Source organism: Pseudoliparis swirei, chromosome 4 (assembly GCF_029220125.1).
Source record: "Pseudoliparis swirei isolate HS2019 ecotype Mariana Trench chromosome 4, NWPU_hadal_v1, whole genome shotgun sequence".
Lineage (NCBI taxonomy): Eukaryota > Metazoa > Chordata > Actinopteri > Perciformes > Liparidae > Pseudoliparis > Pseudoliparis swirei.
The window spans coordinates 467,708-539,019 of NC_079391.1; the positions used below are offsets into that span (position 1 = coordinate 467,708).

Sequence of the window (71,312 nt, forward strand, 5' to 3'; positions counted from 1 at the left end):
GTGCAGTGGCCTTCAGAACGTGTCCTGTAGACACAGCCATGTGAGACTCATCAGCCACGCAGCACCAACATGTCTCTGTGGTGCAGTGGCCTTCAGAACGTGTCCTGTAGACACAGCCATGTGAGACTCATCAGCCACGCAGCACCAACATGTCTCTGTGGTGCTGAGGCCTTCAGAACGTGTCCTGTAGACACAGCCATGGAGACTCATCAGCCACGCAGCACCAACATGTCTCTGTGGTGCAGTGGCCTTCAGAACGTGTCCTGTAGACACAGCCATGGAGACTCATCAGCCACGCAGCACCAACATGTCTCTGTGGTGCAGTGGCCTTCAGAACGTGTCCTGTAGACACAGCCATGTGAGACTCATCAGCCACGCAGCACCAACATGTCTCTGTGGTGCAGTGGCCTTCAGAACGTGTCCTGTAGACACAGCCATGGAGACTCATCAGCCACGCAGCACCAAGATGTCTCTGTGGTGCAGTGGCCTTCAGAACGTGTCCTGTAGACACAGCCATGGAGACTCATCAGCCACGCAGCACCAACATGTCTCTGTGGTGCTGAGGCCTTCAGAACGTGTCCTGTAGACACAGCCATGTGAGACTCATCAGCCACGCAGCACCAACATGTCTCTGTGGTGCTGAGGCCTTCAGAACGTGTCCTGTAGACACAGCCATGGAGACTCATCAGCCACGCAGCACCAACATGTCTCTGTGGTGCAGTGGCCTTCAGAACGTGTCCTGTAGACACAGCCATGTGAGACTCATCAGCCACGCAGCACCAACATGTCTCTGTGGTGCAGTGGCCTTCAGAACGTGTCCTGTAGACACAGCCATGGAGACTCATCAGCCACGCAGCACCAACATGTCTCTGTGGTGCTGAGGCCTTCAGAACGTGTCCTGTAGACACAGCCATGTGAGACTCATCAGCCACGCAGCACCAACATGTCTCTGGTGCAGTGGCCTTCAGAACGTGTCCTGTAGACACAGCCATGGAGACTCATCAGCCACGCAGCACCAACATGTCTCTCTGGTGCAGTGGCCTTCAGAACGTGTCCTGTAGACACAGCCATGGAGACTCATCAGCCACGCAGCACCAACATGTCTCTGGTGCAGTGGCCTTCAGAACGTGTCCTGTAGACACAGCCATGTGAGACTCATCAGCCACGCAGCACCAACATGTCTCTGTGGTGCAGTGGCCTTCAGAACGTGTCCTGTAGACACAGCCATGGAGACTCATCAGCCACGCAGCACCAACATGTCTCTGTGGTGCTGAGGCCTTCAGAACGTGTCCTGTAGACACAGCCATGGAGACTCATCAGCCACGCAGCACCAACATGTCTCTGTGGTGCAGTGGCCTTCAGAACGTGTCCTGTAGACACAGCCATGGAGACTCATCAGCCACGCAGCACCAAGATGTCTCTGTGGTGCAGTGGCCTTCAGAACGTGTCCTGTAGACACAGCCATGGAGACTCATCAGCCACGCAGCACCAACATGTCTCTGTGGTGCAGTGGCCTTCAGAACGTGTCCGGTCGTAGTCTCCCGGCCTGCATGTGGGTGGAGCTCCTCTACATGCAGGTGACGCACTTCCGGTGAGCGCCAGCTCCACACACCTGTCACCCAGAGCGGCCAATTAATGTTATTAAACAGTTTCATTAAAATATAACAATATAACATCCTGCTGTAAACATGTTTATGTTTATGTTTACAGCTAAAATAAACATGTTTTTAGCTGTAAACATGTTTACACATAAACATAAACATGTTTAGAGCAGGAGCTCCATCTGCTGAAAGCAAATACAGATGTTGCCAAACATCCCTCATGTTTGGAGTCCTTGGTGCTTTGGGGGAACCCACGGGCGACGCCCTTTATACCCAACAGACCGTATAGACTGTGTACCCTACAGACCCTATACCCAACAGACCGTATACCCAACAGACCGTATACCCTACAGACCCTATACCCAACAGACCGTATACCCTACAGACCTTATACCCAACAGACCTTATACCCAACAGACCGTATACCCTACAGACCCTATACCCTACAGACCCTATACCCTACAGACCTTATACCCTACAGACCCTATACCCTACAGACTCTAAACCCTACAGACTCTATACCCTACAGACTCTATACCCTACAGACTCTAAACCCTACAGACCCTATACCCTACAGACTCTATACCCTACAGACTCTAAACCCTACAGACCGTATACCCTACAGACCGTATACCCTACAGACCGTATAACCTACAGACCCTATACCCTACAGACTCTATACCCTACAGACCCTATACCCTACAGACTGTATCCCCTACAGACCCTATATCCTACAGACCGTATACCCTACAGACCGTATAACCTACAGACCCTATACCCTACAGACCGTATAACCTACAGACCGTATAACCTACAGACCCTATACCCTACAGACCCTATACCCTACAGACTGTATCCCCTACAGACCCTATACCCTACAGACCGTATACCCTACAGACTCTATATCCTACAGACCGTATACCCTACAGACCCTATACCCTACATACCCTATACCCTACAGACTGTATACCCTACAGACCCTATACCCTACAGACACTATACCCTACAGACTCTATATCCTACAGACCGTATACCCTACAGACCGTATACCCTACAGACTCTATATCCTACAGACCGTATACCCTACAGACCCTATACCCTACATACCCTATACCCTACAGACTGTATACCCTACAGACCCTATACCCTACAGACTGTATACCCTACAGACCGTATACCCTACATACCGTGTACCCTACAGACCCTATACCCTACAGACTGTATACCCTACAGACCCTATACCCTACAGACACTATACCCTACAGACTGTGTACCCTACAGACCCTATACCCTACAGCCTGTATACCCTACAGACCCTATACCCTACAGACTCTAAACCCTACAGACTCTATACCCTACAGACTCTATACCCTACAGACTCTAAACCCTACAGACCCTATACCCTACAGACTCTATACCCTACAGACTCTAAACCCTACAGACCATATACCCTACAGACTCTATACCCTACAGACTCTAAACCCTACAGACCCTATACCCTACAGACTGTATACCCTACAGACCGTGTACCCTACAGACCCTATACCCTACAGACCCTATACCCTACAGACCGTATACCCTACAGACCGTATACCCTACAGACCGTATACCCTACAGACCCTATACCCTACAGACTGTATACCCTACACCCTACAGACCGTATACCCTACAGACCCTATACCCTACAGACCGTATACCCTACAGACTGTATACCCTACAGACCCTATACCCTACAGACTGTATACCCTACAGACTCTATACCCTACAGACCCTATACCCTACAGACCCTATACCCTACAGACTCTATACCCTACAGACCCTATACCCTACAGACTCTATACCCTACAGACCGTATACCCTACAGACCCTATACCCTACAGACCGTATACCCTACAGACTGTATACCCTACAGACCCTATACCCTACAGACTGTATACCCTACAGACTCTATACCCTACAGACCCTATACCCTACAGACTCTATACCCTACAGACCCTATACCCTACAGACTCTATACCCTACAGACCCTATACCCTACAGACCGTTTTGGGGGCGGCTGTAGCTCAGTGGGGTAAGAGGGTCGTCCTGCAACCGCAAGGTTGTGGGTTCGATCCCCGCTCTCCCCATTAGTTGCAAGTCGAAGTGTCCTTGAGCAAGGCACTGAACCCCCAGTTGCTTCCCGGGCGCATCACTGCAGCCCACTGCTCCTTGATAACTAAGGATGGGTTCAATGCAGAGAACTAATTTCCCCTTGGGGATTAATAAAAGTGTATATTATTATTATTATTATTATATTATTATACCCTACAGACCATATACCCTACAGACACTATACCCTACAGACTGTACCCTACAGACCCTATACCCTACAGACTGTATACCCTACAGACCCTATACCCTACAGACTCTATACCCTACACTCTATAACCTACAGACCCTATACCCTACAGACCCTATACGCTACAGACCATATACCCTACAGACCGTGTACCCTACAGACCCTATACCCTACAGACTGTATACCCTACAGACCCTATACCCTACAGACTGTATACCCTACAGACTGTATACCCTACAGACCCTATACCCTACAGACTGTATACCCTACAGACTCTATACCCTACATACCCTATAACCTACAGACCGTATACCCTACAGACCCTATCCCTACAGACCCTATACACTACAGACTGTGTAACCTACAGACTCTATACCCTACAGACCCTACAGACTGTGTAACCTACAGACCCTATACCCTACAGACCGTATACCTTACAGACCCTATACCCTACAGACCGTATAACATACAGACCCTATACCCTACAGACCCTATACCCTACAGACCGTATAACCTACAGACCCTATACCCTACAGACCCTATACCCTACAGACCCTATACCCTGACTGAACTGTAAATACATTTCTGTTCATCATGACCGCCCCCTGATGGGCCTTAGGCTGCAGCCTGTTCGACTGGAATGAATCGCAACTCGTGACCCCCCCCCCCCCCCCGCCCCGCCCCATGTGGACCTTAAAGGACGCGTCCCGGCCTCTAATCCCTCTGCAGCTCGTAGTCTTAGTGTTAGTTAGATGCTCACAAGCAGCTTCAGCTCAGCTTTCATCTGCTTGGAATACCAACGTCACCGCCTTGACTCCAACGACCAGGAAGACCAGGAGGACCAGGAGGACCATGAAGACCGCCGCTCTGCACAAGAAGAGGAGAGATTTCATCTCTTACTTCTTAGGATTTGTAATATTTTTATACTGCACGGTGCATCTGGTTTCATTCACAGCAAACAGAGCCCAGGAAACCCAGAACACCAGGGAGCGCCGTGCGCTGGGTGAGCTGCTCTTCTCCTCCTCTCCTCTCTTCTCCTCCTCTCTCCTCTCCTCCTCCTCCATTCTGTCCTTCACTGTGGCATCCTGATGTCACACATGGTTTCTCTTGTGGTTTTAACTCTGAGACGTTTGACTCGCGTCTCATTGCCGTGAAACTCATTTAAGAATCAGAGGTTTATTCTGTTAGTGACGAGTGTGTGTGTGTATCTGTATGTATCTGTCTGTGTGTGTGTCTGTATCTGTATGTGTGTGTCTGTGTGTGTATCTGTGTGTGTGTGTCTGTATGTGTGTGTCTGTTTCTCTGTATGTGTGTGTATCTGTATGTGTCTGTGTGTATCTGTCTGTGTGTATCTGTGTGTGTGTGTCTGTATGTGTGTCTGTGTGTGTTACTCTGTGTGTGTGTGTATCTGTATGTGTGTGTATCTGTGTGTGTCTGTATCTGTATGTGTGTGTGTCTGTGTGTGTGTCTGTCTGTGTGTATCTGTGTGTGTGTATCTGTGTGTGTCTGTATCTGTATGTGTGTGTCTGTGTGTGTCTGTCTGTGTGTGTATCTGTGTGTGTGTGTATCTGTGTGTGTGTGTATCTGTGTGTGTCTGTATCTGTATGTGTGTGTGTCTGTGTCTGTGTGTCTGTCTGTGTGTGTATCTGTGTGTGTGTGTATCTGTGTGTGTGTGTCTGTATCTGTATGTGTGTGTGTCTGTGTGTGTCTGTGTGTGTATCTGTGTGTGTGTGTATCTGTGTGTGTGTGTCTGTGTGTCTGTGTGTGTATCTGTGTGTGTGTGTGTGTGTATCTGTGTGTGTGTGTGTGTGTGTGTAGAGAACCAGTCAGCGTGCGTCTCCTCCTCCTCCTCTGAGTTTCCTGAGGGCTTCTTCTCGCTGCAGCAGAGGAAGGACGGCGGCCTCGTCATCTACTTCCTGCTCATCTTCTACCTGCTGCTGGCCGTCGCCGTCGTGTGTGACGACTACTTCCTGCCGTCGCTGGAGGTCATCAGTGAGCGTGAGTCTATATCATATATATGATATATATATATATATATATATATACACTACCATTCAAAAGTTTGGGATCACCCAGACAATTTCGTGTTTTCCATGAAAACTCACACTTTTATGTATAGAAAATATAGTCAAGACATTGACAAGGTTAGAAATAATGATTTGTATTTGAAGTATTAATTTTGTTCTTCAAACTTTGCTTTCGTCAAAGAATGCTCCTTTTGCAGCAATGACAGCATTGCAGACCTTTGGCATTCTAGCTGTTAATGTGTTGAGGTAATCTGTTGAAATGTCACCCCACGCTTCCTGAAGCACCTCCACCAGTTGGATTGGCTTGATGGGCACTTCTTGAGGACCATACGGTCAAGCTGCTCCCACAACAGCTCAATGGTTGAGATCTGGTGACTGGCCACTCCATTACAGACAGCAAGCTGCCTGCTTCTTCCCTCAAGAGTTCTTCACAATGTGGAGGTGTGCTTTGGGTCATTGTCCTGTTGGAGGAGGACATTGGCTCCAATCAAGCGCTGCCCACAGGGTATGGCATGGCGTTGCCAAATGGAGTGATAGCCTTCCTTATTTAAAATCCCTTTGACCTGGTACCTCCCACTTTCCCAGCACCAAAGCAGCCCCAGACCATCACATGACCTCCACCATGCTTGACAGATGGTGTCAGGCACTCTTCCAGCATCTTTTCACCTGTTCTGCGTCTCACAAATGTTCTTCTGTGTGATCCAAACACCTCAAACTTGGATTCATCTGTCCAGAACACCTTTTCCAATCTTCCTCTGTCCAATGCCTGTGTTCTTTTGCCCATACCAATCTTTTCTTTTGATTGGCCAGTCTCAGATATGGCTTTTTCTTTGCCACTCTGCCTAGAAGGCCAGCATCCCGGAGTCGCCTCTTCACTGTCGACGTTGACACTGGCGTTTAGCGGGTACCATTTAAAGAAGCTGCCAGTTGAGGACCTGTGAGGCGTCTGTTTCTCAAACTAGAGACTCTAATGTACTTGTCTTCTTGCTGAGTTGTGCACCGGGGCCTCCCACTTCTCTTTCTGCTCTGGTTAGAGCCCGTTTGTGCTGTTCTCTGAAGGGAGTAGTACACACCGCTGGAGGACATTTTCAGTTTCTTTGCAATAGCCTTCATTTCTAAGAACAAGAATAGACTGGCGAGTTTCACAGGAAACTTCTTTTTTTCTGGCCATTTTGAGAGTTATCGAACCCACAAATGTGATGCTCCAGATAATCAACTAGCTCAAAGGAAGGCCAGTTTTATAGCTTATATCAGCAGCATAACTGTTTTCAGCTGTGCTAACATAATTGCATAAGGGTTTTCTAATCAGATATTAGTCTTCTAAGGCGATGATCAAACACAATGTACCATTAGAACACTGGAGTGATAGTTGCTGGAAATGGGCCTCTATACACCTCTGGAGATATTTCATTAGAAACCAGACGTTTCACCTAGAATAGTCATTTACCACATTAACAATGTATAGAGTGTATTTCTGATTGATTTAATGTTATCTTCATTGAAAAAAACAATGCTTTTCTTTGAAAAATAAGGACATTTCTAAGTGATCCCAAACTTTTGAACGGTAGTGTATATGATATATATATATATATATCATATCTATATGTATCATATAGATATGATATATATCATATATATAACGGGTGCTTCTACTCTGTCTCTTGTATCTTGTCTCTTAGGCCTCGGTCTGTCTCAGGATGTAGCTGGAGCCACATTCATGGCAGCTGGGAGTTCTGCACCTGAACTGGTCACAGCCTTCCTGGGTAAGATTACTATGGACTCACTATGGACTACGATGAACCTCAGAGTCCCTCAGAGACCTCATGGGCCTCAGAGTCCTCATGGGCCTCAGATGTTTCTTCACCTGCTCCAGGTGTGTTTGTGACCAAAAGCGACATCGGGGTCAGCACCATCGTGGGCTCAGCGGTCTACAACCTGCTGGGGATCTGCGCCGCATGTGGACTGTTGGCCTCTACGGTACGTGCACGCACACGCACACACACACACACACACACACACACACACACACACACACACACACACACACACACACACACACACACACACACACACACACACACACACACACACACACACACACACACACACACACACACACACACACACACACACAAAGAAATGACTCATTGGATGAACTCAATTAAATTGTTGGCAGGTTTTCCATCCAATAATTATATGCCACTCCAACTCAAATTTAGCACATCAGTGCAATACAATGTAATTAAGTTCGTCCAACTCATTTGTATCAAATACATCTCAAATAAAATAACGATATTCATTAAATTAAATTAATTTGTGTTTGTCCAACTCAAGATATAAACTAACTAACGAACAAAATATGCAAACTCCACACAGAAGGATCACCCCGAGTGGGAATTGAACCCACGGCCCTCTGGCTGTGAGGCGACAGTGCTAGCCACTGCACCACCGTATAGCCATGAAAGTGTCTTCACCTCATGTAAACTACTGATTTTCAGCTGGCGCATGCGCAAAGGGTAGTCCTCAATGAAACACATTTATTTTGAGTTGATATGCACACCATCTAACCTAAATAAATATAATAAATGAAAGTATTCATACATTTTGTGTTACACCCATTAAAAATAAATATCTTCGTTTTGTAATTGATTTATTTAAATGTATCAAACTATATTTAAATGTGTCACCTCGAAGAAGGGCTTGAATCGGTTTTTTGAGTGTGTGCCCCTCAGGCCCTCCCCCTCACCTGTTGGCCGATGTTCAGGGACTGCCTGGCGTACGCCGTCAGTCTTTCTGCCATCATCGCCATCATCTCCGACAGCAAGGTGTACTGGTGAGCCTCCCGCTGACCTGGAGTCAGTTCAGACACGCCCTCAGAGTGTGCACGTGAGTGTGCACGTGAGTGTGCACGTGAGTGTGCACGTGAGTGTGCACGTGGCTCTCAGGAGGATGTCTCAGGACATTAAACTGATGAACTCGGATGTTTGGTCGGTGTTGCCGGGCGTCAGACTCGTACCAAACCAAACGGACTCCGACCGCCAACATGTCCCCCGGTCCTCTCGCTGGGGGTCTGGGGTTCTAACCCGGTCCTCTCGCTGGGGGTCTGGGGTTCTAACCCGGTCCTCTCGCTGGGGGTCTGGGGTTCTAACCCGGTCCTCTCGCTGGGGGTCTGGGGTTCTAACCCGGTCCTCTCACTGGGGGTCTGGGGTTCTCTCCCCGGTCCTCTCACTGGGGGTCTGGGGTTCTAACCCGGTCCTCTCACTGGGAGTCTGGGGTTCTAACCCGGTCCTCTCGCTGAGGGTCTGGGGTTCTAACCCGGTCCTCTCACTGGGGGTCTGGGGTTCTAACCCGGTCCTCTCGCTGGGGGTCTGGGGTTCTAACCCCGGTCCTCTCGCTGGGGGTCTGGGGTTCTCTCCCCGGTCCTCTCACTGGGGGTCTGGGGTTCTAACCCCGGTCCTCTCGCTGGGGGTCTGGGGTTCTAACCCGGTCCTCTCGCTGGGGGTCTGGGGTTCTAACCCGGTCCTCTCGCTGGGGGTCTGGGGTTCTAACCCGGTCCTCTCGCTGGGGGTCTGGGGTTCTAACCCGGTCCTCTCGCTGGGGGTCTGGGGTTCTAACCCGGTCCTCTCGCTGGGGGTCTGGGGTTCTCTCCCCGGTCCTCTCGCTGGGGGTCTGGGGTTCTAACCCGGTCCTCTCGCTGGGGGTCTGGGGTTCTAACCCGGTCCTCTCACTGGGGGTCTGGGGTTCTCTCCCCGGTCCTCTCACTGGGGGTCTGGGGTTCTAACCCGGTCCTCTCACTGGGGGTCTGGGGTTCTAACCCGGTCCTCTCGCTGAGGGTCTGGGGTTCTAACCCGGTCCTCTCACTGGGGGTCTGGGGTTCTAACCCGGTCCTCTCGCTGGGGGTCTGGGGTTCTAACCCGGTCCTCTCACTGGGGGTCTGGGGTTCTAACCCGGTCCTCTCGCTGGGGGTCTGGGGTTCTAACCCGGTCCTCTCGCTGGGGGTCTGGGGTTCTAACCCCGTGCTCTCCCTGGGGTCTGGGGTTCTAACCCGGTCCTCTCGCTGGGGGTCTGGGGTTCTCTCCCCGGTCCTCTCACTGGGGGTCTGGGGTTCTAACCCCGGTCCTCTCGCTGAGGGTCTGGGGTTCTAACCCCGGTCCTCTCACTGGGGGTCTGGGGTTCTAACCCCGGTCCTCTCACTGGGGGTCTGGGGTTCTAACCCGGTCCTCTCACTGGGGGTCTGGGGTTCTAACCCGGTCCTCTCACTGGGGGTCTGGGGTTCTAACCCGGTCCTCTCGCTGGGGGTCTGGGGTTCTAACCCGGTCCTCTCGCTGGGGGTCTGGGGTTCTAACCCGGTCCTCTCGCTGGGGGTCTGGGGTTCTAACCCGGTCCTCTCACTGGGAGTCTGGGGTTCTAACCCGGTCCTCTCGCTGAGGGTCTGGGGTTCTAACCCGGTCCTCTCACTGGGGGTCTGGGGTTCTAACCCCGGTCCTCTCACTGGGGGTCTGGGGTTCTAACCCGGTCCTCTCGCTGGGGGTCTGGGGTTCTAACCCGGTCCTCTCACTGGGGGTCTGGGGTTCTAACCCCGGTCCTCTCACTGGGGGTCTGGGGTTCTAACCCGGTCCTCTCGCTGAGGGTCTGGGGTTCTAACCCCGGTCCTCTCACTGAGGGTCTGGGGTTCTAACCCCGGTCCTCTCACTGGGGGTCTGGGGTTCTAACCCGGTCCTCTCACTGGGGGTCTGGGGTTCTAACCCCGGTCCCCCGCTCCGCCCTCAGGTATGACGCGGCGTCCCTGCTGCTGGTCTACGCCGCCTACATCGTGGTGCTGTGCTTCGACCTCCGCATCAGAGAGTTCGTCCTGAGGAGGCTGAGTCCGTGCTGCCGCCGCCTGGCTAAAGGGCCGGGTGAGAAGACCGAGACGCGGCCTCTGATTGGCTGGAGCGACGAGACCAGTCTGCGGGTCCACAGCCGGTCCAGAACCGACAGCGGCATCTTCCAGGACGACTCGGGGTACTCTCACCTGTCCCTCAGCCTGCACGGCCTCAATGAGATCCCCGAAGGTAAGACCTCGGTACTCCAGACAGGTGTCCTTCTTGTGAAGTCCACTTTGACCTTCAAGGCCCCTTAAACACACTGTTTGACCTCCATGGCCCCACCAACACACTGTTTGACCTCCATGACCCCTCCAACACACTGTTTGACCTCCATGACCCCAGCAACACACTGTTTGACCTCCATGACCCCACCAACACACTGTTTGACCTCCATGACCCCTCCAACACACTGTTTGACCTCCATGACCCCACCAACACACTGTTTGACCTCCATGACCCCACCAACACACTGTTTGACCTCCATGACCCCACCAACACACTGTTTGACCTCCATGACCCCACCAACACACTGTTTGACCTCCATGACCCCACCAACACACTGTTTGACCTCCATGACCCCACCAACACAGTTTGACCTTCATGACCCCTCCAACACACTGTTTGACCTTCATGACCCCACCAACACACTGTTTGACCTCCATGACCCCACCAACACACTGTTTGACCTCCATGACCCCACCAACACACTGTTTGACCTCCATGACCCCACCAACACACTGTTTGACCTCCATGACCCCACCAACACACTGTTTGACCTTCATGACCCCTCCAACACACTGTTTGACCTTCATGACCCCACCAACACACTGTTTGACCTCCATGACCCCACCAACACACTGTTTGACCTTCATGACCCCTCCAACACACTGTTTGACCTCCATGACCCCACCAACACACTGTTTGACCTTCATGACCCCACCAACACACTGTTTGACCTTCATGACCCCACCAACAGTTTGACCTTCATGACCCCACCAACACACTGTTTGACCTTGGTGACCCCTTACACCCTCTGTTTGACCTTGGTGACCCCACAGCGGAGCAGAAGAGCGTGTTCTCCGTGCCGGAGGGCGACCTGAGGCGGGTCCTGTGGGTTCTGTCTCTGCCCGTCATCACGCTGCTCTTCCTCACCACCCCCGACTGCAGGAGGCGGTTCTGGAGGCGCTGGTTCATGGTGACCTTCCTCATGGCGGCGGTCTGGATCTCGGGGTTCACCTACCTGATGGTGTGGATGGTCACTGTTGTCGGTGAGACCCTCACAGCATGAGACCCTCTCAGCCTGAGACCCTCAGACCCTTCCAGCCTGAGACCCTCAGACCCTCTCAGCCTGAGACCCTCAGACCCTCTCAGCCTGAGACCCTCAGACCCTCTCAGCCTGAGACCCTCGGACCCTCTCAGCCTGAGACCCTCAGACCCTCTCAGCCTGAGACCCTCAGACCCTCTCAGCCTGAGACCCTCGGACCCTCTCAGCCTGAGACCCTCAGACCCTCTCAGCCTGAGACCCTCCTGCAGCGTGTTGGTCACATGCTGCTCCTCAGAGACTCTGCAGCGCCGCGGGGCCAGGATCAGTCATGTGACCCTGGTGGAGGAACACCAGACTGATCCAGGGTCAGTCATGTGACCCTGGTGGAGGAACACCAGACTGATCCAGGGTCAGACCTCAAGGGGGTCTGATCCAGGATCAGTCATGTGACGACCGCCTGCTGGCTTGTTCTCTTCTCTTGTTCTCTTGTTCTCATGTTCTCTTCTCTTGTTCTCTTGTTCTCATGTTCTCTTCTCTTGTTCTCATGTTCTCTTCTCTTGTTCTCTTCTCTTGTTCTCTTCTCTTGTTCTCATGTTCTCTTCTCATGTTCTCTTCTCATGTTCTCTTGTCTTGTTCTCATGTTCTCTTCTCTTGTTCTCATGTTCTCTTCTCTTGTTCTCTTGTTCTCTTCTCTTGTTCTCATGTTCTCTTCTCATGTTCTCTTCTCATGTTCTCTTGTTCTCTTGTCTTGTTCTCATGTTCTCTTCTCATGTTCTCTTGTTCTCTTCTCTTGTTCTTATGTTCTCATGTTCTCTTCTCTTGTTCTCATGTTCTCTTCTCATGTTCTCATGTTCTCTTCTCTTGTTCTCTTCTCATGTTCTCATCTCTTGTTCTCTTCTCATGTTCTCTTGTTCTCTTCTCATGTTCTCTTCTCTTGTTCTCTTCTCTTGTTCTCATGTTCTCTTCTCATGTTCTCTTCTCTTGTTCTCTTCTCATGTTCTCATGTTCTCATCTCTTGTTCTCTTCTCATGTTCTCATGTTATCTTGTTCTCTTCTCGTGTTCTCATGTTCTCTTCTCATGTTCTACCTGTTTTCTTGTTCTCATGTTCTACCTATTCTCTTGTTCTCATGTTCCTCTTGTTCTACCTGTTCGCATGTTCCTCTTGTTCTCATGTTCTACCTGTTCGCATGTTCTCCCGTTCTCATGTTCCTCTTGTTCTACCTGTTCTCATGTTCTACCTGTTTTCTTGTTACATTACATCACATGTCATTTAGCAGACGCTTTTATCCAAAGCGACTTACAATAAGTGCATTTCAACCTAGAGTACAAACTAAGAACAACAAGAATACAGGAAGTAACATTTCCTCAACATAGTCGAACTACAAAAGTACCATAAGTAAGAGCTATTTAAGTGCCACTGAAGTGCTAATCTGTGTTTTAATCCAGATATAGTTGGAAAAGGTGTGTTTTCAGTCTCCGACGGAAGATGTAGAGACTTTCTGCTGTCCTGATGTCAGTGGGGAGCTCGTTCCACCAATCAGGAGCCAGGACAGCAAACAGTCTGGATTTCGAGTGATTAGCTCGAGGTGCAGGAGTCACAAGTCGGTTGGCTGTTGCCGAGCGGAGCGAACGTGCCGGGGTGTACGGTGTGACCATATCCCGGATGTAGACGGGGCCCGATCCGTCTAGAGCACGGTACGCCAGGACCAGTGTTTTGAAGCGGATGCGGGCAGCCACCGGTAACCAGTGAAGAGATCGAAGGAGCGGAGTGGTGTGGGTGAAGGAGCGGAGGCTGAAGACCAGTCGAGCTGCTGCATTCTGGATGAGCTGCAGAGGTCGGATGGCCTTAGCGGGTAGACCAGCCAGGAGGGAGTTGCAGTAGTCAAGGCGTGAGATGACCAGAGCCTGGATCAGAACCTGCGCCGCCTTCTGAGTAAGAAGAGGACGTATTCTCCTGATGTTGTGCAGCATGGACCTACAGGAACGCGTCGTCGCAGTGATGTTGGCCGTCAGGTTGACTGTCTAGTGTCACCCCGAGGTTCCTGGCAGTCGGGGGCGGGGCCAACACAGAGCTGTTGAAGGTGGTAGTCAGGTCATGGGTGGAGGAGCCTTTCCCTGGAAGGAATAGTAGCTCGGTCTTGTCAGGGTTGATCTTCAGGTGGTGAGCAGACATCCACTGAGAGATGTCAGTCAGACAGGCAGAGATTCGTGCCGCCACCTGTGTTTCGGACGGTGGAAACGAGAAGATCAGTTGGGTGTCGTCAGCATAGCTATGGTAGGAGAAGCCATGCGAACGAATGACAGAGCCGAGAGAATTTGTGTACAGAGAGAAGAGGAGGGGACCCAGGACGGAGCCTTGAGGAACCCCAGTAGTGAGAGGAAGAGGAGGGGACCCAGGACGGAGCCTTGAGGAACCCCAGTAGTGAGAGGACAAGGATCAGACACAGATCCTCTCCAAGTTACCCGGTAGGTGCGGTCTTTAAGGTAGGAAGAGAAAAGAGCGAGTGCAGTGCCTGAGATCCCCAGGTCCTGAAGAGAAGAGATCAGGATCTGGTGGTTCACGGTGTCAAATGCTGCAGAAAGGTCGAGAAGGATAAGGACAGAGGAGAGAGAGGCTGCTCTAGCAGTGTGAAGCTGCTCAGAGACAGCCAAGAGGGCAGTCTCTGTCGAGTGGCCGGCCTTGAATCCAGACTGGTGAGGGTCAAGAAGGTTGTTACTGTGGAGATAGGAGGACACTTGGCTCAAGATAGCTCGCTCCAGAGTTTTGGAGAGAAAAGGAAGAAGAGAGACCGGTCTGTAGTTGCTGACTTCAGACGGGTCGAGCGTGGGTTTCTTCAGGAGAGGGTTGACTCTCGCCTCCTTCAGAGGGAAACAGCCAGTTGAGAGGGAGCTGTTAATAAGATGGGTGAGGAAGGTCAGAAGGTCAGGAGCAATAGCCTGGAGAATGGGAGACGGGACGGGGTCAAGGCGCAGGTGGTCGGTCGGGCGGAGGTCACCAAGCTAAGAACTTGATTGGGAGACAAGGGGTGAAAGAGGATAGACTGGGGGATGAAGAAGTTAGTGTTGGTGAGGTGATAGAAGATGGATTAGTAAAGGAGGAGCGTATGTCGTCTATCTCGTTTGTAAAGTAGTCGACAAAGTCGCTCGGCAAAAGGGTGGAAGGAGGAGGGGGACAGGGGGGATCAAGGAGGTTGGAAAAGATAGAGAAGAGTTTTTTGGGGTTAGAGAAGGAAGACTGAATTTTGGTCAGGTAGAACGAGCTTTTGGCTGCAGAGATAGAGGAAGAGAAGGAGGAGAGGAGAGATTGATAGAAGAGCAAGTCTTCCGCTTGATTCGATTTGCGCCATTTTCTTTCCGTCGCTCGCAGGGTGGCTCAAGAGCACCGAGTCCGACCACCACGGAGAGGAGAAGATTTCCGAACCGGTCGTGTCTTAAAAGGACAAAGAGAATCAAGAGATGAAGACAGGGAAGAGAGGAGAGTGTCTGCGGCAGAGTTAGGCTGCATGAGTGAGAAGGAGCCAGTTGAGGGGAGAGCAGATAGGACAGAGGAGGCCAGAGAGGAGGGACAGAGGAGGCCAGAGAGGAGGACAGAGGAGGCCAGAGAGGAGGGACAGAGGAGGCCAGGGAGGAGGGACAGAGGGTGTGAATGTTGCTCCGTCCAGGTGCAGAGTCTGTAGATATGGGTGGGTTGTCAGTACCAGAGAGCGAGAGAGAGTAAGAGATGAAGAAGTGGTCAGAGACATGGAGAGGAGTCACAGTGAGGTTAGAGGTAGAGCAGTTTCTTGTGAAAATGTAGTCAAGGTGGTTGCCGGCTTTGTGAGTGGGAGGGGAGGGACTGAGTGAGAGGTTAAAGGAAGACAGTAAGAGTAAGAGATCACATGACTTCTCTGTCTGGATGTTAAAGTCACCCAGAAGGATGAGCGGGGGACCGTGTTCCGCGAAGTTCGATAGGAGGACGTCTAGCCCGTCCAAGAAATCTCCCAAAGAACCAGGGGGACGGTAGAGAACAACAATGTGAAGTTGAACCGGATGAGTAACGGTCACCGCATGAAACTCAAAAGTCAGTGGGATAAAGAGTGGAAGCGGGTAGAGAAACACCATGTGGGTGAGAGGAGTAAACCTGGAGCTCCACCCCGACCAGAGGGTCTGGGTGTGTGGTTGAAGGAGAAGGCCGAGGAGAGAGCAGCCGGGGTAGACGTGTTGTCTGCTGTGATCCAGGTCTCAGTGAGAGCCAGGAAGTCAAGCGACTGCTCCATGGCAAAGAGATGAAACCGGCCTTGCGGTTGGCTGACTGACAGTTCCAGAGGCCTCCCGTGACCAGGTGCTGGGTGTGGGTAGAACGGGTAGGAAGGATAACAGAGGAGGGGTTCCGGTACATGAATGAGCGAGTCCTATAGTAACTATGAGTAGAGATACGCACAGGTATGGAAAAGACACACATATTCAAAAAATGGGGAAAATACTCAGCCACCCCCGAAGACTCCAAGGGAAGACTCCTATGTCTTTGTCCTCCGAGTCTTGACTCCAACGGAAGACTCCTATGTCTTTGTCCTCCCTGTCTTGACTCCAGCGGAGGACTCCTATGTCTTTGACCTCCGAGTCTTGACTCCAACGGAAGACTCCTATGTCTTTGTCCTCCGAGTCTTGACTCCAACGGAAGACTCCTATGTCTTTGTCCTCCGAGTCTTGACTCCAACGGAAGACTCCTATGTCTTTGTCCTCCGAGTCTTGACTCCAACGGAAGACTCCTATGTCTTGCCCTCCCTCCGAGTCTTGACTCCAACGGAAGACTCCTATGTCTTTGCCCTCCGAGTCTTGACTCCAACGGAAGACTCCTATGTCTTTGCCCTCCGAGTCTTGACTCCAAGGGAAGACTCCTATGTCTTTGCCCTCCGAGTCTTGACTCCAACGGAAGACTCCTATGTCTTTGTCCTCCGAGTCTTCGTCCGATGAGTCATGAGTCACGCTACAGCTGACGCGAAAAACCCCATCCGGTTATGAGCCCAAGTTGGTGCCAATTACCTCCAGCTGCGTTGACACCGCCCCTTGGCTTTTGGTATTCAAATGACACTCAATAGAAACCAGGTGACGATCGCTCGTCCAATCAGTGAAGATTCAGGTGTCGGAACACAGGACACACCTCTCTACCAAAACAACTCATTAAAACAGGACAGACTAACAATCTAGCAGCTTTAAACAACAAATACAACAGTAACTTTAGCAGATAAAACTAGTTTCAAGAAGATACTTAGCAGGATCCAAGTAGTCAGTAGTCTCGCCTCACAGGTAGAAAATGCATGTTCTACCTGTTCTCTTCTCTTGTTCTCTTCTCATGTTCTCATGTTCTCATATCTTGTTCTCTTCTCATGTTCTCTTGTTCTCTTCTCTTGTTCTCATGTTCTCTTGTTCTCTTCTCATGTTGCCCTTGCACATTCCTGCTGAGCATTGCCACTTTCATTTCACTGCACACCCTGTGTGTGTATGTGACAAATAAAACATCTTGAATGTTCTTATGTTCTCTTCTCGTGTTCTCTTCTGTTCTCTTATCTTGTTCTCTTCTCATGTTCTATTCTCTTGTTTTCATGTTCTCATCTCATGTTCTCTTGTTCTCTTCTCTTGTTCTATTCTCATGTTCTCTTCTCATGTTCTCTTCTCATGTTCTCTTCTCTTGTTCTCTTCTCTTGTTCTCATGTTCTCTTCTCATATTCTACCTATTCTCTTGTTCTCATGTTCTCCCGTTCTCATGTTCCTCTTGTTCTCCATTCTACCTGTTTTCTTGTTCTCTTCTCATGTTCTCTTGTTCTACCTGTTCTCATGTTCTACCTGTTCTCTTGTTCTCCCGTTCCTCTTGTTCTACATGTTCTCAAGCTGCATTGAAACAAATCCTTAAACAAGTCAGAACTAGAGTAGAAAACATCCAGACAGAATGTACTTTAAGGCTCAGCTACATGCTCTGAGGGGGCGTGGCTTCCCCAGTGGAATGTGAGCTCAGTATTTATAAAGTCCTGCTGCTGCAGAGATTATCTATTAACCCTATAATGGAGGTTATGCACCGAGCCCACTGCAGCTTGTTGTTGTTGTTGACGGTTTCATCGTGTTGCAGGTGAGACGCTCGGCATCCCCGACACCGTGATGGGCCTCACGCTCCTCGCCGCTGGGACCAGTATCCCCGACACCGTGGCCAGCGTGATGGTGGCCAGAGAAGGTAAACAGGTGTTTACAGGGAAACACCTGTCCACATGATGTAAACACCTGTATACAGGTGAACACCTGATGTAAACACTTGTCTACATGATATAAACACCTGTCTACAGGTGAACACCTGATGTAAATACCTGTCCACATGATGTAAACACATGTCTACATGTAAACACCTGTCCACATGATGTAAACACCTGTCCACATGATATAAACACCTGTCTACAGGTGAACCCCTGAGGTAAACACCTGTCCTCGCTGCTCTCCAGGCAAGGCCGACATGGCCATGGCGAACATCGTGGGCTCCAACGTGTTCGACCTGCTGTGCCTCGGGCTGCCGTGGTTCCTCCACACGGTGTTCGTGGACCAGGTGAACCCGGTGCAGGTGAGCAGCTCCGGGCTGCTCTACATCTCCTTCACGCTGCTGCTCTCCATCCTCTTCCTCTTCGGGGCTGTGCACCTCAACGGCTGGAAGCTGGACTGGAAGCTGGGGCTCGTCTGTCTCTTCTGCTACGTCGTCTTCGCCACTCTGTCCATCCTCTACGAGCTCGGCATTCTGGGAAATAACCCCATCGCACTGTGCAGGGACTGAGCCCCCCCACCCCGTGAAGAGCCGCAACTCAAAGAGCTGAGCAATAAAAGGTTTCACCAAATGTCTCTGTGCTCCTTTAGAAGTGGGTTACTGAGGAAGAGGAAGAGGGGGAGGAGAAGGAGTAGGAAGAGGAGGAGTAGGAGGAAGAGGAGTAGTAGGAGTAGGAGGATTAGGAAGAGGAAGAGGAGGTCCTGAACTGATGAGCTTTACGAGCTTCACGTCTTAATCTCTTGCAGGAAGACTGCAAATAAAATAAAAAACGTTCTGCTTGTTTTCTACCTAGTCAGAATTAGTAAAACAATGGGGACAACCCCCCCTACACACACAACCCTCCTACACACACAACACCCCTACACACACCACAACCACCAGGTTTAAAAATTAAAAAGTTTATTCGCGCTCGGCGTAACTGAAGAAGTGACTATGAACTACAACATATGAAGAACGTGTTTCTAAAACAAAACCAGGTGTGTGTGCGTCCTACACGTTGCGGTCCAGGCGCACGTCCACCTCGCGCCCGCTGAGCGTCGTCCCGTTCATCGTGCGGCACGCCTTGTCCGCCGCCTCGGGGCCGTCGAAGCGCACCGTGCCGCAGCCCTTCGACTTGCCGTTCTCCATCTTGATCTCTGCGAACATCACCTGGCCTGCAAGAGAGAGCCGTGAGGACCAGGTAGACCTGCTGGGACCACGTAGACCTGCTGGGACCACGTAGACCTGCTGGGACCACGTAGACCTGCTGGAACCACGTAGACCTGCTGGGACCACGTAGACCTGCTGGGACCACGTAGACCTGCTGGGACCACGTAGGACCAGGAACAGAGTGAGACGTACCGCAGTGACTGAACTTCTCCTTCAGCTTCTGCCACGTGAGGTCATAGGACAGCTGCAACAGAGACGTCACCACATGAGCACCAGAGAGAGGGGGAGGTCTGAGGTCTCTAGTCTTCAGTCTCAGGTCTTCAGTCTCTAGTCTCTAGTCTTCAGTCTTCAGTCTCTAGTCTTCAGTCTCTAGTCTTCAGTCTCTAGTCTTCAGTCTCAGGTCTCTAGTCTTCAGTCTCTAGTCTCTAGTCTTCAGTCTCTAGTCTCTAGTCTTCAGTCTCTAGTCTTCGATCTCTAGTCTTCGATCTCTAGTCTTCAGTCTCTAGTCATCAGTCTCTAGTCTTCGATCTCTAGTCTTCAGTCTTCAGTCTTCAGTCTCTAGTCTTCAGTCTTCAGTCTTCAGTCTTCAGTCTTCAGTCTTCAGTCTTCAGTCTCTAGTCTCAGGTCTCAGGTCTAAGGTCTAAGGTCTTCAGTCTCTAGTCTTCAGTCTTCAGTCTCTAGTCTTCAGTCTTCAGTCTTCAGTCTTCAGTCTCTAGTCTTCAGTCTCTAGTCTTCAGTCTCTAGTCTTCAGTCTCTAGTCTTCAGTCTCTAGTCTTCAGTCTCTAGTCTTCAGTCTCTAGTCTTCAGTCTTCAGTCTCTAGTCTTCAGTCTTCAGTCTCTAGTCTTCAGTCTCTAGTCTTCAGTCTCTAGTCTCTAGTCTCCAGTCTCCAGTCTCTAGTCTCTAGTCTCCAGTCTCTAGTCCCCAGTCTTCAACACTCACGTTTCTCACAAAGATCTGGCAGCCGGCCTTGGACCCAGAGCCCCCCATGTGACCCGCCCCCCCGCCTCCGTAGCCCCCAAAGCCGCGACTCAGGTCCATCCCCGACATGAAGCCGGAGCCCATCGACATGTTGCCCATTCCAGAACCTGCAGAGAACACGACGGGACCGTCAGTACTGAAGGTTCTGATGCTCTCGGGTCGTCAGTACTGAAGGTTCTGATGCTATCGGGTCAGAGGAGGCTCAGCAGCAAATGAGACGAATAAAGTGTTTACTGAGTTACACTAAAACTGTTGGAATGCAATCCCTCATCAGAGAGATGACATCACTGCTCTGGAGAGAGATGACATCACTGCTAGGGTTGGGTACCGGAAACCGGTGCCAATATGGTACCGGTTCCAATACAACCGGTATTACCCGGACCGAAACGCAACGCACATTTCGGTGCTTCTTTCCGGTGCCTGAGCCGATTGAAATTGAAAAAAACTATTGTTGTGAACTTCTCTGGTGACTCCGCCCTGTCAGCAGGTCACGAGCCTCTCATATGTAACTCTGAGAGGAGGCGTGGCCGTGTGTGACGGCGTGAGGCCGAGCACACCAGCGCCAGGCTGGACGCTACGGGGAGGCCGTCACCGGTCCCCCTAAACACGGGGAGACCGATGATGACGAGCAGCCTGAACTCAGATTAGTACCGTATCGTTGATTGCAAGTCTTGCATTCATAAAAGTAGCCCAAGAAATAATAAATTAGCCATTATAACCATGTTTAAGCTAGCTCGTAGCTCGTAGCTAGCGCTAGCTACGAGCTACGAGCGTGACAGTCTGCTAGCAGGTGTGTTGGTGTCCAGCGGTCCCGGCTGTTTACCCGGTGTTACCGGGAATATAATGACGGAGGAATAAAGACCGGGGGGCGTCACTTTGTTTCAGTGTAACTGGCTGTCAGAAGCAAAACTTTATGTGTCACGTGTCATCTTCAGTCCCTCTGATTGGTTGTTCTCTTTGCCCATCAACACAGTGACAGGTTAACCCTATAAGGTCTGCACATGACAATACATATCACCTCATATAATGGAGAACATTGTGTCTGTTAACAGTCTGATATCCGTTGTGTGTCAGTGCTCCATGATAACGGCTTCTACAGGGAATCTGGCCAAAGAGGTTTTTAATGTCCTCATTGTGCGTTTAAAAAAAAAAAAATTCGGTTCAGGCACAGTTTAGGCACCGGTATCGTTTAAAAAAGTACCGGTTTAGCACCGGTATCGAAAAAACCCAAACGATGCCCCTAAGCACTGCTCTGGAGAGATGACATCACTGCTCTGGAGAGATGACATCACTGCTCTGGAGAGATGACATCACTGCTCTGGAGAGATGGCATCACTGCTCTGGAGAGATGACATCACTGCTCTGGAGAGATGACATCACTGCTCTGGAGAGATGACATCACTGCTCTGGAGAGATGGCATCACTGCTCTGGAGAGATGACATCACTGCTCTGGAGAGATGACATCACTGCTCTGGAGCGCTGGCATCACTGCTCTGGAGAGATGACATCACTGCTCTGGAGAGATGACATCACTGCTCTGGAGAGAGATGACATCACTGCTCTGGAGAGAGATGACATCACTGCTCTGGAGAGAGATGACATCACTGCTCTGGAGAGAGATGACATCACTGCTCTGGAGAGATGACATCACTGCTCTGGAGAGATGACATCACTGCTCTGGAGAGATGACATCACTGCTCTGGAGAGAGATGACATCACTGCTCTGGAGAGAGATGACATCACTGCTCTGGAGAGATGACATCACTGCTCTGGAGAGATGACATCACTGCTCTGGAGAGATGACATCACTGCTCTGGAGAGATGACATCACTGCTCTGGAGAGATGACATCACTGCTCTGGAGAGATGACATCACTGCTCTGGAGAGATGACATCACTGCTCTGGAGAGAGATGACATCACTGCTCTGGAGAGATGACATCACTGCTCTGGAGAGAGATGACATCACTGCTCTGGAGAGAGATGACATCACTGATCTGGAGAGAGATGACATCACTGATCTGGAGAGAGATGACATCACTGATCTGGAGAGAGATGACATCACTGCTCTCGTCGATGAACATTGTGTTAACGTTTCATGTGTTATCGAAATGACTTTAAACATCTGAAAGTCAGAAAACCCAGCACCATGACTGAAATGTATTGAACATATTTACAAAAGATGCAGATGAAATATGTAAATACCTAGTGCAGTCCCCATGTGGCCCATGCCTCCACCGCTCATGCCTCCAAAACCTCCTGAGGAAGAGAATGAAGACGAGGCTCAGCAACGTGACATCAGCTACAGAGGAAGAGCATCAGCTGTGTGCCGCAGGTCTGAGGACCACTCACCCATTCCTCCGAAGGAGTCGCCAAACCCTCGATTCATCTGCATGTCGCTGTGGCCAAAGTCTCGGTCCATCCCGCCCATTCCTGCCCGGTACATTTCTCACACAGACACAAAGGACCCTTAGTCACGAGTTACAGGAGCACAGGCTGACATGCTGGAGCTCCCACTCACCTCCCATCCTGCCGCCTGCCGCCATGTCTCTGCCTCCAAAGGCTCCGCCCATGTTGCCCATGCTGCCCATGCTGTCCATGCCCCCGAAGCCCCCGCCTCCACTCATTCCTGTCATAAGCAGCACTTGGTTTGAACATTAATCTCCGCTTCCCTCCACAAAGAGAGGCCAGTGGATGCTTCACAGGAACAACCTTACCTCCTGCCAGTCGGTTCATTGCACTGTAGCCTTGAGCGTCCATACCTGTGGCAGGAGAAGAGTCAGTCAGACTCCGGCTTGCATCTGTCAGGGGAAGTAGCCGGTGGGCTTGTTTGTCTACAGTGAGGTAGTCACGTCTACAGTGGTGTAGTCACGTCTATAGTGATGTAATCACGTCTACAGTGGTGTAGTCACGTCTACAGTGGTGTAGTCACGTCTACAGTGGTGTAGTCACGTCTACAGTGGTGTAGTCACGTCTACAGTGGTGTAGTCACGTCTATAGTGAGGTAGTCACGTCTACAGTGGTGTAGTCACGTCTATAGTGATGTAATCACGTCTACAGTGGTGTAGTCACGTCTACAGCGACGCACCGTGTCGTGGAATCATTTCTGCACAGACTGACCTCCTGGCCCCATCGAGCCCATGCCGCCTCCTCCTCCTGCACCTCCTGCTCCTCCAGTCAGACGGTTGGCATTGAATGGCTGTCCTCCTGGTCCCAGTCCCATGCCAATACCACCGAGTCCCCCTACACACACACGATACAAGAGAGAGGTTTGAACTATGGGATACTAGCACAATTAAAAGTGAGTACATAACATGAATGAGTATCTGCACATGTTTTGGGTCTTTGAGGTCACACATCTAATAAACAACCAGCAGGAAGCTGCTAGACCTCAAACTGACAACTACTACCACTTCAAAGAAATTTATGTTTTTCCATATCATAAAAATACAATCTCCATATTTTCAATCTATAAAAGCTACTGTATAAAACTGTCAGTAATAAAAACCACCTGGCCTCTTAAAGACATGCCATGGAATGTGCTTTTTAAATATTTAACTGAACTACTTCTTTCATCTCATCTTCATGTGTGAAGCAGATCACTGAAGTCATTAAAAGGCCGACAGCCATCAGCATGATCTCACTGAACAGAAGTGGGTGGCCTTTAAAACAAGATGTTTCCAGAACATCTTCCACTTTATTCATGAGATCATGACTGCACAGCTGTTTGTATCAAGTTGCCGGAGGACAGCGTGGACTCACGGGGTAACTGAGGAGTCTTTTCCACTTGGCGGAAATCATCAGCAGGAACAGATTTCTCATCCTGTAAAACCACACAACAAATGTTTGAATGTTTAAACATCTTCAGCTCAACTTCCAGAAGAAGTCAAATCTACAAACCATTTTGACGTGCATCTGTCTGTCGAAGAGCATCTGCCCGTTGAACATGGCTGAGCCAGAGTCAAGGAGGCCAAGAGTAAAGCATTACTGTGTGTGTGTCTGTGTGTGTCTCTGTGTGTGCATGTCTGTGTGTGTCTCTGTGTGTGTCTCTGTGTGTGCGTGTCTGTGTGTGTGTCTGTGTGAGTGTCTGTGTATGCATGTCTGTGAGTGTCTCTGTGTGTGTATGTCTGTGTGTGTGTCTGTGAGTGTGTCTGTGTGTGCATGTCTGTGTGTGTGTGCATGTTTGTGTGTGTGTCTGTGTTTCTGTGTGTGTCTCTGTGTGTGTATCTGTGTGTGTGTGTGTATGTTTGTGTGTGTGTCTGTCTCCGTGTGTGTGTGTATGTTTGTGTGTGTGTCTGTCTCTGTGTGTGTCTGTGTGTGTCTGTCTCCGTGTGCATGTGTATGTTTGTGTCTGTCTGTGTGTCTGTCTCCGTGTGTGTGTGTGTGTATGTTTGTGTGTGTGTCTGTCTCTGTGTGTGTGTGTATGTTTGTGTGTGTGTCTGTCTCTGTGTGTCTGTGTGTGTATGTTTGTGTGTCTGTCTCCGTGTGCGTGTGCATGTTTGTGTCTGTCTGTGTGTATGTCTCTGTGTGTGTGTGAGACTCTAAAGGATACATATGGCCTGCACAGCCTCCAGTGATTGCTCAAAGGTGACGGTTCCCATCCCGCGGCTCTTTCCATCTTTATCCTCCTTCACGTCGGCTCTCTTCACCAAACCCGCCATGCCAAACACTTCCTTCAGCTTCTTCCAGCCCACCTTGAAATCCAGCTGGAAAACACCACGGTGATGAGTAATAACAACAACCATCCCCACTGAGATGTGAGCAGAGCCTCCAGCCGTCCTCACATTGGCCACGAACACGGTGGTGCCCAGCCGGCCGGCCTGCAGGGCGTGGATGACGTCCGGCGGGATGTTGGGGTTGTTGGCGATGGAGGGCGGGACGTTCATCCCGGCCGGCCCCATGTCCTGCCCACAGCCGCCCTGCTGACCTCCGCCGATACGCTGCAGCACGCGCCGAGCGTGCTCCCCGTCGGGGTCCTGGGAGACGAGATGATCTCACATCACACGGCAAGCCAAGATAACCACGAAGAACCGTCAGGAAACGGTTTAAACTACTAAAAGACCATTTTACAAAGCGTAGTTGGTGATTGTGTCGTGTGGAGATATTCCAGTGGATCTGATGTGAAGCTTTCAAACCGTGTACGTCACAACCTACAGAGGTAAACCAATGTTGATCAGAACTAAACGCACAAAGATCCGTCTACATGTCACACGTTTGGGTTGGGACCTTTCATAAGACATCAACACTGAAACAACTTTATACACACTAGTCTGACGCAAATTAAATCTAGTATATATATAAAACTAAATAATAATAATACATATAACTAGGGTCATGTGCTTGTGGAACCCCCAGCGTGGTTAAGGCGCGTACCTCCTTGATGTTCAGCGGCCTGCCACTCAAGTCTTGTTTATTCATAGTTTCTATCGCCTTCTTCACAAACTCCTCGTCTCTGAACTCCACCACACTGCAACCAGGAGAACAGAAGATTTGGCTATGCACGTGCATGTAGGTCAGTGTTCATGAAAATAAGGTAGAGTCTTACCCACAACCCTAACCAGGTGCATCATGGGAGTCCAGGTCACACACAGCCAGAGCAGAGGGAGTGAACACAACACAGTTAACAAGAGGCGCGCCGCAGTGGAACACGGGGAGCAACATGCATCTGGATGCTCTACGTCCACGAGCAGCAGCTTTTTGGTTGGGTTTAAATCTACTGCAAATTAGTATACGTTGAAAAGTAATACAACAATGTTTTCCGTTGTTTTGTGAACACATTGCGTTGACAGATAGCTATGCATTGTAGTTAATGTGAGACATTGAAATGTTTTGGACTGGACACGGGTACCATGGGAGCAAATAAAACAGAAAGGCATTAACATGTATTTCGTACATGGTTTAGGATTGACCAGTTTAACCAATAAAGACAAAGCTGCGTCTTTACATCTAAATATGCATTTCAGGATCATTCAAGACTGATGTGTTCTTTGAAGAGAGAGCTGTGCCTTAACAGAATTGTCAAATAGGATTTTGAGACATGAGGGTCAATCAAAAAGACAAATCACACAACCCACATTTCCATTTGGAAAATGGCCAAACAAACAAACTTTTACACCAATTTAAATAACAACAACAAAAGCAAAAGTGCACTATTAGGTGAGTTCATTAAGCTACTGTTCCAAAATAAACAGGACATCTCCCTTTCAAATGAGTATCAATCCTGAGCCAACTATGGGGCTCTAAGCACAACCCTCCAGTTCAGTAACGTGGTGCGACCCAAAGGATCAGAACCGAAAAGAGCACTTATTAACGAGAGCCTGCCGAGGGCCTTTAAAACCTCGTGCAGCAACATGGCCACATCACTTACCCTTGACTTTCCTTCTGCATCCTTAAAGAGCTCCACGTATGTAACCTCACCAACTACATGAGACATACAAAGGAAAAATACCAAAAGAACAAAAGTAATTTGAGTCGCCAAGTGGTCAAGTCGCCGTTGGCCTTGGCAGAGCCGCTAAAGATGGAGATGTCCCATTAATGATCAACAGCCAGCCCAGCCAATCATCCACCAGACAACACCCTCCTGGGCCGTGGCCGAGCCCACAGAAACACAGCTACGTACACCTGGGAAAGACTTCAACAGGATGAGATGTCAACACATTCCATTCATGGCAGTTCTCAAGCGGTCCTTGAGCTCTTAGAAGGCTTCTTGAGACCCGGAGTTCAGATCGTTAAACATTACAATATTGTCATCGATAGTCAAGATTCACCTTGCAACAGATGCAACAAAGTCATTCAACAATCAATTCTACTTCTGGTTTGACGTTACATTTGGAGCTAACAATGCCATAAACAAGTGACAATGTTCCATTTCTCAGACATATCAGCCCAAACTACATTGGTGTCCATCCAAAACATGTATTAAAACTCCAATGAGCTAGAATCACAATATGTTGGTTCCCCAATATGCGCTAGAAGTACATCCAGAGAAAGCTACACACTACTTGACTGCTGCGAGAAGCAGGATGCAACACCTGTAACAAAGGGAAGGTCAAGAGGTCAAGAGCTCCGCACGGGCCCAGAGACACCACCCATTACCTTTCTCACGCATGAGATCTTTAATCGCCTGCCACTTCATGTCATAGGGGATGTTGCTGATGAACACCCGGTTCCTCTGAGCACCCTTCTTTTCTGCACCGTTCTTGTCTTTGTAGGGATGGAAGCGGTTCCCTCTTCTGACCCCAGACTTCTCTTTCGCGTCGGACTTCTCTTCGGGAGGCTGGGCTTCATCAGCATCCCTACAACAAGCATAAAGCTACGAGTCAGACAGCAGCCGATCCAACACATCCGGTCACATAAACATTTAAGACCAAACAATTCCTTTATATTACTGCATTATTAATTATTCATATTATACGTTTGGCATTTTGCCGGTAATGTGTTTTTATGTTCACATATGCATGTCATACAGAACTAGAAAATGCATTTCCTTCTGAAAATGCGTTGGAATGCTAACATTTGAAAGCTTGAAGCTGAAAAATAAAAACAAAATTGCTGAAAAAGGTTTGAAAATAGCTGAACATAGCTGAAATATGAAATGATTAACTGAAAATGTCTGAAAATAGCTGAAATATGAAATGAATAACTGAAAATTTCTGAAAATAGCTGAAATATGAAATGATTAACTGAAAATGTCTGGAAATAGCTGGAAATGTCTGAAATTAGCTGAAATATCTTTTTTTTTAAAGCTGAAAATAGCTGAAAATATCTGAAATATGAAATGAATAACTGAAAATGTCTGGAAATAGCTGAAATATGAAATGAATAAGTGAAAATGTCCGGAAATATCTGAAATATGAAATGAATAACTGAAAGTCTGGAAATAGCTGAAATATGAAATGAATAAGTGGAAATGTCTGGAAATATCTGAAATATGAAATGAATAACTGAAAATGTCTGGAAATAGCTGAAATATGAAATGAATAAGTGAAAATGTCCGGAAATATCTGAAATATGAAATGAATAACTGAAAGTCTGGAAATAGCTGAAATATGAAATGAATAAGTGGAAATGTCTGGAAATATCTGAAATATGAAATGAATAACTGAAAATAGCTGAAATATGAAATGAATAAGTGAAAATGTCCGGAAATATCTGAAATATGAAATGAATAACTGAAAGTCTGGAAATAGCTGAAATATGAAATGAATGAGTGGAAAAGTCTGGAAATAGCTGAAATATGAAATGAATAACTGAAAAAGTCTGGAAATAGCTGAAATATGAAATGAATAACTGAAAATGTCTGAATTTAGCTGAAATAAAAAATGTTTTAAAGCTGAACATAGCTTAAAATCGCTGCCAACAGATAATAGGCTGAACATAGCTTAAACATCTGAACATATCAAAAAGGGAAACTTCCTGCTGAAAATGTTGAAGCACAAACATATTGGGTGGAAATGTATAACTGAAAAAGATAAGCAAAACTTTAACTTCTAAATATTCAAAGATATGAATCACAATCCAAGAAATGAGAGAGAGGGGGGAAAGTCAGACGTGAGATCAAGAGAGAGAAAGAAATTGAGAGTCAGAAGGAGAAAGATAAATAAAGAAAGAGAGGGAGAAACCAGCGTGAAGGATAGACGATCTAAACACCGAGTGGATTTTCTACAAAAGCATTTGTTAAACCCTGTCAAAAAAAACATGATCAAATCACCAAAATAGTAGAATCAGTAGAGAGGAAAGATTGAGCCGAACGCGCCGATATGTTTGTTATGATTGTGGGTTAAATGAGACCTGAGAAACTCAAATGCTGGTTCTCCTCTATCTCTCCATTTAAAGACACACGCGCGCGGCCACACTCACGCACAAACGTTAGTCTGTGTGTGTGCGTGTGTGTGTGTGTGGGGGGGGTTCAAAATGTATGATAAACAAGACTGTGTGTGAGATCCGCCACTGATTAGCCTAACATGAAACACCTGTGTGAGTGAGAGACAGCACAGAATCTGATGAAATCAACCTGTTAAACCCTTCGGATTTGACAGAGAACTATAACTCTGATCCTAAAGACGTCTACATTAGGAGATGCTCAAGGCTTGTGTGAACGTTTACATGTCCTTAAATATTTTTTAGGTTAAGAAATGAGAGTTTAATCGCAGTTCAGAAAATGTTCCTGCTTGCTTCAAAAAAGTTGAAAGGTGCTCAGAATTACAATGGAGATGACTGAGGAGAAAGGTGGACTTCCTCCCTCTTTAAGGCTTCTCTAGAAAAATCGGGGAAACTGTTGGATTCCACAGTCACATGTCTACGACAAGCACACGATTCCCTACTACTTTATCAAAAAATTATGCCTAAAGAGTAAGAATTGTGGCCGTAGTGACGATATACAAATCTTTTTTTCGCAAGATTCTGAAGCAGCACTGCACTCTAGCGACGACGTCACAGCTCTAAGGTCCCACACACACACACACTGTAAAGTCCAGGAGGAGCGGAAAAACACATACAACTAAAATGGTTACAATTAAATAACTATACGAGATATGAAAAGAAGCTGAATTATAAAGTTATAGCTAACACCTTTGTCAACATTTTAAAGGTGGAATTGTGTATTTAGCTGAATGTATGCTGATATTGTAAGCTTTTAAAGTTGAAGCGGATTTGAAGATTTCCCCCATTGGATCCCATTCATTATTTATTCCATTAAAAAATTAATAATTTGAAAGTTTGAAAATATACAGTAATAGCTGAAGGCTATCTGAACATTAAAAAAATTAAATAGCTGAATTTGCTGAAAATATGAAGATACTGTAAGCTTTTTAAAGTTGAATATTTTCTCCATAGGAACTGATGAATTCATAATAACATAAAAGTATTTAAATATATAAAAATTTGAAACATGAAAAGTCATTCCCCTCTATTCCTGAAGAAGCTGAATTTTTTTATATTTGAATTGTTTAAATAGCTGAATATATGAAGGAGAAGAAGAGGTGCAAAAAAGGTACGGAAGAAATAGAATAATAAAAAGTTTAAATAAAGATTACAAGAACAAGAGTTGGACTGCTGAAGCATTCCAACTAATTAAAAAGAGAAGTTTAATAAAGAAGACAAGAACAAGAGTTGGACTGCTGAAGCATTCCAACTAATGAAGGAGCAGCTCTACTGAGGGCAGACAGACCAACAGGAACACGTGACCTCGTGTCAGAGACGCGACGCTTCAGGACGAGTGGATTCGTCGTCTCTGGGAAATCCGCCTGTGTCCTTGTGTCAAGAACAATTCAACAATGCTTATTTAATCTAAATTATTTATAATCAGATACATGACTTATGGCTTAAGACCATCATTAGTTTGCTTGGTATTATTATCATTATAATGTTAAAACACGTTATCGGCAGTAACAAAGCCCCGTGGTGACGTCACGGTGAAGCACCGCGGAGCCGGTAGCGGCTAACGACCCGCAGCTAGCGGGACACCGGAGGAACTCACCGGCACGAGTCAATGGCTCCGGTGGGTCGAAGTGGTTAAGAGGAGATGAGATAAGATGTTTTATGGTGATCTAACCGGCTTAAGTCAGCGCTACATGTCAGGTGTCTGGTCCGCAGCACGAGAGCTCAACTAGCGTTAGCACCCTGATGCCTCGCTGCGGCGGGCCCACCGTGAGGTCGTCATGGCAGCAACGCTCAGGAACCACAGAAGAGACGACACTCAGGACTGTCGGCGTCATGCGAGACCCGAACATAACGTATCATAGTAATATGATAGTCGGCGCTCTGCGGTGACAGACGTGAGAGGCCTCGAGGCTAACAATAGCTCGCTAGCTAGCTAGCATCACACGACTCCATTTTCGCTCACGACTGCGCGCGCGGACAGACCGTCGTTAACTCACGGTTTCACTCCGTTGGGCGTCTCTACGGACGCGCCCTCGGAGTCCGACTTCACGAATTCGGCGGACCCCTCTTGGTTCGGCTCCTCTTCGAAAACGATAACATCTTCCATGTTGAGCTTCTCCCGCAACGAGATGCCCTGAAGTCGATACGCAGTTCAAAATGTGACGCGAGATTTGCGCCTCCAACGCGGGATCTGCGCAGGCAACGCGAGATTTTGAGCTTTGCTGTTGCTAGGCAGCCTGGATGGAAACAATATGACAGTCAGTCCGATTACAGAATAATTGCACAATAGGGAAAATATTGATCATTGATCTGGTTTAGTAGACCGCTGCAGGGTGAGAGAAGGAGGGGAACTGAATAATAAAGACTCCATGTCTGACTGGTACCGAGGACCCAGAACCTGGCGAGGAACCAGGACGACCCAGAATACTCTGTTATGTTAATTAGTTAGCTCTATAGTCCAGGATGAGCCAACTCATAATTCCGGAAACTATATTGATCAAAGCACTTTTACTTTGCAGGGGGAATAATGAACTTGTCTTGATACAATGTGCTTTGACATGTGTAGATACCCACAAGTCTGCAGATTCCCAACAACAAAACCGTTCACAGAGCTGCCAACTTTTCAAAAAACCTTGGAGTGAGATTTTGTCGCGGGTGACCAAAATGTTGCCGTGCACGCAGCCACACACGTTGGTGGCTCAAATATCAGGACATTTGAATTAATGTGGCGTTGTACCCATGTTGTACCCATGTTGTACCCATGTTGTACCCTGCATTCTGGCCTGGCAAAGGTCTTTTACGAGGCATCTTTGCTACCTTAAAGAATTAAAATGTTTTTTAATAACTCTACTCTCATTTACAAAAACATGCCTAATTCTATTGCACAAATGTCCTGTCTTTATGTTAAATTCTTTATAATATATTTTACTTGTTCAAAGTGCTGTTTGGAAAATTGTTGAGAGGGTCCTTTTCCTAGGCCTGCAAATAAAGTGATAAATGCTATGTGGGCAGCCTTAAGAAACAATGCTCTGATGTGTTGAGCATGCAGGATACCAAGAGGTTAACAAGGTGCTCTCCTGCTGCTCCTTATGACAGCTGAGTTTACATCACCACACAAAATCACACGCACAAACACAACGAATTATTTCAAGATTTAAAGTTTAAGAGAGTGAGAACTTAATTGAACCACATGTCATTAACAGGGCTCTTAAGTTTTGAAGACAGGCAAGAGTGACATATCTATCCAGGATGCTTTATTTTCATTGGTTGCTGGATTAAATCTTACCCAGATTCAACAGATACGTTTTTTTCTGATTGGCTATTGTGTCGCCCATTTCTTTTTTTTGATTGGCTGATAAGTGGCTCCTCCAGGGGAGCGCTTGATTCCTCCACGGTGAGGGCAGCCCGGCTCATGTTGGCGCGCTGCGGCACATTAAAACATTAAATAGCCGATAGTTTTTTCAGCGTGAGAAATACGATGTGTGGCGGGAGTGCGTGACGTAAGACCGAAATGCGTGATTGTCCCGCTCAATGCGTGACACTTGAGAGCCCTGCTTTAACACACCGTAGTCTCTGCTCGTTGTGTCTGTTTGAAAATCTTCTTCTGTTGCTAACTCCGGGACTCTTTGGGGGTAAATAGGATGTCTATGCAGCGAATAGGTTTATAGATGCGCTCCTTAGCGCCATCTATCGTCGCGGAGTTTGAAAAGAAACCAACGCGCCTCGGCCCAAAATCAGAATTTCTTTTGCCGTGAGAAATTGGTTGTGTGGCGTGAGAGCGTGAAAACATGCAAAAGCGTGTGTCACACGGCGAAACCGTGAGAGTTGGTAGCTCTGGAATAACCATATACTGCGTACGTATTATTCTGACTTTAACACATTGCGTGTCAGGGTTCAGCATAACTCTGTGTCGGGTTCCAACTTGGATTTAGTTTTTCATTTGAATCTTCACAGCGACGCCATTTTCAGTCCCTGCTGGGCATGGATGGTTCATCCTCCCGTTTACACAGCGTCTGATGTCTGGATGCAGCCCCTTAGTGCTGCGTGGAGCCACGCTCAACAAGTGGTGCAACGTCACTGAAGAGAGATACATGTTTGACTTCAATCAGGAAGATGCCACAGTGGACGCACAACAACATCAGGTGACGCAGCGGGGAGGTTCAACATGCGGCGCAGTGTTGCCCTGTGAATGTAAAACCAGGTCAATACACTGATAACACTTCCTCTTCATATTATAAAACATGTCGTGGTTTCTGTGGAAACACCCACGACTTCATATGTTTCCACTTTAAGAAGCAGGAGGTTCTCTTTAATACAGTCTGTCACATTATGCATTGTTTATTTATTACAAGATTATTCAACCATTTTTGTAAAACAACATCTGTATTTCTCCTGTCTTATCATAATCACCTTGGAAATACGTCTTTGATGACAATATTGCAGATTATTGAATGTATTATCAAATGTAATGACGTTGTGGACCCCAGTCAGACTGAGGAGGCGAATCAAGTATTTAAAGCCCCACTATGTAGTTTTTCCCTTTTAGCGCCCCCTTCAGTTTTTGAGGTATTTAACGTTTACTTCAGTGTCGTAAATACCCAGTTACGATAGACGCAGCCTCACATACACTTGTATTGAGTTGGGATCATGTGTTGTCTTGTATTATAATGATCATTATTATTATTGTTATTATTTGTACGTGTCACGGGTTATAAAAGGTGACGAGAGGGAGGTGACGCGAGGTTTTTTTGTTTGGAGCGCGCTGAGCGGGACGGCAACAACCCGGCGACTGTTTCTATTTTGGATTCATACCAACGGGCGGGATCACTAATAGAAGACTGCGCAGGAACACTGTGAACGGGCCAGCACCTACCGGACTAGGGTGAAGTAGCGCGGGGATTGAACGCGGCGCCTCGCCACCTTTCCGCCTGGTCGGTCAGCTGTTTGCTGGCTTTTGGGGGAGGGGGAGGGGGGGGGGCGCGTGCAGTCATTTACTTTTGTTTTGGGGGACTGCAAAGACTTTGGGACTGTCGGGATCTGTGGATTATACTTCGTTTTGAGTGAGTTTGATTGTTTGGAGTGGATGTGTTCATTTTGGGGGCTTCAGATGCATTGAATTTGATTTAATATAATAACATTTGGGTTTCCGCATATCGACTGTGTGTTTTTCTTTTACGACCATTTGAGCAGAGAGAGTTAACACCAGAATTCGCAGATCCGCCCATTCCCTTTTTTATTTTAGCGTATTGTACTTTTTCCCCTTGATTGAGTTGCTCAGGGCGAATTGTTACAACATAACCAAAAGAATGACAACATTTAGTTTAGATGAAATACCGATCGCGTTTTCATCCTATATACGTTGTTTTCTAAATGTTTGAATGTGGAGTACGTGTGATCGAATACAATATTGTTGACACCAAAAAGCTACATAAAAAAGCTCCCCTTATACTGTAGCTGCGAGCGTGGAGTGGCACTTTATGACATTGCGTCATCACTGCCAGAAAGCAGGTCGAAGTCCATCCGCCGGATATACCGGGCGGCTACAGAATCCTACATAGCGGAGTTATTTCCCCACAGACCCCCGATGGCAATAGCGGAGCCGCAAATCGTCATATTAAAAGTCATTGTAGCGGCACCATTTTTTTCAAGCTGTTATTTTAAGGTACTGTAACGTCTCGGACGTTATGGACTGATGACACGGAGACGGGACAACGTTATTATTCCTTCTTTATTGGGAATCCTCCAACACAGACAGGTGTTCCTCAGCTCAGCAGCTCGAACCTCGACACAACGGTTCCCGTCAACCACACGTAACTCCCCTCCCTCCACAGGTTAACCCCGCCTCCCCTCTACTCCGCCAATCACAGGCACGCCCCCTCGACCAGCACGCACGGTGCCACCTGTGATCGACAGCCACTTCACAGGGTCGCTACAGTACAATTGTGACATAATGTTACTTTAAAGTCTTCCCTGTGTGGCGTTCATGAACATGAAGGGCGGCTGGGAATCGGTAACGCCTCGATATCAGCTCTGCTCTTGTTCTCTGGCTGAGATAAAAGTCTAATAATCGTTATCATGACCAAGGGGTCGTATTGGGAAGAGTCTTTATGCAGCAGGTGTAGATACACGGAGCCAAAAGAGTCCAAAGCACATCAGCTTTACCTCCCAGATCAAACAAAGGACCGCCTTCCCCACCTCCACCTCAGAGCCATGAGACACAGGGTCCACGTGTCCGTCACTCTAGATTACTGAAACTCCTTATGATCAGGCTGCTCTATAAGTCTCTTAGGTCAACTCCTTATTATCAGGCTGCTCTATACGTCTCTTAGGTCAACTCCTTATTATCAGGCTGCTCTAGAAGTCTCTTAAGTCAACTCCTTATTATCAGGCTGCTTTATAAGTCTCTTAGGTCAACTCCTTATTATCAGGCTGCTCTAGAAGTCTCTTAGGTCAACTCCTTATTATCAGGCTGCTCTAGAAGTCTCTTAGGTCAACTCCTTATTATCAGGCTGCTTTATAAGTCTCTTAGGTCAACTCCTTATGATCAGGCTGCTCTAGAAGTCTCTTAAGTCAACTCCTTATTATCAGGCTGCTCTATAAGTCTCTTAGGTCAACTCCTTATTATCAGGCTGATCTATAAGTCTCTTAAGTCAACTCCTTATTATCAGGCTGATCTATAAGTCTCTTAGGTCAACTCCTTATGATCAGGCTGCTCTATAGGTCTCTTAGGTCAACTCCTTGTTATCAGGCTGCTCTATAAGTCTCTTAGGTCAACTCCTTATGATCAGGCTGCTCTATAAGTCTCTTAGGTCAACTCCTTATGATCAGGCTGCTCTATAAGTCTCTTAGGTCAACTCCTTGTTATCAGGCTGCTCTATAAGTCTCTTAGGTCAACTTATTATCAGGCTGCTCTATAAGTCTCTTAGGTCAACTCCTTATGATCAGGCTGCTCTAGAAGTCTCTTAGGTCAACTCCTTATTATCAGGCTGCTCTATAAGTCTCTTAGGTCAACTCCTTATGATCAGGCTGCTCTAGAAGTCTCTTAGGTCAACTCCTTATTATCAGGCTGCTCTATAAGTCTCTTAGGTCAACTCCTTATGATCAGGCTGCTCTAGAAGTCTCTTAGGTCAACTCCTTATTATCAGGCTGCTCTAGAAGTCTCTTAGGTCCCACAAGTTGATCTAGAATGCTGCAGCTTGTGTTCTCACTAAAACTAAGAACAGAGATCACATCACAGACACAGGCAGACACAGTCACCTCATTTAAGAGTAGACTTAACCCTCCTGTTACCTTTAGGGTCAATTTGACCCCATTCAATGTTTAATGTCGGTGTTCTTTCGGGTCAATTTGACCCCAGGCTGTTTTTCACTGTGTCAAACATATAATAAATATCAACTTTTTTATATATTTAAAGGGCTATTTAGGTATCAACAAACAAACATAAAGTACCTCACACTTAAACTTGGGAAACAATATTAATTCTAATAATTTTCTGGAGGTTTTAATTGCTGGGGTCAAATTGACCCCAAGGGTAAAATATGTCAGTAAATATAAAGGTAACAGGAGGGTTAAGACGTTCCTCTTTGACAGAGCTTATAGTTAGGGCTGAACCAGGTTCATGGGTCGTGGAATTCCTGCTACCGACGACGCCACTGCCCTGTTGAGACTCCGCCCACTGTTGAGACTCCGCCCACTCCTCCTCTCTACCTCCATCTGCCTGATGGATCGTGGAGGTCTCCATCGTGGAATATGCCTACTATGAACTATTCATACACTCTGTCATATTCATTGAATGTATTTAAACTCTAAATCTGTCCTTCTGGTCACATTACATCTATTGCATCTGTCCATCCTAGGAGAGGGATCCTCCTCTGTTGCTCTCCTCCAGGTTTCTTCCCTTTTTTCCCCCCTGAAGGGTTATTTGGGAGTTTTTCCTGGTCCGATGTGAGGTTTTGGGGCAGGGATGTCTATGTGTACAGATTGTAAAGCACTCCGAGACAAATTCGTAATTTGTGAAATTGGGCTATACAAATAAACTGAATTGAATTGAATTAATAAAGTTGTTAATATTCGATGAGTCTTAAAGTCTTAAAGGGGACATATTATGAAAATGCCACTTTTGTAGTGCTTCTTTATGTTAATTTGGGTATCTGGCATGTCTCCCAACACAAAAATGCTGGAAAAAACAACTCACGCGGCTTGTTGTGGTTCCTTGATGTCAGAAACGATATGCTTGAGTGCGTCAAATGGGATCACCACCAACGTCTACGTAGATTTTGAAGCACGCCCATGTAGGGAGTCTGGCTACATGGCCTTGGACCGCCCCCCACCACCACTCGACCCACCCAGTTTAAAGACGGTTCGGTGACCTTAGCCAATGTACAAACAAACAAAAATGTAGAAGTGACAAAGTTAACTTACCATTCAGAAACGTCCTGTTGAGCCCTAACTTCTCGAACTTGTTCGGGAGCCTCTTCTTGTTCAGGGTCTGACTCTGGTTCAAAACGATATGGTTGCACGACGCTATCTTCATCTGCAGTAGCCATATTTCTACAAAGGTAATGGCTAGCTGGGCAGGCAGCAGCTAGGCGAGCGCATCTCGTGGAGGAGAGGGGGGGGGGGGGGGGGAGCTGGCTCATTAGTTTAGTTTAGTTTAGTTTAGTTTATTGGACATAAATACAATACATGAAACAAAAGGTCACGCATCATAAAAATATCAAGGATAGCACAAAAAGTCACAGACTTATTTCCGTTGTGGTCCTTGGTCTTGGCACAAAAAATACACACATTCACACATTACCAACCTACATCATAAAAAGCAATACAGTAATACACAAAATACTACATTGACATACAAGTTTAATCATGGACTTTTTCTAGGAGCCATTTCCTAACGTTCCCCTTGAAACTAATTGGGTTCAGGCATTGTTTAATGGCCAAAGGCAATTCATTCCACTCTTGAGCTCCTATGTGAGCAAATGTGCTTTGCCCCATCTTTGATCTACACCTTGGTGGATGCAGGTTGGCTAAGCTAGATCGTGTTCCATAGCTGTGCACTTCCCGAACACTAGGAAAATAGTTATTAAGATATTTGGGGGCCCTATTGTTGACTATTTTGTGCACCATGTTGAGCCTAAGCTGAGCCACTCTGGCCTCAACTGGAAGCCAGTTAAGTTCCTTAAAGTGGCTTCTCCCAACATGATCACAGGGGCCGAGTCCCATCACAACTCTTACCAACTTGTTTTGTGACACCTGCAGTTTTTTTGGATGAAACTGACAGCCCCCCAAACCATGATACACTAGCATAATCAAAATGACACTGCACCAGGCTGTTAGCCAGTAGTTTAAGACTTTCCCTGTCAAGCAGATTGGCCTTTCTAGCCAAAAACCTGGTGCGGGCATTTACTTTCCCCAGCACCTGTATGGCCATTCCCTCCCTCCCAAGACTGTCCTCTAACCAACAGCCTAGGTACTTCACTGTTGTTTTGCTGCTATGACCTCACTGACTAAATCCACCTTGAGTCTCGGAGCCTTACGTAATCTAGGTTTCGATCCGAACAAAATAGACTCAGTTTTCCCTAAGTGAAGTGATAGTCTATTGTCGGACAGCCAGTTACTAATCTTGGAGAGCTCTTCTCCTAACATTCTTTGGAGCGTATTCAACTCTTTATGCGAGATGAGCAAGGTTGCATCATCTGCATATAAAAACAGATTACAGGAACATGCATCACTCATATCATTAATATACAGTAAAAATAATAATGCTCCTAAAACACTTCCTTGCGGCACCCCGCAGTCAATTTGTCTGGCATCCGACATAGAGCCATTGACCTCTACTTTCTGGTCCCTGCCTGTCAGATATGAAGCAATCCACCTGACAGATAAATCGTTCAGACCCAGAGCCTTCATCTTACCAAGTAATAGACCATGGTTTACTGTGTCAAAGGCCTTTTGGAGATCTAATAAGACCATTCCACACAGTTTCCCATCATCCATCTCCTTTCTAATAAAATCAGTTAGATACAGGAGGCATGTGTCTGTAGAATAAGATTTCCTAAACCCTGATTGAAACTTGTATAAAAGGCTTTCTCTACCTACATATTCCGATATCTGCTCGTGCACCACCTTTTCTAAAATCTTGGATAAAACACTCAAAATGGACACAGGCCTATAATTACCTTGCTCGGATCTACTCCTTTTTGTACAAGGGAATAATCTTTGCGTGTTTGGTGCTACTTGGAACAATGCCTTGCTCCAAGGAGAGGTTAATTAAGTGGGAAACACAGGAGCTATTTCCACGCACCATCTCTTAAAAACCGAGCAGGAATGTTGTCTAGGCCCGTGGCTTTAGCTATATTGAGCTCGGCCAACAACACAGCTACCTTCTCAACTGACACCTTGGACATGGCAAATGAACCAGCCAGTACCCCTCGACTAGAATAAAACCTCTGTGTAAACTCCTCTCCATATACACCAGTCTTAGGAGGCAATGCTTCAACAAGTTTATTGGCTACAGAGGTAAAAAAGATGTTAAAATAATTGGCTACCTTTGCTTTGTTAAAATCAATCTTGCCATTGATATCCAAGCCAATATTGGGCTTGCCGCTGTTGGCCTTTCCCCCACATCCCAAGTCTTTCAGAGCTTTCCATAGCTTCTTTGGCTCATTTTTGTTATCCTTTATTAGGTTCATATAGTAGTCCTTTTTTGCTACCTTAATCCTTCTCTGTGCTTCGTTTCTGCATTTTTTATAAGCATCAGCATCTACTTCCTCATGAGATTTCAGAAACCTCCGCAAGGCCTCCTCCCTTTGTTTTATAGCAGTTAAAATATCTGCGTTAAGCCACGGGCTTGATCTCTGCTTTACCCTAACTTGTTTATATGGAGCCAACTTATTCACTATACTAAGGAAAATTTGATTAAACAGATCCCATGCACTATCAACAGAAACATTTTCCAACACTGAAGACCAGTCAATTTTCCTAAGCTGCTCTCTAAATGTGTCAACACAGTAGTTCTTAAGAGATCTGATTTTAATAATTTTATGGCTTGAAAAAGTTTCTCTATGGACCTTCCTGGTACAAAATGTGATGAAATGGTCACTAATCCCATATGCAATCACACCATGATGCGGGATATTATATTTGTCTGACACCATAATAAGATCGATGGTTGTTTTAGTCGTTTGGCTTACACGAGTAGGTTCATTAACCAGCTGCTTTAAATCAAAAAGCTTACTAAATTTAGAAAAAGCACCATATGTAGGACAGCCCTTGTTAGATACATCACTATTGAAATCTCCCATCAGAATACATTCATTTTTTGTTCCATCGCAGCTAGTCAATACATTTTCTAGATTTTCATAAAAAGTACTTTGATCAGGCGGTCTGTAACATACTCCCATTAGCAATGGTTTCGTTTTGGGCAGGTGAATGTCCAACAGAATAACTTCAACCTCATCGCCCAGGTCCTTTTTCACCGTGAAATTAATGTCGTTTCTCACGAAAGCACAGACCCCGCCTACTTTTCGATTGCGATCCTTCCTAACTACAGAGTAATTGGCTATATCAATTTCTGAATCGCTAATACTGGAGTCAAGCCAGGTCTCTGACAAACAAATAATTCCAGCCTTTACGTTGTGGGCCAGCAGACGTATCTGCATTTAAAGCAGGGATGCCAGGGTGAAATTGGACAGGGGGCCAGATTTTTTTCAAGTGAGATCTCAGGGGGCCGGATTACACTTTCGGACTGAAAAGGCCAAACACTGACTCAACACATGGATAGGTAGGCTATTTGAAATGATTCATGAAGGCCTACACATCATTAAGAAATTGCATTGGCACCAAAATTGCCTCACAATGAGGCCTACAATTACATAGCCTAAAGCAGGAGACAGTTACCCTCTAAAAACGTAACATTTTCCTATCCATGCAAGTAGCCAACATATATAAATTAGAAATGCACCAAAAAAGCCACTGTGGCTTTTTTGAAAGAGTGGGGAAGCTTACAGCACCTGGTATTCCCAGACGGTCTCCCATCCAAGTACTGACCAGGCCCGACCCGGCTTAGCTTCCGAGATCAGACGAGATCGGGCGTGATCAGGGTGATATGGCCGTAAGCAAAAATTGAGCCTGCAAATGAGCTTTTTCAAGAATCGGAGACAAAAAATTATAAAAATTAAATAAATAAAAAATTCTCCCCTTATCACCCGCGGGCCGGATGTGACGTACAGTCGGGCCGAGTCCGGCCCTAGGGCCGTAACCCTGGCACCAATGATTTAAAGGAACAGGCACTCAAAACAGGTAAATTTGTGGGGAGGTGTTTTTGACAGGTTAAAAAGGGTGCTGTTTGAAATGATTCTTGTGGTATTTTGACCAAAATATGTTACAAACATTTCATTAAGACCCCAAGGAACCATATCAACTTGTGGAAAAATGGGCATACGATGGGTCCTTTAAAACACAATGACGTTGAGTTTGTTGCTGCTGACCACGAGGACGTGAACATTAGAACATTTAGTCATAATAACACATAATAACTCATCATAACGCATAATAACTCATGATAACTCATAATAACTCATCATTACATGTCATTTAGCAGACGCTTTTATCCAAAGCGACTTACAATAAGTGCATTTCAACCTAGAGTACAAACTAAGAACAACAAGAATACAGGAAGTAACATTTCCTCAACATAGTCGAACTACAAAAGTACCATAAGTAAGTGCTATCTAAGTGCCACTGAAGTGCTAATCTGTGTTTTAATCCAGATATATCATAACTCATAATAACTCATAATAAGCAGCATCGGAGCCGGTGACACTAGCCGTCTCAACAAACTGGTTAGGAAGGCTGGCTCCATCATCGGCTGCCAGCTGGAGCACCTGGAACAGGTGGTGGAGAGGAGGACGTTGAAGAAATTGCTGTCCATATTGGACAACCCGGACCACCCTCTCCACCTCCTACAGGGACAGAGGAGGACTTTCTCCAGACGTCTCCTCACGCTGCCACAAGGACAGATACAGGAGAACCTGCCGACGGCTATGAGGCTCTACAACGGATCACCTCTTGCCAGATCATAGTGCAATAACTACACACATTTCATTTATTTACACTACACACATGAACACACATTTCATTTACACTACACACACTTTGCATTTTGCACACTGTCTATATTTAATATTTTTATATTTAATTTAATTTGTCATTTGTATTGTGTATGCATATATGTTATACATATACATATATATATTATTTTATATTTTACTTTGTATACTCCTATGTCTTTCATCCCTGTTTTTTATATTTTATTTTTTATTCTTGTGTGTTTAGTTTATTGGTGCTGCTACTGTGACGACAAATTTCCCCTTGGGGATTAATAAAGTATATATCTATCTATCTATAACTCATCATAACTCATCATAACTCATAATATCTCATAATAACCCATAATAACTCATCATAACTCATAACTCATCATAACTCATCATAACTCATAACTCATCATAACTCATAATACCTCATCATAACTCATAATAACTCATCATAACTCATCATAACTCATAACTCATCATAACTCATAACTCATCATAACTCGTCATAACTCATCATAACTCATAATAACTCATCATAACTCGTCCCTTCCCGTCCCTTCCTGTCCCTTCCCGTCCCTCGGGTCCCTTCCTGTCCCTTGGGTCTCTTCCCGTCCCTTCCTGTCCCTTCCTGTCTCTTCCCGTCCCTTCCTGTCCCTTCCTGTCCCTTGGGTCCCTTCCTATCTCTTCCCGTCCCTTCCTGTCCCTTCCCGTCCCTTCCTGTCCCTTGGGTCCCTTCCTGTCTCTTCCCGTCCCTTCCCCTCCCTTCCCATCCCTTCCTGTCCCTTCCCGTCCCTCGGGTCCCTTCCTGTCCCTTCCTGTCCTTGGGTCTCCTTCCGTCCTTCCTGTCCCTGGGTCCCTTCCGTCCCTTCCCCGTCCCTTCCCTTCCTTCCCGTCCCTCTGGTCCCTTCCTGTCCTTTCCGTCCCTTTCCCTTCCCTTCCTTTGGGTCCTTCCTGTCCTTCCCCTTCTCTTCCTTCCTTCCCTTCTCTTTCGTCCTTCCTGTCCGTCTCTTCCGTCCTCCTTCCGTCCCTTCTCCCCTTCCTTTCCATCCCTTCCTGTCCTTCCTTCCCTTCCTGTCCTTCTTCCCCTTCCCTTCCTGTCCCTTCGTCCCTTCTGTCCCTTTCCGTCCCTTCCGTCCTTCCTGTCCCTTCCGTCCTTCCGTCCCTCGTCCTTCCCTTCCATCCTTCTTCCCTTCCCTTCTTGTCCCTTCCTGTCCTTCCGTCCTTCTTCCCATCCTTCCCATCCTTCCCGTCCCTTCCCGTCCCTTCCCGTCTCTTCCCGTCCCTTCCCATCAATTCCCGTCCCTTCCCGTCCCTTCCTGTCCCTTCCCATCCCTTCTCTCCTTGTCCTTCCCATCAATTCCGTCCCTTCCGTTCCCTTCCTAGTCCTTCCTGTCCTTCCGTCCCTTCCTTCCCTTCCCATCCCTCTGTCCCTCCTTCGTCCCTTCCCGTCCTTCCTGTCCCTTCCGTCCCTTCCTGTCTCTTCCGTCCTTCCTGTCCTTGGGTCTCTTCCGTCCTCCTGTCCTTCCTCCGTCCCTTCCTGTCCCTTAGGTCCTCTTCCTCCTTCCTGTCCCTTCCCTTCCCTTCCTGTCCCTTCTTTCCTTCCTGTCCCTTCCTTCCCTTCGTCCTTCCTGTCCCTTCCCGTCCTTCCGTCCTTCCGTCCTTCCTCTTCCCTTCCCTCATCCTTCTGTCCCTTCCTGTCCTTCTTGTCCTTCCCGCCTTCCGTCCCTTCCTGTCACTTCCCATCCCTTCCTTCTCTTCCTGTCCTTCATCCCTTCCCGTCCCTTCCCATCAATTCCCGTCCCTTCCTGTCCCTTCCCGTCCTGTCCCTTCCCGTCCTTCTGTGTCCCTTCCCTTCCTTCCTTCGTCCCTTCTGTCCCTTCCCGTCCCTCGGGTCCCTTCCTGTCCCTTGGGTCTCTTCCCGTCCCTTCCTGTCCCTTCCTGTCCCTTGGGTCCCTTCCTGTCCCTTCCCGTCCCTCGGGTCCCTTCCTGTCCCTTTCCGTCCCTTCCCGTCCCTTCTTGTCCCTTCCCGTCCCGTCCCTTCCCGTCCCTTCCTGTCCCTTCCCGTCCCTTCCGTGCCTCGGGTTCCCTGTCCTTCTTCCCCTTGGTCCCTTCCTGTCTTCCCGTCCTTCCCCTGTCCCTTCCCGTCCCTTCCTGTCTCTTCCCGTCCCTTCCTGTCCCTTGGGTCTCTTCCCGTCCCTTCCTGTCCCTTCCCGCCCCTTCCTGTCCCTTCCCGTCCCTTCCTGTCCTTCCTGTCCTTGTCCCTTCGTCCGTCCTTCCTTCCCGTCCCTTCCTGTCTCTTCCCGTCCCTTCCCGTCTCTTCCCGTCCCTTCCCATCCCTTCCCGTCCCTTCCTGTCCCTTCCCGTCCCTTCCCGTCCCTTCTCGTCCCTTCCTGTCCCTTCCCTTCCATCCCTTCCGTCTCTCCCGTCCTTCCATCAATTCCGTCCCTTCCGTCCCTTCTGTCCTTCCGTCCCTTCCCATCCTTCTGTCCCTTCCTGTCCCTTCCGTCCTGTCCTTCCTGTCTCTTCCGTCCTTCTGTCTGTCCTTCCGTCCTCGGGTCCTTCCTGTCCTTCCTGTCCTTCTTCCGTCCTTCCTGTCTTCCCTTCCTGTCTCTTCTGTCCTTCCTGTCCCTTCCTGTCTCTTCCGTCCTTCCTGTCACTTCTCCTTCCTGTCCTGTCTTCTCTTCCCGTCCCTTCCTGTCCCTTCCCGTCCCTTCCTGTCCCTTCCCGTCCCTTCCCGTCCCTTCCCATCCCTTCTCGTCCCTTCCTGTCCCTTCCCGTCCCTTCCCGTCCCTTCCTGCTTCCTCCCTTGGGTCCCTTCCTGTCCCTTCCTCCTGTCCTTCCTTCCCCTCCCGTCCCTTGGGTCCCGTCCCTTCCCTTCCCATCCCTTCTTGTCCCTTCCTGTCCCTTCCCATCCCTTCCTGTCTCTTCCCGTCTCTTCCCGTCCCTTCCCATCAATTCCCGTCCCTTCCCGTCCTGTCCTTCCGTCTTCCTTCGTCCTTCCTGTCCTTTCGTCCGTCCCTCCCTTCCTGTCCCTTGGGTCTCTTCCTGTCCCTTCCCATCCCTTCCTGTCCCTTGGGTCCCTTCCTGTCCCTTCCCGTCCCTCGGGTCCCTTCCCGTCCCTTCCTGTCCATTGGGTCTCTTCCCGTCCCTTCCTGTCCCTTTCCGTCCCTTCCCGCCCCTTCCCGTCCCTCGGGTCCCTTCCTGTCCCTTTCCGTCCCTTCCCGTCCCTTGGGTCCCTTCCTGTCCCTTCCCGTCCCTTCTTGTCCCTTCCCGTCCCTTCCTGTCCCTTCCCGTCCCTTCCTGTCTCTTCCCGTCCCTTCCCCCTCTCTTCCGTCCTTCGTCCTTCCGTCCCTTCCCATCCCTTCCTGTCCCTTCCCGTCCCTTCCTCCCCTTCCGTCCTTCCTGTCCTTGGGTCTCTTCGTCCTTCCTGTCCTTCCGTCCCTTTCCGTCCTTCTTCCTTCCCGTCCCTTCCCGTCCCTTCCTGTCCCTTCCCGTCCTGTCCCTTCCCGTCCCTTCCCATCCCTCGGGTCCTTTCCGTCCTTCTTGTCCTTCCCCCCTTCCGTCCTTCCTGTCCCTTCCTGTCCTTCCTGTCCCTTCCGTCCCTTCCCATCCTTCTGTCCTTCCTGTCCGTCCTATCCTTCCCGTCTCTCGTCCTTCCCTCCTTCCGTCTCGGGTCCTTTCCGTCCCTTCCTGTCCTTCCCGTCCCTTCCTGCCCTTTCCTTTCCCTTCCCTTCCTGTCCTTCCTGTCCTTCCTGTCCCTTCCTGTCTCCTTCCCTCCCTTCCTGTCCTTCCTGTCACTTCCCTTCCTGTCACTTCCCGTCCCTTGGGTCTCTTCCCGTCCCTTCCTGTCCCTTCCCGTCCCTTCCTGTCACTTCCCATCCCTTCCTGTCCCTTGGGTCTCTTCCCGTCCCTTCCCGCCCCTTCCCGTCCCTTCCTGTCCCTTCCCGTCCCTTCCCGCCCCTTCCCGTCCCTTCCTGTCCCTTCCCGTCCCTCGGGTCCCTTCCTGTCCCTTTCCGTCCCTTCCCGTCCCTTCTTGTCCTTCCTTCCTGTCCTTCTTGTCCTTCCGTCCTTCCTGTCCCTTCCCTCCCTTCGTCTCTTCCGCCCCTTCCTGTCCCTTCCCCTCCGTCCTTCCTGTCCCTTCCGTCCTCTCTTCCTTCCCTTCCTTTCCGTTCCTTTCCTTCCCTTCCGTCCCTTCCTTCCTTCCCTTCCCATCCCTTCCTGTCCCTTCCTCCCGTCCTTCTCTTCCTTCCCTCCATCAATTCCCGTCCCTTCCCGTCCCTTCCTGTCCCTTCCCGTCCTGTCCCTTCCCGTCCCTTCTCGTCCCTTCCTGTCCCTTCCCGTCACTTCCCGTCCCTTCCTGTCCCTTCCCGTCCCTCGGGTCCCTTCCTGTCCCTTGGGTCTCTTCCCGTCCCTTCCTGTCCCTTCCCATCCCTTCCTGTCCCTTGGGTCCCTTCCTGTCCCTTCCCGTCCCTCGGGTCCCTTCCTGTCCCTTCCCGTCCCTTCCTGTCCATTGGGTCTCTTCCCGTCCCTTCCTGTCCCTTTCCGTCCCTTCCCGCCCCTTCCCATCCCTTCCTGTCCCTTCCGTCCCTTCCTGTCCTGTCCCTTCCTGTCCTTCCGTCCCTTCCTGTCCCTTCCCATCCCTTCCCGTCCTGTCCATCCCCGTCCCTGTCCCTTCCTTCCCCTTCCTTCCTTCCCGTCCCTTCCTGTCCCTTCCCGTCCCTTCCCGTCCCTTCCTGTCCCTTGGGTCTCTTCCCGTCTTCCCGTTCCTTCCCGCCCCATCCCGTCCCCTCCTGTCCCTTCCGTCCTCTTCCTTCTTCCTCCTTTCGTCCCTTCTTGTCCCTTCCGTCCTTGGGTCCCTTCCTTCCTTCTCCCGTCCTTCCTGTCCTTCCCGTCCTTCCTGTCTCTTCCCGTCCCGTCCCTTCCCGTCCTTCCCGTCCTCTCCCGTCCCTTTCCGTCCTTCCTGTCCTTCATCCCTTCTCGTCCTCCTTCCTTCCGTCCCTTCCATCCCTTCCGTCCTCTTCCCTCCCTTCCAATCCCTTCCCTTCCTGTCTCTTTCCTTCAGTCCTTCTGTCCTTCCTGTCCTTCCGTCTCTTCCGTCCCTTCCTGTCCTTCCTGTCCCTTCCTGTCCTTCCCTGTCCTTCCGTCCTTCCCTTCCTGTCCCTTCCCCCCTTCCTCCTTCCTGTCCTTCCTGCCCTTCCTGTCCTTCCTGTCTCTTCCTTCCTGTCACTTCCGTCTTCCTTCCTTCCTTGGGTCTCCGTCCCTTCCTGTGTCCTTCCGTCCCTTCCTGTCCCTTCCCCCTTCCTGTCCCTTGGGTCTCTCCCTTCCCTCCCGCTTCCTGTCCTTCAGTCCTTCGTCCCTCCCTTCCCGTCCTTCTTCCCTTCCTTCCTGTCCCTTCCCCTCTCCTCCGTCTTCCCCGTCCTGTCCCTTCCTTCCTGTCACTTCCCGTCCTTCCTTGTCCTTCCATCCCCTGTCCTTCCCCCCTTCCTGTCTTCCGTCCGTCCCTTCCCGTCTCTTCCCGTCCCTTCCCATCAATTCCCGTCCCTTCCCGTCCCTTCCCGTCCTGTCCCTTCCCGTCCCTTCCCGTCCCTCGGGTCCCTTCCTGTCCCTTGGGTCTCTTCCCGTCCCTTCCTGTCCCTTCCCATCCCTTCCTGTCCCTTGGGTCCCTTCCTGTCCCTTCCCGTCCCTTCCTGTCCATTGGGTCTCTTCCCGTCCCTTCCTGTCCCTTTCCGTCCCTTCCCGTCCCTTCCCGCCCCTTCCCGTCCCTTCCTCGTCCCTTCGTCCTTCTTGTCCCTTCCCGTCCCTTCCCGTCCCTTGGGTCCCTTCCTGTCCCTTCCCGTCCCTTCTTGTCCCTTCCCGTCCCTTGGGTCCCTTCCTGTCTCTTCCCGTCCCTTCCCCTCCCTTCCCATCCCTTCCTGTCCCTTCCCGTCCCTGTCCTTCCAGTCCTTCCCATTGGGTCCCTTCCTTCGTCCCTTCCTGTCCCTTCCCTTCCCCTTCCTGTCCTTCCTCCCCTTCTTCCTGTCTCTTCCTGTCCCTTCCCGTCCCTTCCTGTCCCTCGGGTCCCTTCCTGTCCTTCCTTCCGTCCCTCCTTCCTGTCCTTCCCGTCCTTCCCGTCCTTCTGTCCCTTGGGTTCCGTCCTTCCGTCCCTTCCCTTCCCTTCCTCCTTCCCTCCCCTCCCTTTTCCTGTCCCTTCCCATCCCTTCCCGTCCCTTCCTGTCCCTTCCTGTCCCTTCCCGTCCTTCCCGTCCCTTCCTGTCCCTTCCTGTCCCTTGGGTCTCTTCCCGTCCCTTCCTGTCCCTTCCCGTCCCTTCCTGTCCCTTCCTGTCTTCCCTTCCCTTGGGTCCCTTCCTGTCTCTTCCGTCCTTCCTGTCCCTTCCTGTCCTTTCCCTTCCTGTCCTTGTCCCTTCCCATCCCTTCCCGTCTCTTCCCGTCCTTCCTGTCCTTCCTGTCCTTTGGTCCCTTCCGTCGTCCTTCCTGTCCTTCCCATCCCTTCCTTCCTTGGGTCTCTTCCTGTCCTTCTTCCCCTTCCGTCCCTTCCTGTCCCTTTCCGTCCCTTCCCGCCCCTTCCCGTCCCTTCCTGTCCCTTCCTGTCCCTCGGGTCCCTTCCTGTCCCTTACCGTCCCTTCCCTTCCCGTCCCTTCTTGTCCTTCCATCCTTCCTGTCCTTCCTGTCCCTTCCTGTCTCCTGTCCCTTCGTCTTCCGTCCTTCCATCAATTCCTTGTCCCTTCCTGTCCCTTCCCCCTTCCTTCCGTCCTCCTTCTCCTCCTTCTCATCCCTTCCTGTCCTTCCGTCTCTTCCGTCCCTTCCTGTCCCTTCCTCCGGGTCCCTTCTTCCTGTCCCGGTCTCTTCCTTCCTTACTTCCTCCCTCCCTGTCCCTTGGGTCCCTTCCTGTCTCTTCCCATCCCTTCCTGTCCCTTGGGTCTCTTCCTGTCACTTCCCGTCCCTTCCTGTCCCTTGGGTCTCTTCCCATCCCTTCCTGTCCCTTCCTGTCCCTTCCTGTCCCTTGGGTCCCTTCCTGTCTCTTCCCGTCCCTTCCTGTCCCTTGGGTCTCTTCCCGTCCCTTCCTGTCCCTTCCTTCTCTTCCCTCCTTCCCCTTCCCGTCCCTCGGGTCCCTTCCCGTCCCTTCCTGTCCCTTGGGTCCCTTCCTGTCTCTTCCCGTCCCTTCCTGTCACTTCCTGTCCCTTCCTGTCCCTTCCCGCCCCTTCCTGTCCCTTCCCGTCCCTCGGGTCCCTTCCCGTCCCTTCCTGTCCCTTCCCGTCCCTCGGGTCCCTTCCTGTCCCTTCCTTCCCTTCCTGTCTTTGGTCCTTCCTGTCCTTCCTGTCCCTTGGGTCCTTCCTGTCCTTGGGTCCCGTCTCTTCCTGTCCCTGTCCTTCCGCCTTCCTGTCCTTCCCCTTCCCGTCCCTTCCTGTCCCTTGGGTCTCTTCCCGTCCCTTCCTGTCCCTTCCTGTCCCTTTCCGTCCCTTCCCTTCCTTCCCTTCCTGTCCTTGTTAGGGACCTGGGTGACCTTCCGTCCCGCGTGTCCGGGGTCAGAGTTGCCGGCCGAGTTTGGAGGCGCTAAAATCAAAAAACACCTGGGACACAGTGCCTTCCTTCCGTACCCTTGGAAGAGCCTGTCAGTTCTGACCTTAACTCGCCTTGTTATTAATGTAAAAATGCATGAAAGAGCATTGAAAATGTCATTTGCTGTAATCTCGCCACCAGAGGCTGGGACATTTCCGTTTTGAAATCGAAACCAGATGCCGCCATTGCACCCGGTTTCGCATGTGGCCCCGTAGCGATTTTAAAACGTCCAAAATGCTTGAAAATGAAACGCCAGACAGCCACGGATGCCCTGGTCCTTTATGGGACCACCATGACCACTTCCTCTGCAAGTACCCAGGTTTTGGGCACCTTTCCTGGGTACAAACCAATCAATCGTGACATTTTCACTCGGCTGCCCATACAAGTGGTGAGCAAATGTCACGATTTCAAAATCCTTGAAATTATGCCTATTTCGGAGGAAATGGTCAATTGCAGAAAACTACCCAGGATCATGATTCCTCCTAGGTGCACATCAGTGAAAGTGGTCTGAGTCCATGGTACTTGGCCCGTATTTTATTCGCAATATTCACTTTTAAAAGATTTAGAAACAGCTACTGATTAGCATGTGGCTAGCGATTTTTCAACATGCTCTGAAACCACAGAGTCCCCAGGGTGGCGTGACTAACATACTCAAAGAACTAAGCTCTAGACCCTTCATAAGAGGTACTTTCGGCACTTCCGGTCTAGCATGTAACTTCCGGTTTAGCATGTAAAACGTCCAAAATGCTTGAAAATGAAACGCCAGACAGCCATGGATGCCCTGGTCCTTTATGGGACCACCTTTCCAGTAAAATGTCACTAAAAGTACCAGGAGAACCATGGTCACATTACGATAAAAGTACCCAGGACTTGAAGCACCTTTCCTGGGTACAACACAGGTGAAATGTCACTAAAAGTACCAGGGTCAATAGAAGACTATGAGTGAGACCGGCTGTACATTACATTACATGCAAGAGTCAATGGAAGACAATGAGCACCATGGTGACATTACTATACAAGTACCCAGGAATTGAGCCACCTTTCCTGGGTACAGAACAGGTAAAATGTCACTCAAAGTACCCAGGACTTGAAGCACCTTTCCTGGGTACAGAACAGGTGAAATGTCACTCAAAGTACCCAGGACTTGAAGCACCTTTCCTGGGTACAGAACAGGTAAAATGTCACTCAAAGTACCCAGGACTTGAAGCACCTTCCCTGGGTACAAAACATGTAAAATGTCATGAGTGTATGAGTGAGACATGCTGTACATTCGCTCTAAGACTATGAGTGTATGAGTGACACCTGCTGTACATTCGCTGTACATTCGCTCTAAGACTATGAGTGTATGAGTGACACCTGCTGTACATTCGCTGTAAGAGTCAAAAGAATACTGAGTGTATGAGTGACACCTGCTGTACATTCGCTCTAAGACTATGAGTGTATGAGTGACACCTGCTGTACATTCGCTCTAAGACTATGAGTGTATGAGTGACACCTGCTGTACATTCGCTCTAAGACTATGAGTGTATGAGTGACACCTGCTGTACATTCTGTACATTCGCTGTAAGACTATGAGTGTATGAGTGACACCTGCTGTACATTCGCTGTAAGACTATGAGTGTATGAGTGACACCTGCTGTACATTACTGTACATTCGCTGTAAGACTATGAGTGTATGAGTGACACCTGCTGTACATTCGCTGTACATTCGCTGTAAGACTATGAGTGTATGAGTGACACCTGCTGTACATTCGCTGTACATTCGCTCTAAGACTATGAGTGTATGAGTGACACCTGCTGTACATTCGCTGTAAGACTATGAGTGTATGAGTGACACCTGCTGTACATTCGCTGTAAGACTATGAGTGTATGAGTGACACATGCTGTACATTCGCTGTACATTCGCTCTAAGACTATGAGTGTATGAGTGACACCTGCTGTACATTCGCTGTACATTCGCTCTAAGACTATGAGTGTATGAGTGACACCTGCTGTACATTCGCTGTACATTCGCTCTAAGACTATGAGTGTATGAGTGACACCTGCTGGACATTCGCTCTAAGACTATGAGTGTATGAGTGACACCTGCTGGACATTCGCTCTAAGACTATGAGTGTATGAGTGACACCTGCTGTACATTCGCTGTAATAGTCAATATAAGACTGAGTGTATGAGTGACACCTGCTGTACATTCGCTCTAAGACTATGAGTGTATGAGTGACACCTGCTGTACATTCGCTGTACATTCGCTCTAAGACTATGAGTGTATGAGTGACACCTGCTGTACATTCGCTGTACATTCGCTCTAAGACTATGAGTGTATGAGTGACACCTGCTGTACATTCGCTGTACATTCGCTCTAAGACTATGAGTGTATGAGTGACACCTGCTGGACATTCGCTCTAAGACTATGAGTGTATGAGTGACACCTGCTGGACATTCGCTCTAAGACTATGAGTGTATGAGTGACACCTGCTGTACATTCGCTGTAATAGTCAAAAGAAGACCTGCTGTACATTACATTACCTGCAAGAGTCAAGAGAAGAGTGAATGACACCAGCCGGACAGTCCCTTCAAGGCCGGCCGAGGAGTGACTATTCTTGGGTAAATGTAAGTCAAATCCCCCTCTCAAAGAACCAGGGTCAATAGAAGAGTATGAGTGACACCTGCTGTACATTACATTACCTGCAAGAGTCAATAGAAGAGTATGAGTGACACCTGCTGGACAGTCCATTCAAGGCCGGCCAAGGAGTGACTATTCTTGGGTAAATGTTGGCCAGAACCACCTCTGGAGCACACTCCATGACCTTGCGCACCATCCGACCAGCACCCACACCCAGCCTGAGTTAAAACCCATCTGCAAAAAAAAATTCGTTTCGGACCCTGGTGGTATAAGACAAAATAATTGATTTTATTTATACAACCAGGGGTCCCAACGATAAATCGTCAGGGTGGTGTTAACTCAGGCCAGTGTGTCCAGGGAGGAGGATGCAATTATGGAGTGCTCCAGACCCGAGACCAGTAATTACCCAGGTTTTGGGCATTTTCCTGGGTACAAAACAGGTAAAATGTCACTAAAAGTACCCAGGACTTGAGCCACCTTTCCTGGGTACAACACAGGTGAAATGTCACTAAAAGTACCCAGGACTTGAAGCACATTTCGTGGGTACAAAACAGGTAAAATGTCACTAAAAGTACCAGGAGCACCATACTATGCAAGTACCCAGGACTTGAAGCACCTTTCCTCCCGATTTAACTACCCTTGGAATGATGCCTGTTTCGGGAGGAAAATGGTCAATTTGCAAGAAAACTACCCAGGATCGCGGCGATTCCTCCTAGGTGCACATCAGTGAAAGTGGTCTGAGTCCATGGTACTTGGCCCCGTATTTTTATTCTCAATATTCACTTTTAAAAAAGCTTTAGAAGGCTTGGCTAATGGTTATCATGTGGCTACTAGCGATTTTGCTAACATGCTCCAAAATGCTTGAAATTGAAACCACAGAGTCCCCAGGGTGGCGTGACTAACATACTCAAAGAACTAACCTCTAGACCCTTCATAAGAGGTACTTTCGGCACTTCCGGTCTAGCATGTAACTTCCGGTTTAGCATGTAAAACGTCCAAAATGCTTGAAAATGAAACGCCAGACAGCCATGGATGCCCTGGTCCTTTATGGGACCACCTTTCGTCCTTCATGGGACCACCTTTCCTGGGTGAAAAACAGGTAAAATGTCACTAAAAGTACCAGGAGAACCATGGTCACATTACTATAAAAGTACCCAGGAATTGAAGCACCTTCCTGGGTACAACACAGGTGAAATGTCACTAAAAGTACCCAGGACTTGAAGCACCTTTCCTGGGTACAACACATGTAAAATGTCACTAAAAGTACCAGGGACCATGCACCATGGTCACATTACTATACAAGTACCCAGGACTTGAGCCACCTTTCCTGGGTACAACACAGGTGAAATGTCACTAAAAGTACCAGGGTCAATAGAAGACTATGAGTGAGACCAGCTGTACATTACATTACATGCAAGAGTCAATGGAAGACAATGAGCACCAGGGTGACATTACTATAAAAGTACCCAGGAATTGAAGCACCTTCCTGGGTACAACACAGGTGAAATGTCACTAAAAGTACCCAGGACTTGAAGCACCTTGCTGGGTACAACACAGGTGAAATGTCACTAAAAGTACCAGGGTCAATAGAAGACTATGAGTGAGACCAGCTGTACATTACATTACATGCAAGAGTCAATGGAAGACAATGAGCACCAGGGTGACATTACTATAAAAGTACCCAGGAATTGAAGCACCTTCCTGGGTACAACACAGGTGAAATGTCACTAAAAGTACCCAGGACTTGAAGCACCTTGCTGGGTACAACACAGGTGAAATGTCACTAAAAGTACCAGGGTCAATAGAAGACTATGAGTGAGACCAGCTGTACATTACATTACATGCAAGAGTCAATGGAAGACAATGAGCACCAGGGTGACATTACTATAAAAGTACCCAGGAATTGAAGCACCTTCCTGGGTACAACACAGGTGAAATGTCACTAAAAGTACCCAGGACTTGAAGCACCTTGCTGGGTACAACACAGGTGAAATGTCACTAAAAGTACCAGGGTCAATAGAAGACTATGAGTGAGACCAGCTGTACATTACATTACATGCAAGAGTCAATGGAAGACAATGAGCACCAGGGTGACATTACTATAAAAGTACCCAGGAATTGAAGCACCTTCCTGGGTACAACACAGGTGAAATGTCACTAAAAGTACCCAGGACTTGAAGCACCTTGCTGGGTACAACACAGGTGAAATGTCACTAAAAGTACCAGGGTCAAGGGTCAAAAGACTATGAGTGAGACCAGCTGTACATTACATTACATGCAAGAGTCAATGGAAGACAATGAGCACCAGGGTGACATTACTATAAAAGTACCCAGGAATTGAAGCACCTTTCCTGGGTACAACACAGGTGAAATGTCACTAAAAGTACCCAGGACTTGAAGCACCTTTCCTGGGTACAACACAGGTGAAATGTCACTAAAAGTACCAGGGTCAATAGAAGACTATGAGTGAGACCGGCTGTACATTACATTACATGCAAGAGTCAATGGAAGACAATGAGCACCATGGTGACATTACTATACAAGTACCCAGGACTTGAGCCACCTTTCCTGGGTACAAAACAGGTAAAATGTCACAATTGAGAAACTCGGACATTTACAATACCACTGTATGGGCCGGCCGAGTATGGCAAATGTCCCTAATTAAAGAATAATTGCTTTAAATCAACTTAGAGTCGTGGATTCTTTTTCTAAATTAAGAGGACCATCTGAATATGAATACCCTACACTTTTGGACCATTTGCTCCAGGTTAAATGCCCCCAAAACGGGATCAATGAAAATGAAACGCCAGACAGCCATGGATGCCCTGGTCCTTTATGGGAGAACCAGGGTCACTTTACCATACAAGTACCCAGGACTTCAGCCACCTTTCCTGGGTACAACACAGGTAAAATGTCACTAAAAGTACCAGGGTCAATAGAAGACTATGAGTGAGACCGGCTGTACATTACATTACATGCAAGAGTCAATGGAAGACAATGAGCACCATGGTGACATTACTATACAAGTACCCAGGAATTGAGCCACCTTTCCTGGGTACAACACAGGTGAAATGTCACTCAAAGTACCCAGGACTTGAAGCACCTTTCCTGGGTACAGAACAGGTGAAATGTCACTCAAAGTACCCAGGACTTGAAGCACCTTTCCTGGGTACAACACAGGTGAAATGTCACTAAAAGTACCAGGACATTTGCCATACTCGGCTGCCCATGCAAGTGGTGAGCAAATGTCCCGATTTGAGAAAGTCAACTTCCCTTCGAATGATGCCTATTTCGGGAGGAAAATGGTCAATTTGCAAGAAAACTACCCAGGATCGCGGCGATTCCTCCTAGGTGCACATCAGTGAAAGTGGTCCGAGCCCATGGTCCTTGGCCCCGCATTTTTATTCACAATATTCACTTTAAAACAAGCTATTGAAGGCTGAATACAGTTATCATTTGGCTAATTAGCGATTTTGCTAACATGGTCCAAAATGCTTGAAATTGAAACCACAGAGTCCCCAGGATGGCGTGACTAACATACTCAAAGAACTAAGCGCTAGACCCTTCATAAGAGGTACTTCCAGTACTTCCGGGTTTGCATGTGGCTAAGTAGCGATTTTTAAAAACGTCCAAAATGCATGAAAATGAAACGCCAGACAGCCACGGACGCCCTGGTCCTTTACGGGAGCACCGTGTTCACTTTACTCTGCAAGTACCCAGGTCTTGGACACCTTTTATGGGTACAAATTAGGTGAAGGCTCCAAGTTAGCATGTCGCTAATTAGCGCTTTTGCTCCATGGACAAGTTGCAAGAGGAGTACCCGGGACTCGAGCCACCTTTACTGGGTTCACATCAGTCAGTCAAGGCTCCAAGTTAGCATTTGGCTAATTAGCGATTTTGCTAACATGCTCCAAAATGCTTGAAATTGAAACCACAGAGTCCCCAGGGTGGCGTGACTAACATACTCAAAGAACTAAGCTCTAGACCCTTCATAAGAGGTACTTTCGGCACTTCCGGTCTAGCATGTAACTTCCGGTTTAGCATGTAAAACGTCCAAAATGCTTGAAAATGAAACGCCAGACAGCCACAGATGCCCTGGTCCTTTATGGGAGAACCAGGGTCACTTTACCATACAAGTACCCAGGACTTGAGCCACCTTTCCTGGGTACAGAACAGGTGAAATGTCACTCAAAGTACCAGGGTCAATAGAAGACTATGAGTGACATCGGCTGTACATTACATTACATGCAAGATTTTCAATCCGCCAAAAGTGATCGAAAATCGGACGCCAGACTTTGGAAAATAGAGCCGAATTATAGAGCCAGGGATTGCCTTTAATTCGGCTGGAAGTTCTTTTTCCACAGCGGGTCCCGTGGCCGAAGAAAGTGTCCGGCGATCGGACTCGAAACCGCCAAAGTGCCCCTCCGCCGCGGAGGTATTTTTCGAGATTTTCAATCCGCCAAAAGTGATTGAAATCCGGACACCACACACACGCCCCATATGCCGAATTAAAGGTCTCGGTCTGGAGCTCAATTCGGCGGGGTCCGTGGATCCGCTCTCCCCAGGGAAAGCACTCGAAAGTCGGATTCAAACTTTCGCCTCAAACGCCTCCAAAACGCCCCAAATTGGGTCAATCGGGTCGGGTCCACCGCCCTCGGCACCCCGTGATAGTGCACTTTAATTCGGCCGCTTTTGTTCTGGTGACCCCTTATCAAATGAAGACAATGAGCACCATGGTGACATTACTATACAAGTACCCAGGACTTGAGCCACCTTTCCTGGGTACAACACAGGTGATATGTCACTAAAAGTACCCAGGTTTTGGGCACCTTTCCTGGGTACAAAACCAGTGAAATCATCTTAAAATAACCGGTGACATTTGCCACACTCGGCCCATGCAAGTGGTGAGCAAATGTCCCGATTTGAGAAACTCAACTTCCTTGGAATGACACCTATTTCGGGAGGAAAATGGTCAATTTGCAAGAAAACTACCCAGGATCGCGGCGATTCCTCCTAGGTGCACATCAGTGAAAGTGGTCTGAGTCCATGGTACTTGGCCCCGTATATTTATTCGCAATATTCACTTTTTAAAAAGATTTAGAAGGCTTGGCTACTGATTAGCATGTGGCTTCTAGCGATTTTTCAACATGCTCCAAAATGCTTGAAATTGATACCACAGAGTCCCCAGGGTGGCGTGACTAACCTACTCAAAGAACTAAGCTCTAGACCCTTCATAAGAGGTACTTTCGGCACTTCCGGTCTAGCATGTAACATCCGGTTTAGCATGTAAAACGTCCAAAATGCTTGAAAATGAAACGCCAGACAGCCATGGATGCCCTGGTCCTTTATGGGACCACTTTCCTGGTAAATGTCACTCAAAGTACCAGGAGAACCATGGTCACATTCGATAAAAGTACCCAGGAATTGAGCCTTTCCTGGGTACAAAGAGGTAAATGTCACTAAAAGTACCAAGGACTTGAAGCACCATTCCTGGGTATAAAACAAGTAAATGTCACTAAATGTACCAGGAGAACCATGGTCACATACGATAAAAGTACCCAGGAATTGAGCCACCTTTCCTGGGTACAAAGAGGTAAATGTCACTAAAGTACCAAGGACTTGAAGCACCATTCCTGTGTATAAAACAGGTAACATGTCACTAAAAGTACCAGGAGAACCATGGTCACATTACTCTGCAAGTACCCAGGTATTGGCCACCTTTTATGGGTATAAAATAGGTGAAGGCTCCAAGTTAGCCTGTCACTAATTAGCGATGTTGCTCCATGGTCAATGTGCAAGCGGAGTACCCAGGACTCGAGCCACCTTTACTGGGTTCACATCAGTCAGTCAAGGCTCCAAGTTAGCATGTGGCTAATTAGCGATTTTTTTAACAAGCTCCAAAATGCTTGAAATTGAAACGCCAGATGGTCATGGATGCCCTGAACAACATACTGTAAGCACAAGTGTGTAGACCCTTCAGAAAGCTAACTTCCGTTAGCAGCATGCCAGCTAGCTAAAACCAACCAATCCTTGAAGAGTGTCTCCTGTTGTATACTATATCAAGTTTTTTCAAAAATGACCAAAAATGAATAAATAAATAATAAATTCCCATATATTTACACTGGCCCATTGAAAAACTGTCTAATTCAAATACCATAAATGAATCAAGATCGCCATCTAGTGGTTTTTTAATGTGTCACGGCAATGTACAGCACATGTCACAACTCAACCCTGGTGTCCCTGTCACAAGTACTACGTGTGGAAACCGCACTGACATCGTGTCTACTTTCAGTCCGTGTCACTATAAACCCTCTGGGATTTTCGTGACACCAGCCCCATATTCCCTTACCAGCCGTCTGCCCGCAGAGGTCAGGAGGCGTACATTTCGCGTGTCAGGGGGTCAAAAACTTCGGGCTGCATTTTGGAGCCTTTTTGAGGGCGCTAAAAATCGAAACACACCTCAGGCTCACAGTGCCCTTCCGCTACATCTGGGAAAAAAGATTTCAATTCTGACCTTGATCACGAGTTATGATTTTTAAAAAATGTATTAAATGTAGTCCAATCCTCCATGACAGTTTTTCGCCACAGGGCATCGGGTCATTCAGCATACATTCCCGACCCATAAAAGTGTATGTCAAATGACCCATGTCATTAAACTGTGTCATTTCGACTACATCTGTATGGGCCGGCCGTGTCTGCCAATTTACCCTAACTTTTGCTCTACTAAGGGAGGAAGATGGTCAATTTGCAAGAAAAGTACCCAGGATCAGGCACATCTCCTAGGGCACATCAGTCAGGATGTCTGAACCCATGGTCCTTGACCCTGTATTTTATTCTCAATATTCACTTCAAAAAGCTTTAGAAGGCTTGGCTAATGGTTAGCATGTGGCTAGCGATTTTCAACATGCTCCAAAATGCTTGAAATTGAAACCCCAGATAGGCCTGGATGGCGTGAGTAACATACTAAAAGCACTAAGCTCTAGACCCTTTATAAGAGGTACTTCTGGTTTATTTTAAAAAAACGTCCAAACTGCTTGAAAATGAAACGCCAGACTCCCATGGATGCCCTGGTCCTTTATGGGCGCACCATGTTCACTTTACAAGTACCCAGGTCTTGGCCACCTTTTATGGGTACAAAACAGGAGAAAATAAAATAACCAGTGTCATTTCACATACTCGCCGTATAAAGTGTCTGTCAAATGACCCATTTTAGGGTCATTTCACATACTCATTTAAGTGTATGTCAAATGACCCATTTTAGGGTCATTCACATACTCGCCGGACCACCAGGAGTGACTATACTGGGGTAAATGTTAGTCAAATCCCCTCTCAAAGATCCAGGAGGATTGGGGACAGTGACAGTCACCAGGCATACATCACATACAAGCGGACCACCAGGAGTGACAATACGTTACATTGGTCAAATCCCCTCTCAAAGATCCAGGAGGATTGGAGTACAGTGGCGGTCACCAGGCAGACATTCCATCCTAGGCCAGACCAGGAGTGACGATACGTGGGTACATGACCAGGAGGATTGGGGACATTGACTGTCACCGGGGACAAAAGGCAAAATGCAATTGAGCCTCTGGCCTGGAGCTTACTCCTGACCTTGCTCACCCTCCGACCCGTGCACCCACATAGCACTGCCCTGAGTTACAACCCCCTCTGCAATTTTTTTAAAATTTCCGGCACCTGGTCTTATAGCACTCGTGGCGAATGCCTTGTGACACTGTATGTATGCCTCTTTACATGTATACCACCAGGGCCTGAAATCCAAATTTTGACAGAGGGTTTTAACTCAGGGCCATATGTGGGCTATCCACGGGTCAGATGGTGAGCAAGGTCAGGAGTAAGCTGAGGCTCTGAAGAATTTTGAATGGAATTTGAATTTTGTCTCCCAGTGACAGTCAATGTCCCCAATCCTCCTGGATCTTTGACTCACATTTACCCAAGTAAAGTCACTATTGGTCTTCTTGAGGAATGTATGCCTGGTGACAGTCACTGTCCCCAATCCTCCCTGGTTCTTTGAGAGGGGATTTGACTAACATTTAGAGTCCCAAGGAGTCCTTGTATGGGTGGAAGATGGTCACTTTAGCATGCATGTACCCAGGTTTTGGCCACCTTTTCTGGGTACAAAACAGGTGAAATCCCCTTAAAATAATCAGTGTCAGTTGATGCCCTGAACTACTAACTCCAACTGATCTCTGTGTGGAGGACCATCGTCACTTTAGCATGCAAGTACCCAGGTTTTGGGCACCTTTTCTGGGTACAAACAGGAAATCATAAAATAATCAGTGTCACTTGATGCCCTGAACTACTGACTCAACTGATCTCTGTGGGAGGAGCATGGTCACAAGTACCCAGGTTTTGGGCACCTTTTCTGGGTACAAAACAGGAGAAATCCCCTTAAAATAATCAGTGTCACTTGATGCCCTGAACTACTGACCTCAACTGATCTCTCTCTGTGTGGAGCACCATGGTCACTTTAGCATGCAAGTACCCAGGTTTTGGCCACCTTTTCTGGGTACAAAACAGGAGAAATCCCCTTAAAATAATCAGTGTCACTTGATGCCTGAACTACTGACCAACTGATCTCTGTGTGGAGGACCATGGTCACTTTAGCATGCAAGTACCCAGGTTTTGGGCACCTTTTCTGGGTACAAAACAGGAGAAATCCCCTTAAAATAATCAGTGTCACTTGATGCCTGAACTACTGACTCCAACTGATCTCTGTGTGGAGGACCATGGTCACTTTAGCATGCAAGTACCCAGGTTTGGGCACCTTTTCTGGGTACAAAACAGGAGAAATCTTAAAATAATCAGTGTCATGATGCCCTGAACTACTGACTCAACTGATCTCTGTGTGGGAGGACCATGGTCACTTTAGCATGTACCCAGGTTTTGCACCTTTTCTGGGTACAAAACAGAGAAATCCCTTAAAATAATCAGTGTCACTTGATGCCCTGAACTAACTCCAACTGATCTCTGTGTGGGAGGACCATGGTCACTTTAGCATGCAAGTACCCAGGTTTTGGGCACCTTTTCTGGGTACAAAACAGGAGAAATCCCCTTAAAATAATCAGTGTCACTTGATGCCCTGAACTACTGACTCCAACTGATCTCTGTGGGAGGACCATGGTCACTTTAGCATGCAAGTACCCAGGTTTTGGCCACCTTTTCTGGGTACAAAACAGGAATCCCTTAAAATAATCAGTGTCACTTGATGCCTGAACTACTGACTCCAACTGATCTCTGTGTGGGAGGAGCATGGTCACTTAGCATGCAAGTACCCAGGTTTTGGCCACCTTTTCTGGGTACAAAACAGGAGAAATCACCCTAAAATAATCAGTGTCACTTGATGCCCTGAACTACTGACTCCAACTGATCTCTGTGTGGGAGGACCATGGTCACTTTAGCATGCACCCAGGTTTTGGCCACCTTTCTGGGTACAAAACAGGAGAAATTCCCCTTAAAATAATCAGTGTCACTTGATGCCCTGAACTACTGACTCCAACTGATCTCTGTGTGGGAGGACCATGGTCACTTTAGCATGCAAGTACCCAGGTTTTGGGCACCTTTTCTGGGTACAAAACAGGAGAAATCCCCTTAAAATAATCAGTGTCACTTGATGCCCTGAACTACTGACTCCAACTGATCTCTGTGTGGGAGGACCATGGTCACTTTAGCATGCAAGTACCCAGGTTTTGGCCACCTTTTCTGGGTACAAAACAGGAGAAATCCCCTTAAAATAATCAGTGTCACTTGATGCCCTGAACTACTGACTCCAACTGATCTCTGTGTGGAGGACCATGGTCACTTAGCATAGCATGCAAGTACCCAGGTTTTGGCCACCTTTTCTGGGTACAAAACAGGAGAAATCCTTAAAATAATCAGTGTCACTTGAACTACTGACTCCAACTGATCTCTGTGTGGAGGACCATGGTCACTTTAGCATGCAAGTACCCAGGTTTTGGCCACCTTTTCTGGGTACAAAACAGGAGAAATCCCCTTAAAATAATCAGTGTCATGATGCCCTGAACTACTGACTCAACTGATCTCTGTGGGAGGACCATGGTCACTTTAGCATGCAAGTACCCAGGTTTTGGCCACCTTTTCTGGGTACAAAACAGGAGAAATCCCCTTAAAATAATCAGTGTCAGTGTCACTTGATGCCCTGAACTACTGACTCCAACTGATCTCTGTGTGGGAGGACCATGGTCACTTTAGCATGCAAGTACCCAGGTTTTGCACCTTTTCTGGGTACAAAACAGGAGAAATCATAAAATAATCAGTGTCACTTGATGCCCTGAACTACTGACTCCAACTGATCTCTGTGGGAGCACCATGGTCGCTTTAGCATGCAAGTACCCAGGTTTTGGCCACCTCTTCTGGGTACAAAACAGGAGAAATCCCCCTAAAATAATCAGTGTCACTTGATGCCCTGAACTAATAACTCCAACTGATCGCTGTGTGGGAGGACCATGGTCACTTTAGCATGCATGTACCCAGGTTTTGGCCACCTTTCTGGGTACAAAACAGGAGAAATCCCGTTAAAATAATCAGTGTCACTTGATGCCCTGAACTACTGACTCCAACTGATCTCTGTGTGGGAGGACCATGGTCACTTTAGCATGCAAGTACCCAGGTTTGGCCACCTTTTCTGGGTACAAACAGGAGAAATCCCTTAAAATAATCAGTGTCACTTGATGCCCTGAACTACTGACTCCAACTGATCTCTGTGTGGGAGGACCATGGTCACTTTAGCATGCAAGTACCCAGGTTTTGGCCACCTTTTCTGGGTACAAAACAGGAGAAATCCCCTTAAAATAATCAGTGTCACTTGATGCCCTGAACTACTGACTCCAACTGATCTCTGTGGGAGGACCATGGTCACTTTAGCATGCAAGTACCCAGGATTTTGGCACCTTTTCTGGGTACAAAAAAGGAGAAATCCCCCTAAAATAATCAGTGTCACTTGATGCCCTGAACTACTGACTCCAACTGATCTCTGTGTGGAGGACCATGGTCACTTTAGCATGCAAGTACCCAGGTTTTGGCCACCTTTTCTGGGTACAAAACAGGAGAAATCTTAAAATAATCAGTGTCAGTTGATGCCCTGAACTACTGACTCAACTGATCTCTGTGTGGGAGGACCATGGTCACTTTAGCATGCAAGTACCCAGGTTTGGCCACCTTTTCTGGGTACAAAACAGGAGAAATCCTTAAAATAATCAGTGTCACTTGATGCCTGAACTACTGACTCCAACTGATCTCTGTGTGGGAGGACCATGGTCACTTTAGCATGCAAGTACCCAGGTTTGGGCCAACTTTTCTGGGTACAAAACAGGAGAAATCCCCTTAAAATAATCAGTGTCACTTGATGCCCTGAACTACTGACTCCAACTGATCTCTGTGTGGGAGGACCATGGTCACTTTAGCATGCAAGTACCCAGGTTTTGGCCACCTTTTCTGGGTACAAAACAGGAGAAATCCCCTTAAAATAATCAGTGTCAGTTGATGCCCTGAAATACTAACTCCAACTGATCTCTGTGTGGGAGGACCATGGTCACTTTAGCATGCAAGTACCCAGGTTTTGGCCACCTTTTCTGGGTACAAAACAGGAGAAATCCCCTTAAAATAATCAGTGTCACTTGATGCCCTGAACTACTGACTCCAACTGATCTCTGTGTGGAGGACCATGGTCACTTTAGCATGCAAGTACCCAGGTTTTGGCCACCTTTTCTGGGTACAAAACAGGAGAAATCCCCTTAAAATAATCAGTGTCACTTGATGCCCTGAACTACTGACTCCAACTGATCTCTGTGTGGGAGGACCATGGTCACTTTAGCATGCAAGTACCCAGGTTTTGGCCACCTTTTCTGGGTACAAAACAGGAGAAATCCCCCTAAAATAATCAGTGTCACTTGATGCCCTGAACTACTGACTCAACTGATCTCTGTGTGGGAGGACCATGGTCACTTTAGCACTTTATATGCAAGTACCCAGGTTTTGGGCCACCTCTTCTGGGTACAAAACAGGAGAAATCCCCCTAAAATAATCAGTGTCACTTGATGCCCTGAACTACTGACTCCAACTGATCTCTGTGTGGGAGGACCATGGTCACTTTAGCATGCAAGTACCCAGGTTTTGGGCACCTTTTCTGGGTACAAAACAGGAGAAATCCCCTTAAAATAATCAGTGTCACTTGATGCCCTGAACTACTGACTCCAACTGATCTCTGTGTGGGAGGACCATGGTCACTTTAGCATGCAAGTACCCAGGTTTTGGCCACCTTTTCTGGGTACAAAACAGGAGAAATCCCCTTAAAATAATCAGTGTCAGTTGATGCCCTGAACTACTAACTCCAACTGATCTCTGTGTGGGAGGACCATGGTCACTTTAGCATGCAAGTACCCAGGTTTGGCCACCTTTTCTGGGTACAAAACAGGAGAAATCCCCTTAAAATAATCAGTGTCACTTGATGCCCTGAACTACTGACTCCAACTGATCTCTGTGTGGGAGGACCATGGTCACTTTAGCATGCAAGTACCCAGGTTTTGGGCACCTTTTCTGGGTACAAAACAGGAGAAATCCCCTTAAAATAATCAGTGTCACTTGATGCCCTGAACTACTGACTCCAACTGATCTCTGTGTGGGAGGACCATGGTCACTTTAGCATGCAAGTACCCAGGTTTTGGCCACCTTTTCTGGGTACAAAACAGGAGAAATCCCCTTAAAATAATCAGTGTCACTTGATGCCCTGAACTACTGACTCCAACTGATCTCTGTGTGGGAGGACCATGGTCACTTTAGCATGCAAGTACCCAGGTTTTGGGCACCTTTTCTGGGTACAAAACAGGAGAAATCCCCTTAAAATAATCAGTGTCACTTGATGCCCTGAACTACTGACTCCAACTGATCTCTGTGTGGGAGGACCATGGTCACTTTAGCATGCAAGTACTCAGGTTTTGGCCACCTTTTCTGGGTACAAAACAGGAGAAATCCCCTTAAAATAATCAGTCAGTTGATGCCCTGAAATACTAACTCCAACTGATCTCTGTGTGGGAGGACCATGGTCACTTTAGCATGCAAGTACCCAGGTTTTGGCCACCTTTTCTGGGTACAAAACAGGAGAAATCCTTAAAATAATCAGTGTCACTTGATGCCCTGAACTACTGACTCCAACTGATCTCTGTGTGGGAGGACCATGGTCACTTTAGCATGCAAGTACCCAGGTTTTGGCCACCTTTTCTGGGTACAAAACAGGAGAAATCCCCTTAAAATAATCAGTGTCACTTGATGCCCTGAACTACTGACTCCAACTGATCTCTGTGGGAGGACCATGGTCACTTTAGCATGCAAGTACCCAGGTTTTGGCCACCTTTTCTGGGTACAAAACAGGAGAAATCCCCTTAAAATAATCAGTGTCACTTGATGCCCTGAACTACTGACTGACTCCAACTGATCTCTGTGTGGGAGGACCATGGTCACTTTAGAATGCAAGTATCCAGGTTTTGGGCAACTTTTCTGGGTACAAAACAGGAGAAATCCCCTTAAAATAATCAGTGTCACTTGATGCCCTGAACTACTGACTCCAACTGATCTCTGTGTGGGAGGACCATGGTCACTTTAGCATGCAAGTACCCAGGTTTTGGCCACCTTTTCTGGGTACAAAACAGGAGAAATCCCCTTAAAATAATCAGTGTCAGTTGATGCCCTGAAATACTAACTCCAAATGATCTCTGTGTGGGAGGACCATGGTCACTTTAGCATGCAAGTACCCAGGTTTTGGCCACCTTTTCTGGGTACAAAACAGGAGAAATCCCCTTAAAATAATCAGTGTCACTTGATGCCCTGAACTACTGACTCCAACTGATCTCTGTGTGGGAGGACCATGGTCACTTTAGCATGCAAGTACCCAGGTTCTGGCCACCTTTTCTGGGTACAAAACAGGAGAAATCCCCTTAAAATAATCAGTGTCAGTTGATGCCCTGAAATACTAACTCCAACTGATCTCTGTGGGAGGACCATGGTCACTTTAGCATGCAAGTACCCAGGTTTTGGCCACCTTTTCTGGGTACAAAACAGGAGAAATCCCCTTAAAATAATCAGTGTCACTTGATGCCCTGAACTACTGACTCCAACTGATCTCTGTGTGGGAGGACCATGGTCACTTTAGCATGCAAGTACCCAGGTTCTGGCCACCTTTTCTGGGTACAAAACAGGAGAAATCCCCTTAAAATAACCAGTGTCATTTGATGCCCTGAAATACTAACTCCAACTGATCTCTGTGTGGGAGGACCATGGTCACTTTAGCATGCAAGTACCCAGGTTTTGGCCACCTTTTCTGGGTACAAAACAGGAGAAATCCCCTTAAAATAATCAGTGTCACTTGATGCCCTGAACTACTGACTCCAACTGATCTCTGTGTGGGAGGACCATGGTCACTTTAGCATGCAAGTACCCAGGTTCTGGCCACATTTTCTGGGTACAAAACAGGAGAAATCCCCTTAAAATAATCAGTGTCAGTTGATGCCCTGAAATACTAACTCCAACTGATCTCTGTGTGGGAGGACCATGGTCACTTTAGCATGTACCCAGGTTTTGGCCACCTTTTCTGGGTACAAAACAGGAGAAATCCCCTTAAAATAATCAGTGTCACTTGATGCCTGAACTACTGACTCAACTGATCTCTGTGTGGGAGGACCATGGTCACTTTAGCATGTACCCAGGTTCTGGCCACCTTTTCTGGGTACAAAACAGGAGAAATCTTAAAATAACCAGTCTCATTTCACATACTCCGCCCGCCCATACAAGTGTGTGTCAATGATCCATTTAGGGTCATTTCACATACTCGCCGCTCATGAAAGTGTATGTCAAATGACCCATTTTAGAGTCATTTCATACTCGGCGGCCCATACAAGTGTATGTCAAATGACCCATTTTAGGGTCATTTCAACTACACATGTATGGGCCAGCCGTATGTAATTGACCCCGTCATGATAGTAGCATGTGGCTAATTAGCGATTTTTCAACAAGCTCCAAAATGCTTGAAATTAGAACGCCAGATGGTCATGGATACCCTGAACAACATACTCTAAGCACAAATCTGTAGACCCTTCAGAAAGCTAACTTCCGTTAGCAGCATGCTAGCTAGCTAAAACCAACTAATCCTTGAAAAGTGTCTCCTGTTGTATACTATATCAAGTTTTTTCAAAAATGACCAAAAAATTATAAATAAATAATAAATTCCCATGTATTTACATGGGCCCATTGAAATCAACAGTCTAATGGTCACTAACAGTCTCAGCAATTCAATAAATGAATCAAGACCGCCATCTAGTGATTTTTCAATGTGTTACGCCAATTGACACAGAGTCACCCATTCCTCCCCGTCGAATGTATGTTGTCTGGAAATACAATGTCATCGTGGTTACTTTCCTGTATGGCCGAATACATTGCATGCATTTTTTGGGTCATAAGGGTGACTTTCCCTTGTCGTCCCTTCCCCTCCCTTCCAGTCCATTCCCGTCCCTTCCCGTCCCTTCCTGTCCCTTCCCGTCCCTGTCCCTTCCCGTCCCTTCCCGTCCCTTCCTGTCCCTTCCCGTCCCTCGGGTCCCTTCCTGTCCCTTCCTGTCCCTTCCTGTCCCTTGGGTCTCTTCCTGTCTCTTCCCGTCCCTTCCTGTCCCTTGGGTCTCTTCCTGTCTCTTCCCGTCCCTTCCCGTCCCTTCCTGTCCCTTCCCGTCCCTTCCTGTCCCTTGGGTCCCTTCCTGTCTCTTCCCGTCCCTTCCCGTCCCTTCCTGTCCCTTCCCGTCCCTTCCTGTCCCTTCCCTTCCTGTCCCTTCCTGTCCCTTGGGTCTCTTCCCGTCCCTTCCTGTCCCTTCCCGTCCCTTCCTGTCCCTTCCCGTCCCTTCCCGTCCCTTGGGTCTCTTCCCGTCCCTTGGGTCTCTTCCCGTCCCTTCCTGTCCCTTCCTGTCCCTTCCCGTCCCTTCTTGTCCCTTCCCGTCCCTTCCCGTCCCTTCTTGTCCCTTCCCGTCCCTTCCTGTCCCTTCCCGTCCCTTCCTGTCCCTTCCTGTCCCTTCCCGTCCCTTCCCGTCCCTTCCTGTCCCTTCCCGTCCCTTCCTGTCCCTTCCCGTCCCTTCTTGTCCCTTCCTGTCTCTTCCCGTCCCTTCCTGTCCCTTCCCGTCCCTTCCTGTCCCTTCCCGTCCCTTCCCGTCCCTTCCTGTCCCTTCCCGTCCCTTCCCGTCCCTTCCTGTCCCTTCCCGTCCCTGTCTCTGTCCTCCTGTGTAAACCTGTTCCAGTCTCTCTGATGCACATTGTGAAATCGATTGTCTCCTTTGTCTCAGAACACATTCTTGTGGCCTGCGGTAGCTGAAGGTCATCATGGGGTCACTGGCTTCCCGCTGTGCATAAGTCACTGAGGTGTTTCAGTAATAAGGAAGTTCACCTGTGGACGGACTTTAAAGGCACCTTAGAAGTCATGAGGCTATAAATAAATAACCCTCCGGCATGTTCCCGTATCCAGGCCTCACATTAACTCTCATTATCCCTCTTGAATACTTCGGTGTTCACCGACCCGCGGGAGAGATGCTGTCGGCCCGTCGGCCCGATGCCAGAGCGCTTTCCCTCTGGTTGTCACGCTGGTTTTATGAATAACTTCCGATCTGTGCGTTTCCTGCTGCAGTCACACCGACTGAAAAATGCTTGAAATTGAAACCACAGAGTCCCCAGGGTGGCGTGACTAATATACTCAAAGAATTAAGCTCTAGACCCTTCATAAGAGGTACTTTTTCGGCACTTCCGGTCTAGCATGTAACATCGGGTTTAGCATGTAAAACGTCCAAAATGCTTGAAAATGAAAACGCCAGACAGCCATGGATGCCCTGGTCCTTTATGGGACCACCTTTCCTGGTAAAATGTCATAAAAAGTACCAGGAGAACCATGGTCACATTGATGATAAAAGTACCCAGGACTTGAAGCACCTTTCCTGGGTACAACACAGGTGAAATGTCATTAAAAGTACCAGGGTCAATAGAAGACTATGAGTGAGACCGGCTGTACATTTACATTACATGCAAGAGTCACTGAAGACAATGGAAGACAATGGCACCATGGTGACATTACTAAGGTCAGCACCCAGGAATTGAGCCAATTTTCCTGGGTACAGAACTTCAAGTAAAATGTCACCAAAAGTACCCAGGACTTGAAGCACCTTTCCTGGGTAACAGAACAGATGAAATGTCACTCAAAGTACCCAGGAGCTTGAAGCATTCCTTTCCTGTGTACAGAACAGGTGCAATGTCACTCAAAGTACCCAGGACTTGAAGCACCTTTCCTGGGTACAAAACATGTAAAATCACTCGAGGAAAGTGAGTGGACAATTCTGCTGTAAGCATTCCGCTCTAAGACTATGAGTGTATGAGTGATAATTCTGCTGTACATTCGCTGTACGTCGCTGTAAGACTAGTGTGCAGGTAACACATGCCATTCGCTGTAAGAGTCAAAAGAATACTGAGTGTATGAGGACACCTGCTGTACATTCGGCTCTAAGACTATGAGGCGAAGGTGACAATTTTGTACATTCACAAGATCTCTAAGACTAGTGAGTGTAATGAGTGACACCTGCTACATTCCGCTGTAATAGTCAATATAAGACTATGAGTGTATGGAAAGTGACACCTGCTGTACATTCGCTGTACATCTCCGCTTTAAGACGGAGAGGTATGAGTGACACTGTACATTCGCTTGTACATTCGCCTCTTAAGACTATGAGTGTATGGAGTGACACCTGCTGTACATTAAGCCTTACATTCGCTGTAATAGACATTATAAGACTGGAGTGTATGAGTGACACCTGCTGCACATTGCTGTACATTCGCCTCTAACAGGAACTATGGAGTGTATGGTGAGTGACACCTGCTGTACATTCGCTGTACATTCGCTCTAAGACTATGAGTGTATGAGCTGAGCACTACAAGGTACATTCGCTGTAATAGACAATATAAGACTGAGGTGTATGGAGTGACACCCACAAGACCCCGCCCAAGAGCCGCACATTTGCACCAGCCCAGACCCTGAGCAACCACGAATTTTTCGTTTCGGGCCCCAGGCAAACGGAAAATTTTTACAGGTGTATATGTAAGCACCAGCCACGTCCGAAACGGTACATTGCAAGATGAGCCGAATCAGTGTATGAGTGACACCTGCTGTCCATTGACGCTGTTACATTATCTAAGACTATGGGAGTGTGCCCATGAGGCCCGTGACAGACCTGTAATTACCCAGGTTTTAGCATTTTTCCTGGGTACAAAACACAGGTAAATGTCACTAAAAGTACCTGACTAGTGAACACCTTTGCTGGGTACATTAGGCTCTACAGGACTATCCAGAGTGTCCATGAGTGACACCTGCCGGACATTAAGCTCTAAGACTATGAGTGTACTATTTCGGGAGACACCTGCTGTCAATTAAGCTAAAGAAAACTGTGGTCAAAAGACTGCGAGTGTAAGCAGGTGTGAGTGACACCTGCTATTACATTAAACGCCTAAGACTATGAGTGTATGAGTGACACCTGCTGTACATTCGCTTGTACATTCGCTCTAAGACTATGAGTGCATGAGTGACATCTGGTGTACAGTGGCTGGCCAT

The 71,312-nt window shown here is 48.0% G+C and overlaps 2 protein-coding genes and 1 non-coding gene across 5 annotated transcripts; 1 reads left to right on the forward strand and 2 right to left on the reverse strand.

The window, feature by feature from the left end:
* Window positions 1-4,485: 4,485 nt before the first annotated feature.
* Window positions 4,486-18,944, forward strand: slc24a5 (solute carrier family 24 member 5). 3 transcript variants are annotated; one of them, XM_056413535.1, is made up of 9 exons: window positions 4,486-4,942; window positions 5,758-5,937; window positions 7,646-7,729; window positions 7,840-7,943; window positions 8,699-8,799; window positions 10,737-11,020; window positions 11,893-12,102; window positions 18,203-18,304; window positions 18,526-18,659. In XM_056413535.1, exons 1-9 carry the CDS (start codon window positions 4,624-4,626, stop codon window positions 18,540-18,542), a joined length of 1,401 nt encoding a protein of 466 aa, XP_056269510.1. In that variant the 5' UTR covers window positions 4,486-4,623; the 3' UTR covers window positions 18,543-18,659. The 3 variants fall into 3 exon arrangements, with proteins under 3 accessions (XP_056269510.1, XP_056269509.1, XP_056269508.1); XM_056413534.1 differs by having other exon boundaries at window positions 18,203-18,361; window positions 18,567-18,650; XM_056413533.1 differs by having other exon boundaries at window positions 4,488-4,942; window positions 18,567-18,944.
* A 318-nt stretch (window positions 18,945-19,262) lies between these two features.
* myef2 (myelin expression factor 2) lies at window positions 19,263-31,556 on the reverse strand. The gene is made up of 17 exons (XM_056413031.1): window positions 31,384-31,556; window positions 27,602-27,801; window positions 26,874-26,926; window positions 26,052-26,059; window positions 25,880-25,973; window positions 25,291-25,482; window positions 25,059-25,212; window positions 24,407-24,456; window positions 24,269-24,329; window positions 23,627-23,749; window positions 23,224-23,268; window positions 23,028-23,135; window positions 22,859-22,954; window positions 22,712-22,765; window positions 20,469-20,614; window positions 19,721-19,772; window positions 19,263-19,533 (listed from the first exon to the last, which is right to left on the reverse strand). Exons 1-17 carry the CDS (start codon window positions 31,491-31,493, stop codon window positions 19,370-19,372), a joined length of 1,710 nt encoding a protein of 569 aa, XP_056269006.1. The 5' UTR covers window positions 31,494-31,556; the 3' UTR covers window positions 19,263-19,369.
* A 9,829-nt stretch (window positions 31,557-41,385) lies between these two features.
* Window positions 41,386-41,504, reverse strand: LOC130193309 (5S ribosomal RNA). The gene has a single exon (XR_008831542.1). It is a non-coding gene; the product is annotated as a 5S ribosomal RNA (ribosomal RNA).
* Window positions 41,505-71,312: the final 29,808 nt, after the last annotated feature.

Bases quoted from the DNA above. Each gene is read 5' to 3' on its own strand.
- slc24a5 (XM_056413533.1), top strand. From the start codon at position 4,624: ATGTGGACCTTAAAGGACGCGTCCCGGCCTCTAATCCCTCTGCAGCTC. The intron at 8,800-10,736 runs GTGAGCCTCCCG...CTCCGCCCTCAG, and splicing joins TCCGACAGCAAGGTGTACTG to GTATGACGCGGCGTCCCTGC. The intron at 12,103-18,202 runs GTGAGACCCTCA...ATCGTGTTGCAG, and splicing joins GTGGATGGTCACTGTTGTCG to GTGAGACGCTCGGCATCCCC.
- myef2 (XM_056413031.1), bottom strand. From the start codon at position 31,493: ATGGAAGATGTTATCGTTTTCGAAGAGGAGCCGAACCAAGAGGGGTCC. The intron at 25,483-25,879 runs GTACGCGCCTTA...CTCGTCTCCCAG, and splicing joins GGCCGCTGAACATCAAGGAG to GACCCCGACGGGGAGCACGC. The intron at 20,615-22,711 runs GTATTTACATAT...TGTTCTCTGCAG, and splicing joins CCACATGGGGACTGCACTAG to GTTCTGGAATGGGCAACATG.